This window comes from Anas platyrhynchos, chromosome 21 (genome assembly GCF_047663525.1).
Source record: "Anas platyrhynchos isolate ZD024472 breed Pekin duck chromosome 21, IASCAAS_PekinDuck_T2T, whole genome shotgun sequence".
Lineage (NCBI taxonomy): Eukaryota > Metazoa > Chordata > Aves > Anseriformes > Anatidae > Anas > Anas platyrhynchos.
In genome coordinates, this window is record NC_092607.1 from 151,630 (window position 1) to 222,505 (window position 70,876).

General features: G+C 46.6%; 2 protein-coding genes and 2 long non-coding RNA genes across 4 annotated transcripts; all 4 read left to right on the plus strand.

Annotated features, from left to right (window-relative positions):
* Positions 1-37,372: 37,372 nt before the first annotated feature.
* On the plus strand, positions 37,373-39,589 carry LOC139999187 (uncharacterized). Its single transcript, XR_011804376.1, has 3 exons — positions 37,373-37,893; positions 39,114-39,243; positions 39,396-39,589. It is a non-coding gene; the product is annotated as an uncharacterized lncRNA (long non-coding RNA).
* Positions 39,590-40,745: 1,156 nt separating this feature from the next.
* On the plus strand, positions 40,746-46,145 carry LOC139999208 (uncharacterized). Its single transcript, XR_011804442.1, has 2 exons — positions 40,746-41,613; positions 42,715-46,145. It is a non-coding gene; the product is annotated as an uncharacterized lncRNA (long non-coding RNA).
* Positions 46,146-58,502: 12,357 nt separating this feature from the next.
* Positions 58,503-68,176, plus strand: LOC139999227 (ubiquitin carboxyl-terminal hydrolase 42-like). Its single transcript, XM_072026546.1, has 14 exons — positions 58,503-58,995; positions 60,595-60,832; positions 61,582-61,782; positions 62,375-62,485; positions 62,645-62,747; positions 62,952-63,019; positions 63,176-63,246; positions 63,779-63,861; positions 64,779-64,890; positions 65,267-65,407; positions 65,602-65,702; positions 66,166-66,307; positions 66,988-67,269; positions 68,069-68,176. Exons 2-14 carry the CDS (start codon positions 60,595-60,597, stop codon positions 68,159-68,161), a joined length of 1,746 nt encoding a protein of 581 aa, XP_071882647.1. The 5' UTR covers positions 58,503-58,995; the 3' UTR covers positions 68,162-68,176.
* Positions 68,177-68,295: 119 nt separating this feature from the next.
* Positions 68,296-70,679, plus strand: LOC139999244 (uncharacterized). Its single transcript, XM_072026637.1, has 3 exons — positions 68,296-68,328; positions 68,834-69,788; positions 70,346-70,679. Exons 1-2 carry the CDS (start codon positions 68,296-68,298, stop codon positions 69,713-69,715), a joined length of 915 nt encoding a protein of 304 aa, XP_071882738.1. The 3' UTR covers positions 69,716-69,788; positions 70,346-70,679.
* The last annotated feature ends 197 nt before the right edge of the window (positions 70,680-70,876 follow it).

Consider the following 70,876-nt stretch of genomic DNA (forward strand, 5'->3'; position numbering starts at 1 on the left):
AACACCTGAAGACCTATGCCTAAAACTCCTCACCCAATAAATTAAGACGTTCAAATCCCAAGCCCACAAAATTAAGACGTTCAAATCCCAAGCCCAAAAAATAGGACTCTCAAAACCTAAACCCAAAAACTAAAACCTAAAAACCCAAAAACCTAAACCCAAAAACGCTCCAAACACTAATCCAAAAAAATAAGACACTCAAAGCACTAACACAAAATATTAAGATGCTCAAAACCCTAACGCAAAAAATTAAGATGCTCCAAACCCTAACCCAAAAAAGTAGGACACTCCAAACCCTAACCCTGGAGAACCTAACCTGAAAAAATAAATAAATAAATAAATAAATAAATAAAAATAAAATTTTAAAACCCTAACCCTAAATAATTGACCAAAAAGAAAACCCTAAGACCCTAACCCTAAAAAACCTTTCAACACTACAACCCATAAACTCTAAAACCCTAACACAGTAACCCTGAAAAACTTAAAACCTTAACCCCCAAATCCCTAAAATACTAACCGTTAAAAATCCAAACCTAAACAACTTAAAATCCTAAACATAAACCCTGAGAATACTTACCCTGAAACCCAACCCTAGTGCCCTACCCCTGAAACCTTAAAAGCGTCAATCAATCTTTGGAAAATAACATAGGCTCAGGAGAGGATCTCACTACGCTTACCCTGACTCTGACCCTTACCCTGACCCTAACCCTAACCCTAACCCCTAACCCTAACCCTAACCCTAACCCTAACCCTACCCCTACCCCTAACCCTAACCCTAACCCTAACCCTAACCCTAACCCTAACCCTAACCCCTAACCCTACCCCCCTAACACTACCCCTAACCCCCTAATGATAACCCTAGCCCTAACCCTAACGAACCCTAACCCTAAACCAAAACCCTAACCCTAACCCTAACCCCCTGGCAACCGCACCCCGCACACTTGGTTCCCCCCTCATTTTGGATCCCCCCCCTCCCCCCCCTTGGGTTCCCCTCAAGCCCCATGGACCCCCCTCGGTGCTCCCCGCAAATGCGTCCCCCCGGCAACCGCACCCCGCACACTTGGTTCCCCCCTCATTTTAGTTCCTCCCCCGGTGCGCCCTGCAAACGCGTCCCCCCGGCAACCGCACCCCGCACACTTGGTTCCCCCCTCATTTTGGTTCCTCCCCCGTTGCGCCCCGCAAACGCGTCCCCCCGGCAACCGCACCCCGCACACTTGGTTCCCCCCTCATTTTGGTTCCCCCCCGGTGCGCCCCGCAAATGCGTCCCCCCGGCAACCGCACCCCGCACACTTGGTTTTCCCCTCATTTTGGTTCCCCCCAACCCTTGGGGTCCCCCCAAGCCCCATGGACCACACCCCCCTTGGTGCCCCCCCACAATTTTGTACCCCCCGCCGTCCTACCCGTGCCCGCAGCAGCCGCTCGCGTTCCGCCAGCGCCTCCCGCACCCGACGCTGCATCTCGGCCAGGTGGAGGCAGGCGCTGGGGGGGGGGAATAAATTGGGGGGGGGCAATTTGGGGGGTTCTGGGGGCATTTGTGGGGCTGGGGGCGCATTTAGGGGGCGGAGGGGACTGGTTCTCATCTGTAGGACTCGGCGTCGAGCCCCCCCGGGGGCAGCTGCAGGGCCAGGATGCCTGGGGGGGTGCGGGGGGGGGCATGTCAGCACCCCCCAGACCGAAACCCCAAAACCGCTGCCGTTGACCCCAAAATCGCCGCTGTTGACCCCAAGGTGGCCGCTGGTGACGCCGGTAGGGCCACCGGGCGCCCCGCGGGCCACTGGGAGCGGAAGACGGGCATGAAGCTGCCGGTGGACGGCGGCCACGCTAAAATGCTAGGTCAGCCGCGGGTTGGGGCTTTGGGGGGGGCACCCCATAGGGTCACAACCCCCCCAAAACCCCCCCGGCCCCATAGAGACCCCCCCCAGCCACACAGATCCCACCCCAAACCCTGCAGGTGCTCCCCCAAACCCTACAGGCACCTTCTCCAGATGTTCCCCACAACCTCCCAGCCCCACAAGTACAATGTGTCCGGGCGGCGCCGCGCTAAAATGTGTCTGGGCGGCGCCGCGCTTAAATGTGCCCTAACCCTAACCCTAACCCTAACCCTGCATTTCCAGGCATGCTCTGGGCACCCAACATGGCCTCCCGGAAGCCTGGTGCCGGAAAACTATATTTACCAGCATTCCTTGGACAGCCGGAACAGCCAATCACGGGCCGAGTTTTCAGGAATTACATTTACCAGCACGCACTGTAACCCTAGCCCTTACCGCCTTTACAAAAAAGCCTCAAGCCCTAACCCTAAAAATCCTCGAAACCCCTACAGACATAACCCAAAATATTTACCACACTAAACACCTGAAGACCTATGCCTAAAACTCCTCACCCAATAAATTAAGACGTTCAAATCCCAAACCCACAAAATTAAGACGTTCAAATCCCAAGCCCAAAAAATAGGACTCTCAAAACCTAAACCCAAAAACTAAAACCTAAAAACCCAAAAACCTAAACCCAAAAACGCTCCAAACACTAATCCAAAAAAATAAGACACTCAAAGCACTAACACAAAATATTAAGATGCTCAAAACCCTAACGCAAAAAATTAAGATGCTCCAAACCCTAACCCAAAAAAGTAGGACACTCCAAACCCTAACCCTGGAGAACCTAACCTGAAAAAATAAATAAATAAATAAATAAATAAATAAAAATAAAATTTTAAAACCCTAACCCTAAATAATTGACCAAAAAGAAAACCCTAAGACCCTAACCCTAAAAAACCTTTCAACACTACAACCCATAAACTCTAAAACCCTAACACAGTAACCCTGAAAAACTTAAAACCTTAACCCCCAAATCCCTAAAATACTAACCGTTAAAAATCCAAACCTAAACAACTTAAAATCCTAAACATAAACCCTGAGAATACTTACCCTGAAACCCAACCCTAGTGCCCTACCCCTGAAACCTTAAAAGCGTCAATCAATCTTTGGAAAATAACATAGGCTCAGGAGAGGATCTCACTACGCTTACCCTGACTCTGACCCTTACCCTGACCCTAACCCTAACCCTAACCCCTAACCCTAACCCTAACCCTAACCCTAACCCTAACCCTACCCCTACCCCTACCCCTACCCCTAACCCTAACCCTAACCCTAACCCTAACCCTAACCCTAACCCCTAACCCTACCCCCCTAACACTACCCCTAACCCCCTAATGATAACCCTAGCCCTAACCCTAACGAACCCTAACCCTAAACCAAAACCCTAACCCTAACCCTAACCCCCTGGCAACCGCACCCCGCACACTTGGTTCCCCCCTCATTTTGGATCCCCCCCCTCCCCCCCCTTGGGTTCCCCTCAAGCCCCATGGACCCCCCTCGGTGCTCCCCGCAAATGCGTCCCCCCGGCAACCGCACCCCGCACACTTGGTTCCCCCCTCATTTTAGTTCCTCCCCCGGTGCGCCCTGCAAACGCGTCCCCCCGGCAACCGCACCCCGCACACTTGGTTCCCCCCTCATTTTGGTTCCTCCCCCGTTGCGCCCCGCAAACGCGTCCCCCCGGCAACCGCACCCCGCACACTTGGTTCCCCCCTCATTTTGGTTCCCCCCCGGTGCGCCCCGCAAATGCGTCCCCCCGGCAACCGCACCCCGCACACTTGGTTTTCCCCTCATTTTGGTTCCCCCCAACCCTTGGGGTCCCCCCAAGCCCCATGGACCACACCCCCCTTGGTGCCCCCCCACAATTTTGTACCCCCCGCCGTCCTACCCGTGCCCGCAGCAGCCGCTCGCGTTCCGCCAGCGCCTCCCGCACCCGACGCTGCATCTCGGCCAGGTGGAGGCAGGCGCTGGGGGGGGGGAATAAATTGGGGGGGGGCAATTTGGGGGGTTCTGGGGGCATTTGTGGGGCTGGGGGCGCATTTAGGGGGCGGAGGGGACTGGTTCTCATCTGTAGGACTCGGCGTCGAGCCCCCCCGGGGGCAGCTGCAGGGCCAGGATGCCTGGGGGGGTGCGGGGGGGGGCATGTCAGCACCCCCCAGACCGAAACCCCAAAACCGCTGCCGTTGACCCCAAAATCGCCGCTGTTGACCCCAAGGTGGCCGCTGGTGACGCCGGTAGGGCCACCGGGCGCCCCGCGGGCCACTGGGAGCGGAAGACGGGCATGAAGCTGCCGGTGGACGGCGGCCACGCTAAAATGCTAGGTCAGCCGCGGGTTGGGGCTTTGGGGGGGGCACCCCATAGGGTCACAACCCCCCCAAAACCCCCCCGGCCCCATAGAGACCCCCCCCAGCCACACAGATCCCACCCCAAACCCTGCAGGTGCTCCCCCAAACCCTACAGGCACCTTCTCCAGATGTTCCCCACAACCTCCCAGCCCCACAAGTACAATGTGTCCGGGCGGCGCCGCGCTAAAATGTGTCTGGGCGGCGCCGCGCTTAAATGTGCCCTAACCCTAACCCTAACCCTAACCCTGCATTTCCAGGCATGCTCTGGGCACCCAACATGGCCTCCCGGAAGCCTGGTGCCGGAAAACTATATTTACCAGCATTCCTTGGACAGCCGGAACAGCCAATCACGGGCCGAGTTTTCAGGAATTACATTTACCAGCACGCACTGTAACCCTAGCCCTTACCGCCTTTACAAAAAAGCCTCAAGCCCTAACCCTAAAAATCCTCGAAACCCCTACAGACATAACCCAAAATATTTACCACACTAAACACCTGAAGACCTATGCCTAAAACTCCTCACCCAATAAATTAAGACGTTCAAATCCCAAGCCCACAAAATTAAGACGCTCAAATCCCAAGCCCAAAAAATAGGACTCTCAAAACCTAAACCCAAAAACTAAAACCTAAAAACCCAAAAACCTAAACCCAAAAACGCTCCAAACACTAATCCAAAAAAATAAGACACTCAAAGCACTAACACAAAATATTAAGATGCTCAAAACCCTAACGCAAAAAATTAAGATGCTCCAAACCCTAACCCAAAAAAGTAGGACACTCCAAACCCTAACCCTGGAGAACCTAACCTGAAAAAATAAATAAATAAATAAATAAATAAATAAAAATAAAATTTTAAAACCCTAACCCTAAATAATTGACCAAAAAGAAAACCCTAAGACCCTAACCCTAAAAAACCTTTCAACACTACAACCCATAAACTCTAAAACCCTAACACAGTAACCCTGAAAAACTTAAAACCTTAACCCCCAAATCCCTAAAATACTAACCGTTAAAAATCCAAACCTAAACAACTTAAAATCCTAAACATAAACCCTGAGAATACTTACCCTGAAACCCAACCCTAGTGCCCTACCCCTGAAACCTTAAAAGCGTCAATCAATCTTTGGAAAATAACATAGGCTCAGGAGAGGATCTCACTACGCTTACCCTGACTCTGACCCTTACCCTGACCCTAACCCTAACCCCTAACCCTAACCCTAACCCTAACCCTAACCCTAACCCTAACCCTAACCCTACCCCTACCCCTACCCCTACCCCTAACCCTAACCCTAACCCTAACCCTAACCCTAACCCTAACCCCTAACCCTACCCCCCTAACACTACCCCTAACCCCCTAATGATAACCCTAGCCCTAACCCTAACGAACCCTAACCCTAAACCAAAACCCTAACCCTAACCCTAACCCCCTGGCAACCGCACCCCGCACACTTGGTTCCCCCCTCATTTTGGATCCCCCCCCTCCCCCCCCTTGGGTTCCCCTCAAGCCCCATGGACCCCCCTCGGTGCTCCCCGCAAATGCGTCCCCCCGGCAACCGCACCCCGCACACTTGGTTCCCCCCTCATTTTAGTTCCTCCCCCGGTGCGCCCTGCAAACGCGTCCCCCCGGCAACCGCACCCCGCACACTTGGTTCCCCCCTCATTTTGGTTCCTCCCCCGTTGCGCCCCGCAAACGCGTCCCCCCGGCAACCGCACCCCGCACACTTGGTTCCCCCCTCATTTTGGTTCCCCCCCGGTGCGCACCGCAAATGCGTCCCCCCGGCAACCGCACCCCGCACACTTGGTTTTCCCCTCATTTTGGTTCCCCCCAACCCTTGGGGTCCCCCCAAGCCCCATGGACCACACCCCCCTTGGTGCCCCCCCACAATTTTGTACCCCCCGCCGTCCTACCCGTGCCCGCAGCAGCCGCTCGCGTTCCGCCAGCGCCTCCCGCACCCAACGCTGCATCTCGGCCAGGTGGAGGCAGGCGCTGGGGGAGGGGAATAAATTGGGGGGGGGCAATTTGGGGGGTTCTGGGGGCATTTGTGGGGCTGGGGGCGCATTTAGGGGGCGGAGGGGACTGGTTCTCATCTGTAGGACTCGGCGTCGAGCCCCCCCGGGGGCAGCTGCAGGGCCAGGATGCCTGGGGGGGTGCGGGGGGGGGCATGTCAGCACCCCCCAGACCGAAACCCCAAAACCGCTGCCGTTGACCCCAAAATCGCCGCTGTTGACCCCAAGGTGGCCGCTGGTGACGCCGGTAGGGCCACCGGGCGCCCCGCGGGCCACTGGGAGCGGAAGACGGGCATGAAGCTGCCGGTGGACGGCGGCCACGCTAAAATGCTAGGTCAGCCGCGGGTTGGGGCTTTGGGGGGGGCACCCCATAGGGTCACAACCCCCCCAAAACCCCCCCGGCCCCATAGAGACCCCCCCCAGCCCCACAGATCCCACCCCAAACCCTGCAGGTGCTCCCCCAAACCCTACAGGCACCTTCTCCAGATGTTCCCCACAACCTCCCAGCCCCACAAGTACAATGTGTCCAGGCGGCGCCGCGCTAAAATGTGTCTGGGCGGCGCCGCGCTTAAATGTGCCCTAACCCTAACCCTAACCCTAACCCTAACCCTGCATTTCCAGGCATGCTCTGGGCACCCAACATGGCCTCCCGGAAGCCTGGTGCCGGAAAACTATATTTACCAGCATTCCTTGGACAGCCGGAACAGCCAATCACGGGCCGAGTTTTCAGGAATTACATTTACCAGCACGCACTGTAACCCTAGCCCTTACCGCCTTTACAAAAAAGCCTCAAGCCCTAACCCTAAAAATCCTCGAAACCCCTACAGACATAACCCAAAATATTTACCACACTAAACACCTGAAGACCTATGCCTAAAACTCCTCACCCAATAAATTAAGACGTTCAAATCCCAAGCCCACAAAATTAAGACGTTCAAATCCCAAGCCCAAAAAATAGGACTCTCAAAACCTAAACCCAAAAACTAAAACCTAAAAACCCAAAAACCTAAACCCAAAAACGCTCCAAACACTAATCCAAAAAAATAAGACACTCAAAGCACTAACACAAAATATTAAGATGCTCAAAACCCTAACGCAAAAAATTAAGATGCTCCAAACCCTAACCCAAAAAAGTAGGACACTCCAAACCCTAACCCTGGAGAACCTAACCTGAAAAAATAAATAAATAAATAAATAAATAAATAAAAATAAAATTTTAAAACCCTAACCCTAAATAATTGACCAAAAAGAAAACCCTAAGACCCTAACCCTAAAAAACCTTTCAACACTACAACCCATAAACTCTAAAACCCTAACACAGTAACCCTGAAAAACTTAAAACCTTAACCCCCAAATCCCTAAAATACTAACCGTTAAAAATCCAAACCTAAACAACTTAAAATCCTAAACATAAACCCTGAGAATACTTACCCTGAAACCCAACCCTAGTGCCCTACCCCTGAAACCTTAAAAGCGTCAATCAATCTTTGGAAAATAACATAGGCTCAGGAGAGGATCTCACTACGCTTACCCTGACTCTGACCCTTACCCTGACCCTAACCCTAACCCTAACCCCTAACCCTAACCCTAACCCTAACCCTAACCCTACCCCTACCCCTAACCCTAACCCTAACCCTAACCCTAACCCTAACCCTAACCCTAACCCTAACCCCTAACCCTACCCCCCTAACACTACCCCTAACCCCCTAATGATAACCCTAGCCCTAACCCTAACGAACCCTAACCCTAAACCAAAACCCTAACCCTAACCCTAACCCCCTGGCAACTGCACCCCGCACACTTGGTTCCCCCCTCATTTTGGATCCCCCCCCTCCCCCCCCTTGGGTTCCCCTCAAGCCCCATGGACCCCCCTCGGTGCTCCCCGCAAAGGCGTCCCCCCGGCAACCGCACCCCGCACACTTGGTTCCCCCCTCATTTTAGTTCCTCCCCCGGTAATGATAACCCTAATGATAACCCTCCCCCTAATGATAACCCTAGCCCTAACCCTAACGAACCCTAACCCTAAACCAAAACCCTAACCCTAACCCTAACCCCCTGGCAACCGCACCCCGCACACTTGGTTCCCCCCTCATTTTGGATCCCCCCCCTCCCCCCCCTTGGGTTCCCCTCAAGCCCCATGGACCCCCCTCGGTGCTCCCCGCAAATGCGTCCCCCCGGCAACCGCACCCCGCACACTTGGTTCCCCCCTCATTTTGGTTCCTCCCCCGGTGCGCCCCGCAAACGCGTCCCCCCGGCAACCGCACCCCGCACACTTGGTTTTCCCCTCATTTTGGTTCCCCCCAACCCTTGGGGTCCCCCCAAGCCCCATGGACCACACCCCCCTTGGTGCCCCCCCACAATTTTGTACCCCCCGCCGTCCTACCCGTGCCCGCAGCAGCCGCTCGCGTTCCGCCAGCGCCTCCCGCACCCGACGCTGCATCTCGGCCAGGTGGAGGCAGGCGCTGGGGGGGGGGAATAAATTGGGGGGGGGCAATTTGGGGGGTTCTGGGGGCATTTGTAGGGCTGGGGGTGCATTTAGGGGGCGGAGGGGACTGGTTCTCATCTGTAGGACTCGGCGTCGAGCCCCCCCGGGGGCAGCTGCAGGGCCAGGATGCCTGGGGGGGTGCGGGGGGGGGCATGTCAGCACCCCCCAGACCGAAACCCCAAAACCGCTGCCGTTGACCCCAAAATCGCCGCTGTTGACCCCAAGGTGGCCGCTGGTGACGCCGGTAGGGCCACCGGGCGCCCCGCGGGCCACTGGGAGCGGAAGACGGGCATGAAGCTGCCGGTGGACGGCGGCCACGCTAAAATGCTAGGTCAGCCGCGGGTTGGGGCTTTGGGGGGGGCACCCCATAGGGTCACAACCCCCCCAAAACCCCCCCGGCCCCATAGAGACCCCCCCCAGCCACACAGATCCCACCCCAAACCCTGCAGGTGCTCCCCCAAACCCTACAGGCACCTTCTCCAGATGTTCCCCACAACCTCCCAGCCCCACAAGTACAATGTGTCCGGGCGGCGCCGCGCTAAAATGTGTCTGGGCGGCGCCGCGCTTAAATGTGCCCTAACCCTAACCCTAACCCTAACCCTGCATTTCCAGGCATGCTCTGGGCACCCAACATGGCCTCCCGGAAGCCTGGTGCCGGAAAACTATATTTACCAGCATTCCTTGGACAGCCGGAACAGCCAATCACGGGCCGAGTTTTCAGGAATTACATTTACCAGCACGCACTGTAACCCTAGCCCTTACCGCCTTTACAAAAAAGCCTCAAGCCCTAACCCTAAAAATCCTCGAAACCCCTACAGACATAACCCAAAATATTTACCACACTAAACACCTGAAGACCTATGCCTAAAACTCCTCACCCAATAAATTAAGACGTTCAAATCCCAAGCCCACAAAATTAAGACGCTCAAATCCCAAGCCCAAAAAATAGGACTCTCAAAACCTAAACCCAAAAACTAAAACCTAAAAACCCAAAAACCTAAACCCAAAAACGCTCCAAACACTAATCCAAAAAAATAAGACACTCAAAGCACTAACACAAAATATTAAGATGCTCAAAACCCTAACGCAAAAAATTAAGATGCTCCAAACCCTAACCCAAAAAAGTAGGACACTCCAAACCCTAACCCTGGAGAACCTAACCTGAAAAAATAAATAAATAAATAAATAAATAAATAAAAATAAAATTTTAAAACCCTAACCCTAAATAATTGACCAAAAAGAAAACCCTAAGACCCTAACCCTAAAAAACCTTTCAACACTACAACCCATAAACTCTAAAACCCTAACACAGTAACCCTGAAAAACTTAAAACCTTAACCCCCAAATCCCTAAAATACTAACCGTTAAAAATCCAAACCTAAACAACTTAAAATCCTAAACATAAACCCTGAGAATACTTACCCTGAAACCCAACCCTAGTGCCCTACCCCTGAAACCTTAAAAGCGTCAATCAATCTTTGGAAAATAACATAGGCTCAGGAGAGGATCTCACTACGCTTACCCTGACTCTGACCCTTACCCTGACCCTAACCCTAACCCTAACCCCTAACCCTAACCCTAACCCTAACCCTAACCCTACCCCTACCCCTAACCCTAACCCTAACCCTAACCCTAACCCTAACCCTAACCCTAACCCCTAACCCTACCCCCCTAACACTACCCCTAACCCCCTAATGATAACCCTAGCCCTAACCCTAACGAACCCTAACCCTAAACCAAAACCCTAACCCTAACCCTAACCCCCTGGCAACTGCACCCCGCACACTTGGTTCCCCCCTCATTTTGGATCCCCCCCCTCCCCCCCCTTGGGTTCCCCTCAAGCCCCATGGACCCCCCTCGGTGCTCCCCGCAAAGGCGTCCCCCCGGCAACCGCACCCCGCACACTTGGTTCCCCCCTCATTTTAGTTCCTCCCCCGGTAATGATAACCCTAATGATAACCCTCCCCCTAATGATAACCCTAGCCCTAACCCTAACGAACCCTAACCCTAAACCAAAACCCTAACCCTAACCCTAACCCCCTGGCAACCGCACCCCGCACACTTGGTTCCCCCCTCATTTTGGATCCCCCCCCTCCCCCCCCTTGGGTTCCCCTCAAGCCCCATGGACCCCCCTCGGTGCTCCCCGCAAATGCGTCCCCCCGGCAACCGCACCCCGCACACTTGGTTCCCCCCTCATTTTGGTTCCTCCCCCGGTGCGCCCCGCAAACGCGTCCCCCCGGCAACCGCACCCCGCACACTTGGTTTTCCCCTCATTTTGGTTCCCCCCAACCCTTGGGGTCCCCCCAAGCCCCATGGACCACACCCCCCTTGGTGCCCCCCCACAATTTTGTACCCCCCGCCGTCCTACCCGTGCCCGCAGCAGCCGCTCGCGTTCCGCCAGCGCCTCCCGCACCCGACGCTGCATCTCGGCCAGGTGGAGGCAGGCGCTGGGGGGGGGGAATAAATTGGGGGGGGGCAATTTGGGGGGTTCTGGGGGCATTTGTAGGGCTGGGGGTGCATTTAGGGGGCGGAGGGGACTGGTTCTCATCTGTAGGACTCAGCGTCGAGCCCCCCCGGGGGCAGCTGCAGGGCCAGGATGCCTGGGGGGGTGCGGGGGGGGGGCATGTCAGCACCCCCCAGACCGAAACCCCAAAACTGCTGCCGTTGACCCCAAAATCGCCGCTGTTGACCCCAAGGTGGCCGCTGGTGACGCCGGTAGGGCCACCGGGCGCCCCGCGGGCCACTGGGAGCGGAAGACGGGCATGAAGCTGCCGGTGGACGGCGGCCACGCTAAAATGCTAGGTCAGCCGCGGGTTGGGGCTTTGGGGGGGGCACCCCATAGGGTCACAACCCCCCCAAAACCCCCCCGGCCCCATAGAGACCCCCCCCAGCCACACAGATCCCACCCCAAACCCTGCAGGTGCTCCCCCAAACCCTACAGGCACCTTCTCCAGATGTTCCCCACAACCTCCCAGCCCCACAAGTACAATGTGTCCGGGCGGCGCCGCGCTAAAATGTGTCTGGGCGGCGCCGCGCTTAAATGTGCCCTAACCCTAACCCTAACCCTAACCCTGCATTTCCAGGCATGCTCTGGGCACCCAACATGGCCTCCCGGAAGCCTGGTGCCGGAAAACTATATTTACCAGCATTCCTTGGACAGCCGGAACAGCCAATCACGGGCCGAGTTTTCAGGAATTACATTTACCAGCACGCACTGTAACCCTAGCCCTTACCGCCTTTACAAAAAAGCCTCAAGCCCTAACCCTAAAAATCCTCGAAACCCCTACAGACATAACCCAAAATATTTACCACACTAAACACCTGAAGACCTATGCCTAAAACTCCTCACCCAATAAATTAAGACGTTCAAATCCCAAGCCCACAAAATTAAGACGCTCAAATCCCAAGCCCAAAAAATAGGACTCTCAAAACCTAAACCCAAAAACTAAAACCTAAAAACCCAAAAACCTAAACCCAAAAACGCTCCAAACACTAATCCAAAAAAATAAGACACTCAAAGCACTAACACAAAATATTAAGATGCTCAAAACCCTAACGCAAAAAATTAAGATGCTCCAAACCCTAACCCAAAAAAGTAGGACACTCCAAACCCTAACCCTGGAGAACCTAACCTGAAAAAATAAATAAATAAATAAATAAATAAATAAAAATAAAATTTTAAAACCCTAACCCTAAATAATTGACCAAAAAGAAAACCCTAAGACCCTAACCCTAAAAAACCTTTCAACACTACAACCCATAAACTCTAAAACCCTAACACAGTAACCCTGAAAAACTTAAAACCTTAACCCCCAAATCCCTAAAATACTAACCGTTAAAAATCCAAACCTAAACAACTTAAAATCCTAAACATAAACCCTGAGAATACTTACCCTGAAACCCAACCCTAGTGCCCTACCCCTGAAACCTTAAAAGCGTCAATCAATCTTTGGAAAATAACATAGGCTCAGGAGAGGATCTCACTACGCTTACCCTGACTCTGACCCTTACCCTGACCCTAACCCTAACCCTAACCCCTAACCCTAACCCTAACCCTAACCCTAACCCTACCCCTACCCCTAACCCTAACCCTAACCCTAACCCTAACCCTAACCCTAACCCTAACCCCTAACCCTACCCCCCTAACACTACCCCTAACCCCCTAATGATAACCCTAGCCCTAACCCTAACGAACCCTAACCCTAAACCAAAACCCTAACCCTAACCCTAACCCCCTGGCAACCGCACCCCGCACACTTGGTTCCCCCCTCATTTTGGATCCCCCCCCTCCCCCCCCTTGGGTTCCCCTCAAGCCCCATGGACCCCCCTCGGTGCTCCCCGCAAATGCGTCCCCACGGCAACCGCACCCCGCACACTTGGTTCCCCCCTCATTTTAGTTCTTCCCCCGGTACGCCCTGCAAATGCATCCCCCCGGCAACCGCGCCCCGCACACTTGGTTCCCCCCTCATTTTGGTTCCCCCACCCGGTGCTCCCCGCAAATGCGTCCCCCCGGCAACCGCACCCCGCACACTTGGTTCCCCCCTCATTTTGGTTCCCCCCCCCGGTGCGCCCCGCAAATGCGTCCCCCCGGCAACCGCACCCCGCACACTTGGTTTTCCCCTCATTTTGGTTCCCCCCAACCCTTGGGGTCCCCCCAAGCCCCATGGACCACACCCCCCTTGGTGCCCCCCCACAATTTTGTACCCCCCGCCGTCCTACCCGTGCCCGCAGCAGCCGCTCGCGTTCCGCCAGCGCCTCCCGCACCCGACGCTGCATCTCGGCCAGGTGGAGGCAGGCGCTGAGGGGGGGGGAATAAATTGGGGGGGGGGGCAATTAGGGGGTTCTGGGGGCATTTGTGGGGCTGGGGGCGCATTTAGGGGGCGGAGGGGACTGGTTCTCATCTGTAGGACTCGGCGTCGAGCCCCCCCGGGGGCAGCTGCAGGGCCAGGATGCCTGGGGGGGTGCGGGGGGGGGCATGTCCGCACCCCCCAGACCGGAACCCCAAAACCGCTGCCGTTGACCCCAAAATCGCCGCTGTTGACCCCAAGGTGGCCGCTGGTGACGCCGGTAGGGCCACCGGGCGCCCTGCGGGCCACTGGGAGCGGAAGACGGGCATGAAGCTGCCGGTGGACGGCGGCCACGCTAAAATGCTAGGTCAGCCGCGGGTTGGGGCTTTGGGGGGGGCACCCCATAGGGTCACAACCCCCCCAAAACCCCCCCGGCCCCATAGAGACCCCCCCCAGCCCCACAGATCCCACCCCAAACCCTGTAGGTGATCCCCCAAACCCTACAGGCACCTTCTCCAGATGTTCCCCACAACCTCCCAGCCCCACAAGTACAATGTGTCCGGGCGGCGCCGCGCTAAAATGTGTCTGGGCGGCGCCGCGCTTAAATGTGCCCAGGCGGCGCCGTGCTTAAATGTGTCCGGGCGGCGCCGCGCTAAAATGTGTCTGGGCGGCGGCGCGCTAAAATGTGCCCTAACCCTAACCCTAACCCTAACCCTGCATTTCCAGGCATGCTCTGGGCACCCAACATGGCCTCCCGGAAGCCTGGTGCCGGAAAACTATATTTACCAGCATTCCTTGGACAACCGGAACAGCCAATCACGGGCCGAGTTTTCAGGAATTACATTTACCAGCACGCACTGTAACCCTAGCCCTTACCGCCTTTACAAAAAAGCCTCAAGCCCTAACCCTAAAAATCCTCGAAACCCCTACAGACATAACCCAAAATATTTACCACACTAAACACCTGAAGACCTATGCCTAAAACTCCTCACCCAATAAATTAAGACGTTCAAATCCCAAGCCCACAAAATTAAGACGTTCAAATCCCAAGCCCAAAAAATAGGACTCTCAAAACCTAAACCCAAAAACTAAAACCTAAAAACCCAAAAACCTAAACCCAAAAACGCTCCAAACACTAATCCAAAAAAATAAGACACTCAAAGCACTAACACAAAATATTAAGATGCTCAAAACCCTAACGCAAAAAATTAAGATGCTCCAAACCCTAACCCAAAAAAGTAGGACACTCCAAACCCTAACCCTGGAGAACCTAACCTGAAAAAATAAATAAATAAATAAATAAATAAATAAATAAATAAATAAATAAAAATAAAATTTTAAAACCCTAACCCTAAATAATTGACCAAAAAGAAAACCCTAAGACCCTAACCCTAAAAAACCTTTCAACACTACAACCCATAAACTCTAAAACCCTAACACAGTAACCCTGAAAAACTTAAAACCTTAACCCCCAAATCCCTAAAATACTAACCGTTAAAAATCCAAACCTAAACAACTTAAAATCCTAAACATAAACCCTGAGAATACTTACCCTGAAACCCAACCCTAGTGCCCTACCCCTGAAACCTTAAAAGCGTCAATCAATCTTTGGAAAATAACATAGGCTCAGGAGAGGATCTCACTACGCTTACCCGGACTCTGACCCTTACCCTGACCCTAACCCTAACCCTAACCCTAACCCCTAACCCTAACCCTAACCCTAACCCTAACCCTACCCCTACCCCTAACCCTAACCCTAACCCTAACCCTACCCCTACCCCTAACCCTAACCCTAACCCTAACCCTAACCCTAACCCTACCCCTACCCCTAACCCTAACCCTAACCCTAACCCTACCCCCCTAACACTACCCCTAACCCCCTAATGATAACCCTAGCCCTAACCCTAACGAACCCTAACCCTAAACCAAAACCCTAACCCTAACCCTAAACCCCTGGCAACCGCACCCCGCACACTTGGTTCCCCCCTCATTTTGGATCCCCCCCCTCCCCCCCCTTGGGTTCCCCTCAAGCCCCATGGACCCCCCTCGGTGCTCCCCGCAAATGCGTCCCCCCGGCAACCGAACCCCGCACACTTGGTTCCCCCCTCATTTTAGTTCTTCCCCCGGTACGCCCTGCAAATGCATCCCCCCGGCAACCGCACCCCGCACACTTGGTTCCCCCCTCATTTTGGTTCCCCCCCCCGGTGCTCCCCGCAAACGCGTCCCCTAGGCAACCGCACCCCGCACACTTGGTTCCCCCCTCATTTTGGTTCCCCCCCCGGTGCGCCCCGCAAATGCGTCCCCCCGGCAACCGCACCCCGCACACTTGGTTTTCCCCTCATTTTGGTTCCCCCCAACCCTTGGGGTCCCCCCAAGCCCCATGGACCACACCCCCCTTGGTGCCCCCCCACAATTTTGTACCCCCCGCCGTCCTACCCGTGCCCGCAGCAGCCGCTCGCGTTCCGCCAGCGCCTCCCGCACCCGACGCTGCATCTCGGCCAGGTGGAGGCAGGCGCTGGGGGGGGGGAATAAATTGGGGGGGGGGGCAATTTGGGGGGTTCTGGGGGCATTTGTGGGGCTGGGGGCGCATTTAGGGGACGGAGGGGACTGGTTCTCATCTGTAGGACTCGGCGTCGAGCCCCCCCGGGGGCAGCTGCAGGGCCAGGATGCCTGGGGGGGCGCGGGGGGGGGCATGTCAGCACCCCCCAGACCGGAACCCCAAAACCGCTGCCGTTGACCCCAAAATCGCCGCTGTTGACCCCAAGGTGGCCGCTGGTGACGCCGGTAGGGCCACCGGGCGCCCCGCGGGCCACTGGGAGCGGAAGACGGGCATGAAGCTGCCGGTGGACGGCGGCCACGCTAAAATGCTAGGTCAGCCGCGGGTTGGGGCTTTGGGGGGGGCACCCCATAGGGTCACAACCCCCCCAAAACCCCCCCGGCCCCATAGAGACCCCCCCCAGCCCCACAGATCCCACCCCAAACCCTGTAGGTGATCCCCCAAACCCTACAGGCACCTTCTCCAGATGTTCCCCACAACCTCCCAGCCCCACAAGTACAATGTGTCCGGGCGGCGCCGCGCTAAAATGTGTCTGGGCGGCGCCGCGCTTAAATGTGCCCAGGCGGCGCCGTGCTTAAATGTGTCCGGGTGGCGCCGCGCTAAAATGTGTCTGGGCGGCGGCGCGCTAAAATGTGCCCTAACCCTAACCCTAACCCTAACCCTGCATTTCCAGGCATGCTCTGGGCACCCAACATGGCCTCCCGGAAGCCTGGTGCCGGAAAACTATATTTACATTTTGGTTCCCCCCCCACCCCCCTTGTTTTCCCCCCAAGCCCCATGGACCCCCCCCGGTGCGCCCCGCAAATGTGTCCCCCCGGCAACCGCACCCCGCACTCTTGGTTAACCCCTCATTTTGGTCCCCCCGGTGCGCCCCGCTAATGCGTACCCCCGGCAACCGAACGCCGCACACTTGGTTCCCCCCTCATTTTGGTTCCCTACCCCGGTGAGCCCCGCAACTGTGTCCCCCCCCGGCAACAGCACCCCGCACACTTGGTTCCCCCCTCATTTTGGTTCCACCCCCGGTGCGCCCCGGAAATGGTTCCCCCCCCGGTAACCGCACCCCGCACACTTGGTTCCCCCCTAACCCTAACCCCCCCTAACCCCCTAACCCTAACCCTAACCCTAACCCTAACCAACCAATGAATGACAGAAACCGGTATCTTTACAGATTGTTTAAAGCTTTAGAAACACATCCCACTGGTGACAACTGCCAATCACCCAATCACAGGATACTGGCATGGGATCAGATCCAATTTTTTCAAATACCACACTACCCCCATGACATTTTGGGTGAATTACAAATAATACATTTGTATTTGTAATTTGGGGTGAAATACAATAATTCCACTTAAACATTTTTAACTTATGATAGAAAGTAAGTTTAAGTAACTTGTCTAGAGGTGACCAAACATAAAGTAGTGATAGAATAAAACACGTAAACCTGTTTCAGTTCCTTGCTCTGACCATTATAATGCCTCTTGAAAGAAGTAAAAGCTGCTCAGTAAAGAAAACAAAGCGAGCTCCCTACAGTACAGACAGCTCCCCACTTGCCCTAAGATTCTCCATGTAGTTATGTACAAACTACTATGTGTTGATCACAGAAGACAGCTTTGTGATCTTGGTTCTGTTCAAGGAGATGCATTGCTGCCCTTACCAATGTAGAGAGACATTACTTTGAGGTAAAGTATATGCATTCCAGATTTCCTGACACTTACTAAAGCTACTGAAGGGTCCAAATTCATGATCTTCATTCTATGTGGGGCTTCCTGGCAGTGGAAACTCTCATCGTCAACCGTGCCATTTTCTTCTGAATCTACAAAGCTTTGAGTGGTGTGAGGGTCCAGATAGATCAGCTCATTGCCTGGATGGGTAAAAGCCGTATGTTAAAAATAAGCAAGTGACATTAATAAGCACTTGGTCCAGAACTGTAAAATAGAAATTAGATTGCCATCGCAGTCAGTATAATCTAGACTTTCCAACTAGGGATTCTTTAAGAGAATCGGAAGGTTTAGCCACAACGTTTCCCACAGGGTATTTAGTATAACTTCCTATTGGTGACCTATTACTGTAATTTTTTGGTTGGTTATGTTCTATCTTTGTCACATACTTTTATTTTTCCATGTGAGATCCAGTACTTTTTTTTTTTTTTTTTTTTAATCTCAAGTGTTGTAAACACTAACATTTGACAGATTAAAAGGTACAGGATGTTCACAGATGCAATCTGTAATCCCATTAGGCATTCATTCAGAAATTGGAACAAAAAAGCCTAACTAAAACAGGTTAGGTTTTACAAAAGGACAAAATAGGGTTGCAAAATTTTGGCCCAAAGTGGGGTGAAATCTGAAGGAATGCATTTTAAATTAATTAGAGCAATACTTAATAACAGAAGGTATGCAAAAGGTGAAAAAGATACTGCTATCAGAAACAGTTTTGAAATACAAGAAAATAAAAGTGACATTTGACCAATACACTTGTCAAATGCTATCAGCTATTCTTAGTATGCTGCTCTTGTTGATGTCATCACTTATTTTTACACCTAGCTTTGCTGTTAACTTTCTGCTCCTGTTAAGGATCATCTCATACTGTTTCTAAACTCTTTTAGATATGCTTCTTCATTTATTTTATTCTATTCTCATCTTTCTTTACTTCTAGAGGTTCACGCTTAGACTCCTTACTATTTCCCCTTCAAAAAATGTTCTCTTTTGATCATCTGCACATTTGGAATAAGTTTCTTTTTTCCTTACCTAAAAATCCTATGAAATAATAGGCATTATTTGGTTTCCCTCCTAATGCTCCCAAAGACTGTGGCATCTTAAAGCATTCCTAGGAGTTCAAAAGGAGTAAAGGAAATTGTAATTCATTTCTTTACTGACATCACAGATACCCAAACTTATTTGACAGTAACGAGCAATGAATTGAAAGAAAACCTTACTTTAAATGCATCAATATATACAGGATTTATGTGATTTATCCCTAGTCGTAGAGGTATAATAAGCAAGAGGGCTTTCCAGCCTGTGCAGAGTCCTCCTGCCTTCTTGCTTTGGCCAAGAGCACTTCTGTGCAAATGTGCACTGCTGTGGGACGCGCTGCTGCTCTGAGGAGGGGACCAGCACATTTTTTCTGCGGGAATAAAACTGGAAATCAGTCAACGCACAGAGAAACACAAAGCAGATCTTCCTCTCAGTAGTGAATTAAGCTAGTTTGCCAGGGATCTTTATAGGGCACCCAAGACAAAACGAGCCGGGCATGGCAATTACAGCTATTTAGTAGAAGTAATTCTAGCAGACAGTATGTGCTGGCACGTCCAAGTGAGACGTTAGATCAATGATTGGGGGATGACAATTTAATACTGCAGTGACATGTACTATTAATGTTATTAATAGTGTCAAGCTTTGCCTATAAAACGCCAGAGAAATGAAATGGCAGCAATGATGACAGTAGAAATTCTTCAAGGAGCTCTTCACATCCAGTGATGTGAGCACGAAGTTGGCATCAGGGATCAAAAAACCACAACTGAGTTTGTATGTCCTTCTTCCCTCTTCTTACCCTTGCAAGACAAACCCATGGCCCCCCAAGTATTTGTTCATGTTTAGATACATGCTGGCAAATGGAGTCAAATCAGAAACTGTTACCAGAAAACTGATGAGGTGTCACTTACTGATGTCGTCAATGACCACCGTATTGCCCATAGATACATAAACTGCTAATGAATTCCATTCATCAAATAAAGCAAGCTTCCTAGAAAACATTAAGGTACTAATTAATATAAACTAGTTGGATCAAAAGGGTAGCTTTACACTCAGAACCATTTATTTATTCTTTTTTTCTTAAGAAAAAACATCCTTTCTGCATTTTTTAAAGTCTCCATGTAAGAAAAAGAAAACTTTAAACATTAAATGTTTAATATCTTTAGAAAAATAGGTACTGAGTGGTACCAGGAAAAACATATGCGCTGCACCATGTGCAAACTGTTTTGTCTTACTGCTAAGTGCAGTGACAGTAACAGTTCAACTACATCAAGTTTATTACTTTTTATTGCACTCGACAGTCTCTGCACTGGGTTCTTGCCCAATTGTGTCTTTTCTCATCTGGAAAAGAAAAAAATTCCTATGCCAGTTTTGCAGATTACTTTTTGCTTAAGAAATTCCACTGAATTCAGTGGAATTACTTCTGCCTGAGCCTGCGTGCACAGCAGAAATGGGGCGTTAAAAGCTAAATCAGCTAAGGGTTTGGGGCACCAAAACTTCAGTGGGAGACAGCAGCACACAGTTTTATGTCCACTTCTGCAAAATCCAAACCTTTGCGGAAGGGAGCTACACTCTTAAGCTGCACTGGCAGAATTAGCTGTTTCAAATAAGCCAGAAAGAAATGGGGGTGAGCGTTTCACCATGAAAAACTTGGCCATGAAAGATCTGGAGTCCAGGGCATGCTTCAGCTCCCCTCCCTCTTCAGATCATGTGCCTGTTCCAGGGTGTCAAAGACTTGCTGCTGAGCTCGCAGGACCTGTAGCCTAGCCCCTGCCTGAGGTAAGACACCTCCACGTACCCCTGGAGAACTGAGCAGCCTCAGTTCCTTTCAGTGTGGCTCCCAGACTATGAGGAGCTGCCCATCTTTATCCAGTAGCCTTGCTGGCAGAACTGCTGCTCAGAAAGGGAGGAATTGCAGCTCAGTTCCCTCCTCAGCCGAGATGGCTTCTCTCTGATGTTTCACACCACCACTCCGACCTACACGGTGGCACTCTCGACCTGCCAGAGCTGTGCCACTGTGCAGAAAGGAATATACATCTGTGGTGTGACTGGTGAGGGCATGCAGACGGCATAGCAGGAGACTTTCCTGCAGTTTCTTCTCCTCAGGCTCTTCCTTTATTAAAATTTAGAGGTCACCCATTCCCAACTCAGTACCTGCACACCGAGCTGTGGCATGACATTCCATGCTGCACTTGTAAATAGATGGCAAGTACATTCCTGACTGTGGGACAGGGGGAGATGCAGCCTTCAAAACTCTGCCTGGGCCTTCTCTTGGCTGCCCCAGGGGAGTACGTTCTGAATGAGACTGGTATGATCTCACTTACTTTAGTACTTGAGCAACTGTATTTGGTCCAAACCATTCTCCAATTGACTTCCCCTCTCCAACACCCACCTGTGCTGTTTTCATAGTGAAAAAAAGACACACGTACACAAAATCAAAGAAAAATGAGACCATAAAGAATGTGGGAACAATATACAGTAAATACCGTGACTGTCAAACATTCTAGAGTAATTGCGATCTGTACTTAGCAATAACAATTATTTTCTCAATCTATGCTCTTTTCAAAACTTAGGGAGTGCCAGTTTCTTTAAAAAACAAAAGGCTTCTAAACTACAATGAGAATTACAAGTTAACAAATGTTAGTGCCCCTTATTACAAATTACAGCAATAAGCTACAAGACTGTCTGTTCTAACATTACTGACTCTGGTACCCAAGGCTTACAGAGTTTATCAAGAGCTACATTCTAGTACATGGCTTTATTTAGGTCTCAGGGAATGTTTCTGTACTACTAGTCTTTGCGCCCATCTGCATACCTTTTTATTTTTGTATAAGCATACACATTGTCTTCACATCCACTTTTTAAAATTATGAATTAACATACTGCAAATTAGTGATTCAACACAGTAGAAATTTCAATGGAAAAAACCTGAAAGTTTATGTTTGTTCTTACCCATCTGGTGGATTGAATAACAGCAAGCCTTCCTGTGGAGAAAGCATCGTAGGATTCTGTGATATTCTTCTGGTTGTTTTTTGTGTTTTTCCCATTGCCAATCTGAAAGGAAAAATTGATAGAGAATAAAAAATGGTGACGTTTTCATTACACTGATCAAATGTCTAGACAGCAGAAAGCTTTATAATGAGATGTTAAAAGACATTTCAATTCAACTCGAATATTTACATTTTGTGTAGAGCTCCTAGAATTCCAAGCTTGTTATTTATCATCAAGCTGCCCTTTATCATCATAGGCTAGATTGTAAAAACAGGGAAAATAAAACAAAACAAAAACATCAACTGCAAACATATTCTGACGGATCATGCTGCGTGTTGATAGCCATTCCAGTATCTCTGAGCTTCCAAGATTATTTAAAAGTACAGGCTGTGTTTAGACCTTGTTGGATTTCTAAGCACCCATTAAATAACAACATAAGATCCATACAGAAAGTCCAAACACTCCACTGGCAGCATCCTGGGATGTGACATGCATGCTTAAGAGCTTGCACCAGGGGGGTTTGGACCTCGTGCTGCTGACAAGCGAGTAGTGAAGAGAAGGGTAAGAGCACTGTCCCACGGTGGCAGGTTTTCCCTTGGCCTCAACTTGGGTGTTACACTAAAAGGTTTATAAAATAATGGCGACAGGATTCCCCATTTGTTCTCCTTCTATGCCTATTTCTCTGCTTCAGGCTGGGATGATTTCACCCAGCTGAATATGAATTGATTCATTAGGAACTGTTACCAGGGCATCAAAGAAAGTCTCACTAATAAATTCAGGGTTTGTGCTTTTAATGGAGTACTTACGAAGAAGCGTCTGCAGACAATACCAAAGTTCCCTCAGGACCAGCACTCACCTCTCCCTAAGTGTCTGCAGATCAGTGCTTGGGCCAGCATCATCTGCCCGCATCGCAGCATACATCCCCAGCCAGCGTCCGACGAAGGACCCGTGCCTCCTGTTAGGAAAGTTCATCACAATCAGTGCAGGCTTTCAACTGGGTGCAGCACCACAGAGGACATTTCAGAGTGCTAGAAAACAGATAGGGCTGCTGAAGCCTCCATGAACTGTCCTACAGATAAAAGGCACACAGCAAGACTTTGGTTCCATGCTGTTGGTCTAATTCTAATCTCTGCATTGCACAAATAAACACAATTCATTTATTCCTTGTGGAGCTGACTTACACTTTTCATTCTTCAAGCAGCATTCACAAACCATTTACTGCATGCTATACAACATGATGACCTGATTACATACAGACATAAATAAACACTGATTTTAATAATCTTCATGTTTGCATAAACAGTTAAAATGATGCTCAAAATGCGCTAATACTCTAGAAATGTTTTCCCAGCCTACGATGCCATCACTTATCTTGCTATTTCATTTAGAACAATGCAGCAAATCTGCAGTATACTCACCACTAGGCAAAAACTTTCTTCTATACGTAAACCACACGTAAACCACAGTAAACCACACGTGAACACACCTTGGCTTATTGTCTGACTTTGGCTTATGGTGCGTCTGTTGCTGTGTCCAGCACAGTGCAGCCCCTAAATTGCTACCAAAACCTTGCCACAAACCTCAATCCCCCTCTTAAAAGAGACCCTCTTGTTTGTTGCCCTTCTTTCGACACTCTCTAACAGTTTTATGTCTTCATACATATATATACAACAAAACATCAAAGAGCTCAGCAAGGTCCACCAAGGAAAGGAAGCAATGCAGGAGAAAGAAGACAGGACAACAGGGAGAATGGGCAGCATAAGGGAGGAGGCAGCCAGTGGCCTTAAAAACAAAGCCTAAAAAATAACTTCCACTAGTGGGACATAGTGAATTGGAGCTCTGGGGTCTGCATCTAGAGATGTCTTTTCTATTTATCGTCTTGTTGCGGAGATGGGTCCTCTGGCTTTGGTTGTGTTTTTTCATGTTGGGCAATTATCTCCCAAGAAGAACCCCCTGTTGGACAGAAAGGTAGAGGTGTGCTCCAGAAACACAGTGATGGCAAGGAGTCCTCCACTTCATTCTGGCATTTTTTTCCAGCTGGAAGCATTCCCAGTTGTCAACGGAATTGGTTTTGAGGAGTAGGAAAGACAGCATTGCTGGATTTCTGCTTTCTCCTCCATCCTATCAGACCACATCGTGAGAGTTGTCTTTGTTTGATGTTCTTATGTCGTGTTCTGTTATTCTACATTTTTTTTCTCTCTTATGTGATTTTATGTTCTTCTGTTACGTTATGTTCTTATGTTCACAACAGGACTCCTTGCCAACACCGCCTCACAGACACCTGGGCCAAAGAGCAGGGCCTTGAGCAGCTAGCTCACCATGACAGAGCTCATTTCCTTCCCAGTAGCTGCCAGGTGCCCTCTGGGGGCATTTCGGGGCTACAGCATGGGAAGACTTCTTTGGGGTGGGAAGCCATTGGGCTAGGAAATGGGCAATGTTCCCTAGGAAGGAAATCCCTGGGAAGCAAAAGCCTTAGGATGGGAAGTCTTGAATGGGGTGGGTACCATTCCCTGGGGAAGGAAGTGCTTGGAGAAGTCCTCCAAGAGAGGGGAATTCTTTGGGATGAGGTCTCTTTGGCTGAAGAAACGCTTCATGTTGATGGGGCAGATTTCGTCTGGGTTGCTGGGAATGTGCCATGCGGTGAAATGGCAAGGATGGGCACTGCCGCTGAGGCCGAGAAGCTGGTCGTGGGCTGGGCAAGCCTTGGGCCGGGCAAGTGGTGGTGTGGAAGCGTCCTGGGCATGGCAAGTGCTGCATGGGAGGGAAAGCCTGCTGGGGATGGCCAAGTCTTGCGCTGGGCAGCCTGCTTGGCTCCAAAGCCTGCAGTCCTCCCCAAGATGTCGGCGAGGGGCTGGTCAGCCGTTGGGACGGAACCCCCGTTGACCGCGTTCCCCAAGCAACCGCCCCACTCTCCAGCCACCATGGCAGGTCCAGCAGCCGGCTCCCGCTCCTCCCGGGGCTGCGGCCCTGCTGGCGAGCCCAGCGCCCCAGAGCTCAGCCCAGCGCCCTTTTTCCCACAGAGGGTTTCCCCAGACGGCTTCCGCAGACGCAAAACTCCCCCTTCGTCGTCCCAGCCGTGCCGCCAATGGTGGCTGCCTGGCTGCTTCCCTCCCTCCCCGGAGCGATGGCGCTGCCCTTGCAGCCCCCCCAGGTACCCACCCTCCCCTCCGCACTGCCCCAGGCCACCGTCTGGCACGTGGTGCCGGGGGTCCAGGGGCAGGTGCTGCAGCTCCCCGCCAGGGTGCAGCTGCCACCTGGGGGGCACCTCCCAGCCCAGGGGCACCACCTGCAGCTTGGGCAGCTCCCCGCCGCCGCCGTGGGGCAGCTCCCTGCTGTGGGGCAGCTCCCCCACAGCGCTCCTGTGGGTGCCCCCAGTGTCTCCCAGCCCCTGCTGATGTGGACGGGGACGCTGGTGCCCCAGGATGGTGCTCCCCTCTGCTTGGGGCCCAGGGCCGTGCTCCATGGGGAGCTCCTGCACCCCGCAGGCACCTGCCTGCTGCAGGCCCCTGCCTACCCCGGCCCCCCACCACTCCTCGTGCCGGGACCTCCGCTGCGGGGGCAGGCGCTCCCCGCGCCCCACACCCTCAGCAGCAGCCGGGGGCAGCTGCCGGAGCCCTGCTTGCACGCCGTGGGGCTCAGCGAGGACCAGGGGCCTCCGCTGCCCGGCCCCACTCCCCCCGAGCCTGCCCAGGCTCCAGCGACCGCCAGCACCCAGACGGCGACGCCCGACGGTGAGTTTGGGGCTGGCCCAGCCGGCCGCTGGGCGCCCCACACCCAGGAGCCATGGCAAAGCTGGCAGCGGGGGATGCTTGGGGGATTGCATTGGCTTGCTTTTTCCTCAGCGGCGACACTTGCAGAGGTGCCTGAGGAGCCCCTGGAGCTGCTGGAGCTGGGCCCCGATGCCTTCGCCGAGGCCTTTCCCCAGCTGGCAGGGGACAGCCAGCAGCTGCAGCACCTGCAGGACCAGCTCCCGGCCGACCTGGACAGCTCCGGCTTGGAGGAGCTGCTCAGCTGCCTCGATGCCGTGGAGCCCCACGACACCTTCGCCGCTGTCCCCAGCAGTCCTGTCCTCAAGCGCTTCCTCTCGCAGCTGCCCGACCTCTGCGAGGACATTGAGGAGCCCAGCACACAGGGACTGGCAGCCACCAGAGCGCTGGGTGAGGTCCCCTCAAGCCCTGGGCTGCACCCCGACAAGGTGCAGGCTGGGCGGGCGCTGCAGCCCCCTGCAGCTGCTGTGCCGCCACTCAGCTCCCCCCTCAAGCCTGCAGCCCGGCCCCAGCTCAGGAGAGCCCTGCCCAAAAGGCCCCCCCAGCAGGAATTCATCCCTGCCCGCAGGAGAACCCTGCCCCAGCCTCCCTTGGCTACCCTCAAGAGGCGCCCCGACCCTGACTGCCTCCCTGCCCGCAAGAGACCCCTGCCCCAGCCTCCCCATGCTCCCGTCCAGAGCCCCCCCGACCCTGACTTCCTCACTGCCCTCAGGAGAGCCCTGCCCAAGCCTCGCCTGAGTCCCCTCCAGAGACCCTCCGACCCTGCCCGCAGGAGACCCATGCCCAAGCCTCTCCCCAAAAGGCCCCCCCAGCAGGAATTCATCCCTGCTCGCAAGAGAACCCTGCCCCAGCCTCCCTTGGCTCCCCTCAAGAGGCCTCAACTTCTCCCAGCCCTCAGGAGAGCCCTGCCCAGTCCCCCTCGCAGTCCGGCGCAGCCCCGCGGGGGACTACGTGCCCTGTGTGGGGCCCTGGGCGGGCGGCGACGCAGCGCCCACACCGCTGGAGGAGCAGGAGTTGTCGGTGCCCATCACGCCGCAGCAGCGTCCCGAGCGGGAGCGCCTCAAGAAGCTGGCCCAAGAGGAGCGGCAGCGGGCGGCCCACCACATGAGGATCGGCCCCGGGCAATTCTTCGAGCAGCGGCAGAAGGACCACGCCAGAGCCTACTCTTACGGCTACCCGTGACCGACCTCGGGCTTCTCCTCGACGGCCCCCGCAGCACCATCATCAGATCAGGGGATCAGAACTGGGACGTTGTTGGGATAGGAAATGATCAGTGGGATGGGAAGTGATGATGCGGATAGGAACTAATTGGCACGGGAAAAATGGGTTTTATTTGTATTAAATTTACATTTTTAAATTTTATTTAATTTACTGGGTTTTATTTGTATTAAATTTAAATTTTTAAATTTTATTTAAATTTCTGAGTTTTATTTGTATTAAATTTAAATTTTTAAATTTTATTTAATTTACTGAGTTTTATTTTTATTCAATTTAATTTTTTAAATTTTATTTAATGTACTGGTTGTTATATTTATTTCATTAAATCCACTTTATTGACTGTGTTGTACAGTATGGCATTGTTTCATTATTAGAAAATGATAAGTATTTACTATTATTAATTAAATAATTTTTACATATTTTATACATTATAAATTATCAATATTCTCATTTCTAATTTTGTTTGTTTTTATTCCTTTTCTACCCTATTAAACTCTCTTTATCCCAGTGCACTGCTTTGGACTTTAGTTTTCCTTCCGAGTCGTTGTGGATTCACTCCGGATGGGGGGACATTAGCGAACGCCTGTGTGCTTCAGATCCAAGGTCACCTTTGCCCTCAACTCAAGATCCATGTTTGCATCTGTTGTCATCAAGCAATGTTAACAACAGCAACAATTAAGTTACCTTATTTATTATTTCATGTTATTTCATAATTTCATGTTCAGTTATTTCATGCAGCCCGCTCCCGCTGCCCATGCTCAGGCCGGGCATGGATGTGGGCATGGCCAGCACGGACGGCAGAAAATGGGTGCATGGCTGGATGGCTGGCTGGGTGGGAGTTGGGAATTCAGCCTTGGGATCAGAACTGGGAGGTTATTGGGATAGGAAATGATCAGTGGGATGGGAAGTGATGATGGGGATAGGAACTCATTGGGATGGGAAAAATGGGTTTTATTTGTATTAAATTTACATTTTTAAATTTTATTTAATTTCCTGGGTTTTATTATTTATTTAATTAAATCCACTTGATTGACTGTGTTGTACGGTATGGCATTGTTTCATTATTATAAAATGATAAGTATTTAATATTATTAATTAAACAATATTTCTATATTTTATACGCGTAAGGGGGTGTCGAGAGGCAGGAGACCTTTTCTCCATGAACACCAGCGACAGGACCCACGGGAACGGGGTTAAGGCAGGAGACCTTTTCTCCATGAACACCAGCGACAGGACCCACGGCAACGGGGTTAAGCTGAGGCAGGGGAAATTTAGGCTTGACATAAGGAGGGGGTTCTTCACAGAGAGGGTGGTTGCACACTGGAACGGGCTCCCCAGGGAAGTGGTCACTGCACCGAACCTGTCTGAATTTAAGAAGAGATTGGACTGTGCACTTAGTCACATGGTCTGAACTTTTGGGTAGACCTGTGCGGTGTCAAGAGTTGGACTTGATGATCCTTAAGGGTCCCTTCCAACTCAGGATATTCTATGATTCTATGATTCTATGATACATTATAAATTATCAATATTCTCATTTCTTATTTTGTTTGTTTTTATTCCTTTTGTACCCTATTAAACTCTCTTTATCACAGTGCACTGGTTTGTTCTTATACTTTTTCTTATACTGTGGAGCCCAAAACTGCACTCAGTACTCAGTACATGGAATACCAAGAGAGACTGCCTGGCATTTTCTCTTCTCTGCAGAAGCTCTGTTGCTAACACTGTCCAGAAATCACCACTGTCACAGACAGTAGTAGCATTCCCTCCTCCCACAGTTGGTTCTTCCCCCCCAAGACTTAGACACCATCCAGAAAAATAAGAAGAATAATACTAATAAAGTAAATAAAATAAAATAAAATAAAATAAAATAAAATAAAATAAAATAAAATAAAATAAAAATAAAATAAAATAAAATAAAATAAAATAAAATAAAATAAAATAAAATAAAATAAAATAAAATAAAATAAAATAAAATAAAATAAAATAAAATAAAATAAAATAAAATAAAATTAATTAAAATAGTCAAAAGCCGTCAGGAAGGCAGTGGTGCAGACTGTGGAGAGCCTGGGTTCAAATCCTTCTTCTGTGAGGCTCTGAACCTATATCCCACCACAATCTCTCTGCTAATGTATGGCAGGGAAAGGAGGAAGAAAGAACATATCTCCTGCACTTTCCATTTATTGTTGACTGACAATTCTGTAGAGTTATAAAGCCTCAATCAGTGAGATACAGGGTTCTTCTCACATTGTCTCACTGTGCCCTAAGCGGAACAGCTCTCATTTAGTAGATGCTTCACCACAAAATCATGAGTCATCTGCAGTTTTGAACCTTTCTGGGATCAAGTCCCTTCAGATGGTTGAGGAATCTGCTCCAGCACCTATGTAAACTGGTGCTCTACTAAGCTAGTGAGTGAACAAGAGAGAAATCCTCTGCTAGATGACTTGACAAATTGGGTCTGAAAATAGTGTTGAGGCAGAATAGTCCACGATTTTTGTCTTGGGTGCACAGAGGGATTGGGTGTTGTAGACTTCTTTTATTCTTCATTAAGATAAACATTTTCAAAAATGTGCTTGTTCAACCTTGCTCCCACTGTGTGCATGGGAGGGAGATAACTGAAAGTGGGGAGCGTTGCTTGGATCCTGCAAGTGACTGAGGTCCAGTGGGGTTGGAGGCTTTCTTCCTCCTTTTGGAAATGCAAAGCAACCCTGCACCTCCCCTGCACTTGCAGGAGGATCATGACAGCCCAAAGCACAGCGGCTTTGTAATTGCTGCATACACTTCGATCGGATTTACGTGGCAAGGGTTTGGTAGCAGGGGCTTGCAGGGATGGCGTCTGTGAGAACAGTCCAGACAACAGCCAGCTCCAGATAGCTCCAAAAGGGCCCCGGCGCTTGCCAGAGCTGAGCCAATAAGTGATGTTGTTTGCACCTCTGGGAGAGCAGATGTAAGAAGGGGGAAATACTGCTGCACAACAGAAGCTGGAAGAGCAAGGAGTGAGAAGCAGCCCTGCAGCCCCCAAGGTGAGTGCAGCAGGAGGCAGGAGGTGCTCCAGGCTCACAGCAGCAGTTCCCCTGCGGGCTGTGCAGGGAGAGGCCCCTGGTGGAGCAGGCTGTCCCCCTGCACCCATGGGTCCCACATGGAGCAGATCTCCACGCTGCTGCCCCCCTGTGGGTGGAGGAGCCCCCGGTGGAGCAGGTGGCTGTGGCCTGGAGGAGGCTGCGGCCTGTGGAGAGCCCCCGCAGGAGCAGGCCCCGGGCCGCAGTTGCAGCCATGGAGAGGAGCCCACGGGGAGCAGGGGCAGAGAGGGACCTTGGAGGAGGGAACTGTATCCTCTTTTTTCATCGGTGCTGAGATTGAGGATCAGGATTTTGTGGTAGGAATTTGTTTAGATGAACCAATTTACATCCATATGGGCTTTGTATGTTTGTTTCACCTTGTCTTGCAGGACCATCTTGGCTGGGTCTGCAGTGTTGTGCAAAAGTGAAGTTTTTCACAATAAAGAGCAGCTTTTTTTTTGGGGAAAAGGCTGAGGTGGCCTTCATCAGAGTCTTGTGACCTGAAAATGCAGAAAATGGGTGCATGGCTGGCTGGATGGGTGGGTGGGAGTTGGGAATTCAGCCTTGGGATCAGAACTGGGACGTTGTTGGGATAGGAAATGATCAGTGGGATGGGAAGTGATGATGGGGATAGGAACTCATTGGGATGGGAAAAATGGGTTTTATTTTTATTGCATTCAATCCACTTTATTGACTGTTTTGTACAGTATGGCATTGTTTTATTACTATAAAATTATAATGATTATTATTTAATCTTATCATGTTTGCATCTGTTGTTGTGAAGCAATGTTAAGAACAGCAACAAAATAGTTACCTACTTGCTAGCAGCATCCCTACGTTTGCTGGGGTCTGCTCTGTGCATTTTGAAGACTGTTCCATGCTATTCAGCCCCTTCAGGAGGAAATGGATGGTTCTAGGAAAATGCGTCTTGACCTGATGCAAAGCTGTGACTCAGCACCCTGCAGCCCCCGCAACCCCTGGCATTTTACCTGCAGTCCCTCCAACAACTCTGATGTTCCCTGCATCGACTTCAACCACTGCGCTGGGACCTGAGGCCCCTCAAAGCCTTGTCACTCGCCCTGCAGCCCCTCCAGCCCCTGGCATGTTCCCTGCAGCCCCTCCAAGCCTGGCACAGGCCCTAAGAGCTGGCTCCGGGGACTACCCCGGTGCTGTCTCAGGCGCCAATACACACAAGGGGAAGGAATGCATGCAGAAGTCATCTCGTTTCGGAAGGGCAGAAAGTCCTCCCAAGAAGGGGAAGGAGCAAGAGGAAGGCAAGGCAGCCTACCCCAAGGTAGGGCCATCCCAGGGAACAGGAGGCTGTTGGAAAGGAGAGCAGAGAGAAAAGCAGCAGCAAGCAGGTGATCCCCATCCCTGGGTGAGCTGCGAGCCATGGGACAAGATTGCAGCTGTCCTCCAGGCGAGCACATTGTCAGCTGGCTGCTGCGCTGCTGGGATAGGGGAGCCAAGCAGCTGGGATCCTTCTCTGGGGAAGGGGGCACTGAGAAAGCGCTTGCAAACGGGGCACAAGCCCTCAGCCTCTGGAGGCGGCGCCTGGCAGGCGTGAAGGAAAGGGATCCCTTCAAGGAAGATGCTGTGGGCTTGCTGAGGCTCGAAGAACAGACGCTGCTGGCTGCTACCAGCGTGCTGCAGCAGCGGCAAGAGAGAGCAAACCGTGGTGGTTTTCCTCAGCTGGGCAGCTGAGCTCCAGCACAAGCGCTCTCTCCCTGCCCCTCCTCCAACGCCAAGGGGAGAAAAGAGGCTGGAAAGGGCTCAAGGGCTGCCAGAAGGACAGGGAGATCACTCCACAAGGAGCGTCACGGGCAAAGCAGGCTCAGCACAGCCTGTTCCAGTCCAGCCCGGGGCCTGCTCCTGCGGGGGCTCTCCACAGGCCGCGGCCTCCTCCAGGCCACAGCCACCTGCTCCACCGGGGGCTCCTCCAGCCACAGGGGGGCAGCAGCGTGGAGATCTGCTCCATGTGGGACCCATGGGTGCAGGGGGACAGCCTGCTCCACCAGGGGCCTCTCCCTGCACAGGCCGCAAGGGAACTGCTGCTGTGAGCCTGGAGCACCTCCTGCCTCCTGCTGCACGGACCTTGGGGGCTGCACAGAGCTTTCCCACTCCTCCCTGAGCCAGACGCTGCTGGGCAGAAACTTTTGTTCCCTTTCTTAGATGCAAGATCCCTTCTTAAATTCAGTCCAGCCAAGTAGGAAAAGTAAATGTGGACAGCTGTACCTTGGCAAAGAAGATAGTAGGGGACAAGGAGGTTTAGCAGTCAAGATGGAAGGTGATGCCATGAGGCTTACAGGCTAGTAATGTTCTAGTGAAACCCAGCCTTCCTAAAGAAACCTGCCTGACTACTTCACGTGAATAACAGACTCTGTTCAGCTATTTCCTAACATAGAAAGGGTGCTGACTGCTTCTTCAGAGTAACATGGTAGTGATACTGCTGAAATAGTTGTGGTTCAGACGTAGATCTGATTTCTCCTAAGCACGCTGAATTCACAGCTGTTGATCCTCCAGAGGAGGCTTTGCAATTGAACACCTGGAGAATAGGTAAATTTCCCGCTGTTGTTCTCCTCTCCTCTTGTTTTGTTTTGTTTTGTTTTTCCTAGTAGCATAGGCTTAAGACTCTGAAGAAACAGGCTGCTTTTTTTCATTTCCAACACTGGCTGTTCCTCCTGTAGAGATTATATCAAACAGTCTTGAAGTGCTTGATGACTTACCAGTCTGCAGATTTATTATCAAACCAAAAAAAACCCCGACTTGGTAGACTATTTTTTTCCCACTTTTGAATGACTACTAGGAAGAAGGTTGTTCCGGCATCAAGAAAGTCACGTGGAATGTAATAAAATTTACTGAACCAGTAAATAAAAACTATCTTTTTCTATTAGTTCCATTGTTTCAACTCTTCTGACGCTTATGGATGGCATAGATAACAGAGGGGAGATCGTGGTAATCGGAGCTACCAACAGACTGGATTCTATAGATCCTGCTTTACGAAGACCAGGACGCTTTGGCAGAGAGTTCCTCTTCAACTTGCCAAATAAAGAGGTGAGAACTTAAATTGAATGTTAGTGCTACCATGGCAAAGTCCAACTTTATAGGAAAAAAAAATAATTGACAACTTGAACAAAAGAGTGATATGTGGAGACACTGCAAAGTTGTACCTGTTTGCTTAATTATTTAGTCCACTTGGGCGTTTTCATCATGAAGTTGTGTTTTTGGTCTCAATCCTTCACTTCTGAATGAATAGGGGACGTGTTTGCATTTGATTGTGCCCCGGATTGGTGGTAGTAGTTTGAGTCATAATTATTTTCTTCTTTATAGTAATTGTAGCAATTTGAAGCATTGTGCCAGAAGTGCTTTCTGTGAATTTACTGCCTGAAAAGCAAATGTGATGAAGTAATGAGACTGTCACAATGAAAGCTTGCTAAGTTTTAGAGAAGATTTTTGGACAACAAAGAAATGTTTCTGGATAAATTTTTCATTACAGTATTTTCCTCTGGGTCATTAGGTCTCGTAGTTTGGAAACTTGTTATTGAAGCTATAAATGCCTTTTCTTTCATTGTAGGTTCCTAGAAAAAGTTCAGTATAACAAATAAGAAATATTCAATTTCCTGGTTGAAAATGCAGAGTGTATATTAAATAACTGTAAAATACTTGAAAGTTGAGCAAGTAAGAAAAGTGTATTAATAGATGAGGGGTTTTCAGGGAGGACTGCTTGTTTGTTTGTTTGTTTGTTTGTTTGCTTTTTGGTTTGTTTGTTTCTTGTTGGTATTTTTAAGGAAAACTTGGGACAAGCTAAAACGCAATGATTTTGCTTCCAGGCTAGAAAAGAAATTTTCAAGATTCGTACTCGTGACTGGACCCCTAAGCCACCGGACATGTTGCTTGATGAACTAGCTGAGAAATGCATTGGTAAGACTGAAACCAAAATGGATTCTTGCTTGTGAGCAAGTTGTAAAGAACCTTAGCTTGTACCAGGCAGTACCCAAGCTCTTGTGCCTTGCTGCACAACTAGTCAACAAGGCAGCTGGCACGCCTTCATAGCAATCAGAGTTAGATGCTTTCATCTATTTACTCTTTGTTGTCGTTCTTTCTGTTGTCTGAAAACGTTAAATGGTTCTGGGGCATCTTCCTCAAGAGTATAGTTTTTGATGAGGAGTCTGCTTCAGCTGCATAAGCGCAGGGTATCAGGCAGTGAGCAACATGAAACTTCCCTGCAGAGCGGTAGCACTTTGAATTCCCTGTTAACCTGTTTGGTTTTGGCATTACAAATTGTTTAAATGTTGCATGTTGTAAACCTTGGCCTTGACTTATGTAACGTTTGATTTTTGTTTGTTAGGATACTGTGGTGCAGATATCAAATCTTTATGTACTGAAGCTGCGCTGTGCTCTCTACGTCGATGCTATCCTCAGATTTATGCAAGTAGGGAGAAGTTGCTACTAGACGTTAATTCTATTAAAATAAAAGCAAAGGACTTTTTCATGGCTCTGAAGAAGGTTGTTCCGGCATCAAACAGGATCGTGGCTTCACCCGGACAAGCACTATCACCCATTTTCAAGCCACTTTTTAAAAGATCAGGAGCGAATATTTTACAAGTTGTGCAGAAGATCTTCCCGCATGCACAGCTCGCACTAAAGGAGGACCGACAGCAAGGTATAACCACAGCATCCACTTCTTTATAATTCTGCTAAAGCAAAAACTTGTGGTTTGTGCAATCAACTTAAACCTTTCAGACATAATGATGGTAGAATTTTATTATTTGCATGTGCATGTCTTTCTTTTGGGCATGTCTGGAAGATAACGCATAGGTTTTATTCTGGATTCGAAACTGAAATGCCAAATGGAAGCCCTGAATGACTCAATACACAGTAAAGGACGATGCGTTCTCTACTGAAGCATCCTGCTTCTGACGGCAGCTAAGATAATTAGCATTTGTAGAGGTTGACTTGAGGTTTGAAGTATAAGGCACCTATTTTTCTTTAAAAAATCAAAACTCAGATATTTGGAGGGGAAGCATTTCTAGGTCAATGTTTCTAATTCCTTTCTGAAGAATGTCGGGACCAGGATACAAGTATAACTGGTCTAAGCTAAATATTGTTTTAGCTATCATCATTTTTAACCAGTCTCCTAATTTAAATGTTTGTAGATCGTACTATACATGTGCACGTGAGATCAATTAGCACTGATATTTACTAGATGAATGGAATTCTGTGGCCATCACATCCTTAATCCCCGTGCTTTCATTGTGGGAACCTCCTCCAGAAAGAAATGGTCTTTTTTTTTTTTTTTTTTTTTAGCTATTTAGCAACTGCGGAAATTGTTTGTAATCTCCTTTATTCTAAGGGGGAGAAAAAAATCACCAAGAGTAGCGTACCTTATACGTACACATCAGTGGGACTTAGTACAGCTTTGTAGGGCCTTGTGCCATCTCCTTAGATCTGTGGTGGGATGAACTCTAGGAAATAGCTTTCAGTGTGTGCTCTCAAATGAAGAAAGGGTTTTGGCACTGATTTAGAAGCTGTATTCATGTAAGAGAACGAGACAAAGGCTATTCAGGAAAGTTAACAAACCTCTTTTGTCTTTCAGACCATTTAAATCCTATTTTACAAGATGATACGTTCGACAGTGATGACGATGCATCCTTGGTTTCTGGAGATGAATTAAAAGAGGGAATGCCTGACGGACCAGAGAAAAAAACGCCTCTGTTTCAGCAGGTAAAGAAAGATAGATCCCTGTTATGTTTAGATTCTCGGGACTGCTGAGTCTTTGTAAACAGTTCCAGCTGTTAAAAGTGCGAGGGGTGGTAGACGAAGGGGTAACATCAAGTTTGTGTGTTGAAGGGGTGCTTGGTATTCACAAGGAGAAAGGGTGAAGGGACTAAAGTGGTAATGAAGTTGCTCTGAATGACCAAATTGAAAAGCCCAGGCTTCTCTTCCTAAGCCAAAGTGATCCGTAGACTACCAGAACACGTTGACTTAATCCATGGCATTCTTTGAAAGACTCAAGACCATATAAATGTCCTGTCTGTCCTTTTAGCTAAAAATACCCCAACTTTATGGGTTTGTGTTGCCACCTTTTGCCCTTCTGTTTTCCAGGATTCTTAAACCAATGGTGAATTATGTAGCAGAAAGAAAACTGAGAAATGGCTTGTTAAAACACCTTGAGAAAAATCTGAATGGTGTCTTTATTTGTTAAGCCACCAAGTTGTGTTAATCTTGTGGTATTTTAGTATGGAAGTCATGCAAGCCCACTGTTGGAAAGTTAGATCATGTTGTCACAGCTGGATCAGTTATTTTTCTCAGTTTCTATTGCTGTGCTGTCCAGAAGATTTTCCGTCCTCTAGAGCAAGGCTAAGTCTCTAGCATCTTTGATTTAAGCCAGCAAAGGTAAAGCCTGATTGTAGTGGGGAAACAAATGCTCCTCACAAATTTATTTCCTAGTAGTAAAGCAAGATTGCAGGGATATTAATTTGCAGTCTTGGTTCAGTAAAGAATAGGCAACACAAGGGAAGAAGATGAAACAATTGGAATGACTGAATAACTTAACTGGAAATCTTACATGTATTTAATGTACCGCTACCATTTGGATTATTTGGGGATGGAAAAGTAAGTCTATAGGAAAATTACTTGGAACATCTGTGTGTGTCTATTCAGCACCTCATTTATAAACTTGTTTTCTTAACTCTTGTTCTAGGAGTGCTTTCTGTGAACCAACATCACGCCGGCCCCGTCTGCTAATAGTAGGAAAAGAAGGGTACGGCCAGGTTTCTTACGTGGCACCCGTGGTGTTGCACGCTTTGGAGAAGTTTCCCGTTCACACCCTGGACCTTTCTGTTCTGCTTACAAACGTTGCACCGCCAGAAGAGATCTGCAGACAGGTACCTTTTTTCTTTTTATTCTCATTGGATTCACTGACTGTATGTAAAGGATCAATCGAGTTGCAAGTAAGGTGAGCAAAATTCATTGGTAATGGAGGTGGCGTTGTTTTAATGTGCTGGGATGTTTGCTTCTGTCTGAAAATCCCCTTTTCTTTTAGACAAAACCACAAACAATCTGGATGTTGTACATGTCCACATTTTCCATACCCAATTTTACAGTGATGATGTTGCTAGCAGCTCAGGAAGCTGGGCGGTGTTGCTAATAAACATCTCTTTGTGGAAAGAAATGCTGCTCATCTCCCTGGGATCCAGAAAGTAGTTCTCATTGCCTCCGAAGACTGTGTGCTCCCAGTAGATGGCTCTGTATCAGACTGCATGTCGGCTACTTTTTGTAGCCTTCTTCTAAATTGTATTAGTAAGGCAACCAAGGTTTGGGGCTTCTGTTTATTTTGTTTTCACACGGACATACACAACTTGTGCCGTTGCAGTATGTGCAATAAAAGCATTAACATTCACTAAACACTTCATTTGCACGCTGATGTGGTTTTAACTAGAAAAAATAAACAGATCTGGTGTTTTTACTTTTAGGCAGGAAATCCATTTTATTGTTTGGCACCACTACCTTTAAATATTTTTACCTTTAGTGGGAACATTTGAGAGCCATACAAGTAAGGACAGACATGTTACACGACTGAATACTGATGTGTCCCATAAGAGGGACATTTCCTTTCTTTGTTATGCGATGATTGTGGCTGTGGCCATATAGCTACGGTGTCTAGCCACTGCCTGAATATATCCTTCCCATCTTCTGACTAGAGTTCTTCGAATACTGGTAATCTGAAAGGGTGCACAGAGAAATTCCTTATGTGAAAGGATGCTTGCCACTCTGTTCACATAGTTTCCTTTCATGGGGCAGTCAGGTGGCTATGTAGCTATGTATTAACAGGTTATTCTACGTGTTTTAGTTTTCTTACCCAAGCTTTCCTTTTCACTAGCTGATCCGAAATGCTCAGAAGACAGCACCAAGCATAATTTATGTCCCAGATATCCATTTATGGTGGGACAACGTTGGACCTGCCTTGAAACTTACTTTTCTAACTCTAACTCTTCCAGCATTTTCGCCTGTTTTGCTGCTTGCTACGTCTGATGTACGTCACTCAGATCTCCCAGAAGAGGTATTTGTCAATACTTTTCTTACTATTTCTTCAGTGTCTTGTAATTTATGAATGCTTTCAGCATCAAAATGCTGCGCTTTCTTAAATGCCTACTGTTATTACTCAGGCACCCTAACAAATCACTTAAAATTTGCTTAGAGAAAAAGAATACTGTGAAAGCATCTGCTTAAGGTTTTTTCTGAGTCAAGCAAGTGACTTTCACCCCCTTCTCATGCATGCAAATAATAAATTAATACAATAATTCTGGTGGCTACAAAGTGGTTCAGTCAAGAATATGCAGTGCTTGAAATGACAAGAAGATGTTTTTACTGAAGAGATTTCTTCTGACAGTCTGCCATTCCATGCTATGTTGGGTAAACTGCTAATAATGCAATTTAGTAGAGAATTGAAACACTTTGATTAAAAAAAAAAAAAAAAATCAGTTTCTTTCTTCATATAGGCCAAAGCTTTCCAAGCTGGAAAGCTGAGTTCCAATTTCTGCTCAAGTAACTTTGGAATGGAATTCTAGTTGTATTCCTAAATAAACTGTAGTAAAAGTACATGCAGAACTTCATTGACTTCTGAGAGTTTACATTAAGGGAAGGTGCCCAAAACAGGAACACGCTGTTCTCATTCCGATTATTTTGTCTCAGTTACTGGGGGAAGAGAACAGGTCTTACCTAGATGTGTTTATTATCAACTGCTTTGAAAGTGCTTGAGTTCCCACAGAAGTTTTTGTACAGGTTCTAAATTCCTTCTAAAATAAGTAGTGAAATTCCTTACCTACCTTTTAATACTAGAAATTGAAAATGGAGGAAGATGTAGAGGTACTAGCTACTTCAGACACCTTTTGGTAGAGAAATAAAAACTCAGCAAAAAGCCCTCACTTGTCTGCTGAAGCCTTTCTCTTCCCTCTATAGCCATAAAGGTTCTAAGTAAAGGATGCAGCAAGGCAAGTAAATACAAAAGAAGCGATGTTGGATGTGGTGAAAGCCATTACTTTATCAGTGTAGCGTACAATCCCTTCACCAAGATTTAATTCTACAGGTGATTCTTAAAGGTGATATTTGAATTTGCCGTGCCAGCCTGTGAAAATGTAGCCATTTAAGGCCAGGAAGATAACTTTTTTCAGTTTGTGTTCTTCAGGTTATTATTCATTTTAAAAGGTACTCATCTTTTTGGAATAGAAGATGAGTTTTTGTGGCCTTAAATCTGAAATGTCTTTCCTCCTTCTGCTTTAGATCCAAAAATTATTTAATAAGGAATTTGGAGAAGTGTGCAATATTGAGTTGCCTGGTAGGGCAGAGAGAGCAGCTTTTTTTGAGGACCTAATTCTAAATCAAGTGGCTAAGCCTCCTGTAAAGAAAACAGGTGAGGAGGATATAAGAAGTACATCTAAAACTTTCCTATCGAAGTTACTAGCTCTTTGGGATTTGCTTTGGTGGTCATTTTCTGTCAGTAATTTTGTCATATGCTTGTATTTGAGTACTGTAAATTGGCTAATTTTTCCTGATTAATTGAAGTTGATCGGACATTGGAAGTCCTGCCTGTAGCACCACCAGCTGAGCCTCACAAGCCACAAGAGGAAGAAGTAGGGATGCTGGAGGAGGAAGAGGAGGATACCTTGCGTGAACTTAGAATTTTCTTGAGGGACGTTACTCACAGACCTGCCACTGACAGACGTTTCAGGGAATTTGCAAAGCCCGTTGACCCACAGAAGGTAAACTAGTGCTGATCTGTGTGTGTCTGTAACTTCTCAGCGTTTGTATTTCTCAGCGTTTTGGGGAAGGTTCAACTTCGTTTTTAGGGCTGCACTATTAGGATTTTGCAAGAAGCAGAGGCAGTGCTTTTACTTCTGCTGACTCTCAGATGTCTCTTATCGGATTATTCGCTGAAAGCCCTGGTTTCATTCTAAGAAGCCAGTCCAAATGCCAACACAGTCTGTTCGTGAAAAGGCTTTGATATGTAGGCATGTCACAGCACTGAAAAGCACAGAGATCTTTCCTTATAATTACAAACAGTACTTACAGGACTACTTTAATGAAGTCTAAAGCCTTTTATTGGACTGTCAGTTCCTGTGGGAACAGGAATAGGAGCAGCAGTTTGTAAAAATAAGTTTTGAGATCCTGTTCTCTGTTTCATCTGGAACTCCTCAAGAGGAATCAACCATAAGTGCAGTGTGTTTTCTTTTTCCTCCAATAGGCTGCTTAGATCCCTTTTTCTCCTTAATTGATTAGATAAGCCTAAACTAGGGGCGTATATTTCAAAGACAGGTGTAACTTGACTATACCTGCGGATCAGCAAAGGCCTCTTCACGTGGGCATCCACTGGCTTTTCTTCCCCTTTTCTCCTAGGTTCTTGAGCTGTGAAAAATCTAGACAGATACATATGTCTTCATCTGAACTAGTCATTAGGCTCCTCTTATGGTCTGAGGGAAGAAATCAGCACCTCTGGGCCCAGTTATCTCATTCTAAAGTAGATGCCTGCAATAGGTACTTCACAGGTGCAATTCATGCACCTTTTCCTCAATGTCGACAGCAAAAAGAATGTTGGATGGCTTACTCAGCTTTCACTGTTGTGATTTTCTGAAGCAAAGTGAAATGAATCTCCCACCCTCAGTGTTTCTTCTGTACCATGCACGTGCTTCTGACCTCCCTACTTCTTGTTGTCCTCTCCTAGCAGCTCTAATGCCAGTTGAAAGAGCCCTTCCATTTTTGAGAAGCAAACTGGTTAATTTCAGCATCTTCTGATGCATCGCAAATGTTCAGGGTTTTTAGGAAGTCGTTTATTTAAAGTTTTCAGAGTAATTTTGGTAGACAGTGTGCAAGGTTAAGAAAACCTCTGAATGCTTGTATTTGATCTGCAGGTACCTGACTATGCCACAAGGATTAAAGAGCCGATGGATCTTTCAACAGTTCTGACTCAAATTGACTCATGCCAGTACCCCGCTGCAGGAGACTATCTGAAGGACATCGATCCAATCTGTAACAATGCCTTAGAGTACTACCCAGATCAAAGATCTACAAGTGAGGATGTGCTTTTTAGCCCTAGTTTAAAAAATCTGTCAAACGTATAGATGGATAAATGCTGTGTGCGGACAATAGACTTTGGATGGATTCGATGATTTTGGACATCCACAGAGAACATCTCTTACCACATTGTAAATATTTTATCATTTTGCTACTTGGGCATGGAATTGTGATATAAATGTTCCCAAGGAACTAGTGCTTTTGTTTTAATTAACTTCTATGTTGATATGCTGAAAATATTCACTGAGATAACCTTTCGGAACCAACCTATGAAGAAAGCAATTTTTTTCTGTGATCAAAACAGTTTCATTGGTTGGTAGACAACATTCAGTTAAAGTCTGTAAAATTTCAGATTGTCACAGAGCCTATGTTTTGCAAGACACTGCATATTCAATGGTGAGGAACAAAATGGATACAGAGTTTGGACGACTTTGTGAACAAATTAAAGAATCTCGTGAGAAAAGAGGTACGTGCTTTAACGCTAAGGATTTTAAGACTTGTCTCTGCATTTGTAACTGAAAATGCACAACGAAGATCTTTGGTATCTATTCTTTATTGCAAGGTCGCACCTCTCCAGCATGTGCTCCATGTGACAACTCCAAGTCACCACAGCAGAACCCTGCTACTGAAGACGACAAACCAGATGAAGAGAGTAATGAAAATGAGGCGATGACAGCGGCACCTGTAGATGCCAGTACACCCATTTCTAATGGTAAGTTGCATTTTATTCAGCTGCTCTTGTCATTCATACCTTCTCTGTCCTTGAGGCGCAACAGGTGTCTCTGATGCCTGGCTCTTTATGCCAGAGGTATTTTGTTTTCAAATTTACTTCAAAATGTGAGAGAGAAATCCAGAGGTCATCCATTCAATATAGTTATGAATTAAAGTTCAAAGAAAGTTGGTTTACAATATAAAAAACAAAAAACAAAAAACAAAAAACAAAAAACAAAAAAACAAAATAAAACAAAACAAACAAACAAAAACTTTGACGGCCCAATTGCCATTTAGTCGCCCCTAAATTGCTAATTCTTGAGGTAAAAAATGTTGTGGATGGCAGTTTCTGAATACTTAACTAGTTTTTAATTATGCAAAATGGTATTTTTACCCCCACTCCACCCCTCCCTTCCCCAAATGCTAAAATCTTAGCTCCCTCATACTGTGATTTCCAGTTGAAGGAGGGAAGTCTAACTAGTGAGAGTGGGAATTTTGCCATGGACTCCACCCATATCCTTTTGCAATACTATATGAATACTACGAATGTTGGGCAAAACCACAAAGTTTGTTTTTTCACAAAAGGTTTACCGAATCAGGAAGCATACGAGGTATAAGTCTTCACGTTTTTTCTCCTTTGAATATTCCCTTAAAATTGTCTCATTAATTAATCTCTTCCAAACATGTATTTAGCTTTTGAAGTCTTCAGCTTGATACCAGACTCGAAGGAGAGCTTATTTCCAGAGGCTTTTATGATGTTCATCTGTATTAGTTCATGCAGTAAGACAGTGACTTTATCAAATAACCTCACGTTGTATTAATACTGCCAATCCAAAGTAAGAATCCTCAGCATGTAAAATCCTGAAAGTGACTGTTTAGTGAATGAAATTCCATAGCAGTGTGTGTGGTTTGTTTGCTTGTTTTTAATCTTAATAGCAAACTGACCCCATTAACTTTCAACTCTTTTCTCAGCATATGTAGGCAGTGGTAGCTCAGTTCCTTTGTTTTCCTTGTCAGTCAAGTAAGATGAAGATAATGGATTTTGAAGAAAGAATTCTTTTGGTTATGTTTTGGATTACTTTTTTATGCTGTCTCTTTGTAGGTGCGTCAGAAAGAAAGTGCAGAAGGAACAACTGTGCGCATGCTGCAGCAAAGCGAAGAAGGAGTTCTCAATTCGATACAGAGAACAGAGTACCAACAGATGACCAAAACGATAGTGATGAAGAAGAGTTTGTGGACAAACATGTTTCTGACATATGTCAAGTAAAACTTAACACTGAAAAGGAAAGTGCTAAGCTTTGTGAATATTCCCCACCAAGATGGGGAACTATAACTAATGAAAATCCAAGTTCAAATGGTAAGGGAGAAGTCCAACGGATCCTTTAGCACCTTATTCTTGCTGAGGAGGATTGCACTATTTATTAGCTTTAGCCTTCAATTTCACTCTATTTTTTCTGTTACAGCTCTCAAAAGTCACCACACAGTTTATTCCGTAATGATGTTGCTCCTCTAATTGTGCAAGCCAAGCCCGCATGTTTCTGTAGGTGCTGTTTTTTTGATTCTGAAGTCTGTTTTTTTCTAATGGTACCTAACTGAAAGCCAGCAGTCACTGACATTCTTTTATTGTACGAGGTGCTTTCCAATAACGAGCAGCTTAGGTGAAAAAGCTGCACTTCAAGATGCGTGGATCCAGAGTAACATGTGGAATAGGAGACTTAAGCCCTAATGTTGTACTCTAAGATGTGTTCCCTAACCTGAATTGGCAACATGACTATTTTTTTCCACTATTAAGCTTTTCATTAGTGCTTTTGGTTTGTTTGTGGGTATTTTTGTTTGCTTTTTTTGTCTTAGTTTCTAATTTTTGTGGAGCAGTGACTTTAGCTGGAAAGAAGGGAGAAGCCAAGTATTTCTCAGTGAAGACGATAACAATTCTGTCTCTGTATTTGTAGAAAGAGACTGTTTGGCAGGTACAGGATACTTCACTGAGACTGTATTCTAGATAAACAGAAAACCTGACTGAAGAAACCTGTGTCCTTCCAGATTCCTGGGCATTTCAAGCGGTGACTCCTGAACGTTCTTGGGAAGAAGACCAACAACAGATAAGTGATGAGAACACTGTACAAGTCCCTACGGAGACAGACTACATAGTTATTGTGGATCGCTATGAGCTCAAAGTATGTCTAATTTCAGCTTTTTTTTAATGCTCAAATAGGACATATTCCTGCGTCATGTAAAATTGCAAATTAAGCCCATTGTTAACCAATGCCAATTAAAACAATTAATTGGAAGGACATACAGATAGTGAAATAATTCAGCCTGTAATGCACTGTGACTGTTTAGTTTCCACACCTCATGGAGATTTCTGTAGGCTACCATTTGCTTCTGGTCATCTGTAGTTTAGGAGACAGATTCTTTGCCTAATTTTTAAGACAAAAGGCCTTGCTGAATTTTAAAATACCACACTGACAACCTGCTAGTACTATTATGGATATCATTTTAATGATTCATAATTCTTATGATGGGTTTGAGGGCTTTTATTTGGGGATTTTTTTTCATGCTTTGATGTATTAAGAACCTGAAAAGGATCTTTATTTCTTGCGGTGATGATATTAAACCTGAAGTTAGCAGGTTGACGTAAACTAGCTAGCCATGGAGAAGTGACTACTTTTCTGAAATTCCTTGAAAGTGCAGTATTAGAATTTCTTATATTGTGTGTGTGTGTGTATATATATATATATATATAAATATATATATACATGAAGGAGGCAGAGTTTGCTGATAAGATGATAAGCAGCATTATTTCCAGGGGGCAGTAGTATTTCCATTTGGTATGGCTGCTCCCTAAAGCTACATGCTTGCAGGCTCACACAGGTAATGGACAGCTGTGGCAGTGGAAGAAGGTGCTGCCACTAGCTTGTCACTGTTGCTGTGCCAGAGATTATCATCTCTGCATCTTTGGTAATAGAAATGACTGTGTGAGAGAGAGGTGATTGCTACAAGCAGTCGCTTTGCTATTTACCCACCCCTGAATTTAAAGGTAGGATTGAGCAAACTAATCCACCTTTGCTCTGGGCGTTTGAGCAATCTGTTCTGCCAGCAGAGTTGTAGGCATGGCACACGTGGGTAAAGGTAATCACCTAAGGGTGCTTCCTTTTCCAGCTGGCACAGCTGTATCTACAAGATCTGCAGCCTTTTTACAGTGCCCCGCGCTGCTGCAATGCTTCTCTAATGAAATGCAACAGTGGCTTTGCTGTGGCAGCAGCTGTCCTACAAAGAGGATCGTGTCATTCCCTGCTGCTTTGGGAGCAGTCGACTTGGAATTACAACCACTGATGTGATAGATTGGTTAGTAGTAAAAGATTGTCCGAAATTTCAGCCTTTCCTTTCTCTGAAATATGAAAAATTAACTCATTTTCCCTGATGAAATCTCATGGGATATTTAATCTGTTCTCTGAAGTGTCACATTTTATTTAATAGCGTAAGAAAAAGTAGGCTCTCACTTGTATTGTTACTGTTCAACCTCCGAAAACATATAGAGCGTATTCAAAGTTGTTGTTTTGCTCCATTGTTGTCTTCAGAAATTGTTATGCTTTGTCACTGAGATAACGAAGGGATTTGACATTTATCACCTGGAAAAAGTATATGGCGTCATTAATCAGTGTATTTACAACCAGAGAGAAGACTACGACAAAACCGATTTGGTGGAGGTAATTTTTGCTTTGAATGCTAGCACTTTCTGTCACTGTTACGCAGTATTTGTGTGTTCCGGGGTATCGTGGTTGTTTAGCATTGCTCTTCACTGCTTAGCTGTCTGTGCACAGACAACAACAGTACGACTTCTCCCTTTCAGTCTGGAAGACGTTTATCCACCTTGCAAAACAATTGTTATATTTGGCATAACTGTTGGCAGTTTCTGCAGGAAAAAGCTTGAACTTGAAGACAATGGGTCCACCCACACAGCCCTTTCAAAGCAGTTAACCTTAGTCTGTCAGTAGTTTTCCTTGGGAACCATTTTGGGAGCGGGAGGACTACGAAGGGAAGGTGCTTTTCTAAGTCTTTCACTCGCTCTCTCCCTCTACAGCCAGTCATGCACGGTGATAGCAGTTGTTCCATCCTTGGAGAGAAATTTAAGTATATAACAAGAGTTTGAGACTTCTCTCTAGTCACACTCTAATCTCTTTTTAACTAATGCGCTTGAGCATCTGTAATTGGGGAGATTTCTGCCTGTGCCAGTTTTACACTGAGTCAAATTCTCTGGTCTCTTCCTGTAAAAGATGATTTCGGAGTTGTCCGAACTCCTCAGAAATCTGTGTGAGGCGTCCATGGTCCAAGTCAGGTGTTCCCAGTATACGCTTGGATATTCACTCTTCACATTGAAGATCCTTGAACCCATTTATCTTAGAGTTGCTTGTGCTTGAGAACAGATGAAATTTGTTGTGCCGATCAGTCTGCCTTGAAAAGAGAGTGCCTCTTTTTTTTAGGCACTGGTCATCTCGATCTCTTCTTCCACATCTGATAAAGAGTTAGAACGGACACTCTGTTCTGCCTGTGAGAGGATTATTTAGATTCAGGGAGGCTGCTCCTGAAAAAAAAAATGAGATCTTTTAGCTCGAGAAGGGATTTATTTATGTTATCTCATGGCCTGTGAACTTTTGTAACTTAACATTTAATTTAAGTGTTAAAAGTTAAGTAGCTTTCTTGGTTTTCTATTTCTTCCTTTAGCTTAGGCAAACAAATCTCTCCTATTCAGAGTGCACTGTACAAGTTAGTCAGGAGCGTGCTCTACTGTATGGAGAGAGAGAGAACTTAAGGAGTAATTATTCAAAGTCCAGAAATTAACTTGAGCTTGTTGTGGCTTCTCAGCAACTGTTTCTTCCTTCTAATTGTTGTGAAACCACTGCTGAGAGAGATCCATATAGTTTATATCCTCCTCTCTATTTTGGATGTATAAGGATGCCTCTGAAGCTAGAAGGGGTAATAGGCCGTTGTGATGGTGGTAGCACACTGTTTGCTAAATATTACTAACCATGTATTACAAATTATTCATTTTTATAGTAATAGAAAGTGTTCTTAAGCTTTCATTTGTGCTTACTGCTATTTTAGTAATAGGTAGTAATGGTAATAGAAGGATGGTTGGACTAGATGATCTTGTGGGTCCTTTCCAACCTTGTGTTTCTATGATTCTTTCATGAGGAAGCTATAGACCGCGATGAGGTCTCCCCTCAGCCTGCTCCTTTCCAGGCCGCACGGGCCCAGTGCCCTCAGCCGCTCCTCATATGTCTTCCCCTCAAGGCCCTTCACCATCTTCGTAGCTCTTCTCTGGACACTCTCCAACAGTTTAATGTTCTTTTTGTACTGTGGTGCCCAGAACTGCACACAGTGCTCGCGGTGAGGCCGCACAGCGTGGAGCAGTGCAGGACAATCACCTCCCTCAACCGATTAGCAGTGCTGTGCTTGATGCACCCCAGGGTATGGTTGGCCCTCCTGGCTGCCAGGGCACACTGCTGGCTCATACTCAACTTGCTGTCAACCACAACCCCCCTAGATCCGTCTCTGCAGAGCTGCTCTCCAGCATCTCATCGCCCAGTCTGTACATATAACCAGGGTTGCCCCGTCCCCGGTGCAGGACCCGGCACTTGCTCTTGTAAAACTTCATGCGGTTGGTGATCGCCCAGCTCTCCAATCTGTCGAGATCTCTCTGCAAGGCCTTTCCACCCTCAACAGTCAACAACTTCAAGTTTAGTGTCATCAGCAAATTTGCTCAAAACACCTTCTAGTCCTACATCCAAATTGTTTATAAAAGCATTGAAAAGAACTGGCCCTAAAACGGAGCCCTGGGGGACCCCACTGGTGACCAGCCACCAGCCTGATGTAGCCCCATTTACCATAACCCTCTGAGCCCTACCCGTCAGACATTGCTCACCCATCGTATGATGTTTTTTATCTATGCTTGACATTTTTAATGGGATTGTGTATATGGTTTGCTTTTCTTGTTCTCTAAAATGACTTTTTGAGAAATCCTTTATATAATGAACATGAAGTTGAGGAATCACAGACAAGACAGGTGACAAGAACTTCTGAGGTGCTCAAAAGAGTACACCATAAAAATATCCATTTCTGCTTCCTAGCTTTTTTCCTAATCTGTTGTAAGTGCATTGTCATCTTTCTCCTGTGACTGCATTCTACAGGGCTGAGTTTTTGGGATACTAGCTAGCACTCCTGAGCACATTACTTCAGGTTTCTAGGCCAGTCTAATAAGCGTCTTCCACCACTGTGGCACCAGTATGAGTATGAACCAGTCCTTTTTGTTAGAATTGTAGGGGTTGGAAGGGACCTGCAGAGATCATCGGGTCCAACTCCCCTGCCAAAGCAGGTTCCTTAGAGCAGGTTGCCCAGGTAGGCATCCAGATGGGCCTTGAATATCTCCAGAGAAGGAGACTCCACAACCTCCCTGGGCTGCCTGTCCCAGTGCTCCGTCACCCTCACCGTGAAGAAGTTCTTTCACATGTTGGTGCGGAGCTTCCTGGGCTCCATTTTGTGGCCATTGCCCCTTGTCCTGTCCCCACAAACCACTGAAAAGAGGTTGGCCAAATCCCTCTGTCCACCACATCTCAGATATTTATACACATTGAGGAGATCCCCTCTCAGTCTTTTCTCCAGGCTGAACAGCCCCGGGTCTCTCAGCCTTTCCTCACAGGGGAGATGCTCCAGGCCCCATTCTCGTCTTTGTTGCCCTCCGCTGGACTCTTTCCAGGAGACCCCTGTCTTTTTTGTACTGGGGAGCCCAGAACTGCTGGACACAGTGCTCCAAGTCTAACTTTTCTCAATTGTTTCAGGATCTATCTATGCTATATAAACCATGGAGCTTTCTAGGCAAACACTGGCAAATCGTGAGCCAGGTGCAACTCAATGCCGACGTTTCCGTCAGTGTGTTAGGGGTGGCAGCTTTTTCCAAGACTGACCTACGCCTGGCACCTAATCTGCGTTTCAGTAGATGTACAGAAGGGAACAAAGAGCTGTGTTGTTAGCACTGTATTTAAAAAGCTACCGTGAAGAAGATGCCTGTGTTGAGCGGACAACAGGAAGCTTTCATTGCATCTCCAGGCAAAGGAGAGGAAAAAAAAATATCACTGAGGCAAAAATGTGTTTCTTCTTATCCACTTCAAGACGATGTTGAAAACCTGGTATCCTAAATGCATCTTTACCTCTGGAACCACAGTCAGCTCATTGCATTGCAACTGGAAAATTTCATACTTAAAAGGGAATGACAGGCAACGAGGAAGCAGGAGCGTTCCTGGCATCAAAACTTTTGCTCTTCAAAGTTTTGGGCAAACTTCTCCCCGTTATTAGTCTGGAGAGAAGAAGACCTTCACAGTTAAATATATATAAAGGTGTAAATCTCGGTTGGACATGAACAGCTGTCACAGCTAAGGGTTCCCAGAAGCCCCATTCTGTTTTTTCTGACTTGGGGAAAAGATCAACTTTTAGCGTCTGAGGTAAAAACATTGCTAAAAGCAGCGGTATTGAAGAGAAGTACGTAGTGGGAGTTAAAGCGAAGCGTAGACTAAGATATCTGGACACGTACTGAAGGAAGAGCTCCTCTTTATTCAACTTGGAGGTGGAAAAAAAGGGGGTTGGGGGTGGGTTTTTTGTTTGTTCGCTGTTTGTTTGTTTTTTCTCCAAAGGTTTTGGGGGTGTCCCAGCCAGCCCCGGAGGGCATTCCTCCCTCAGCAGTGGGCACCTGAGGGGAACTCGGGGCTGGAGAAGAAGCCGAGGTCGGGGAGCCGGGCGCCCTCAGCGCCTTTATGCCCTGAGCCGAGGCGAGCCGAGCCGGGCCGGGCCGGCCGCCGCCTGCCGGGCGGAGTGGCTCCGCCCCGCTCCCTGCCGGGGGAGGCTGAGGCACCGCGGCCCGCCGCTGCCTGGCCCTGCCCGGCTCTCAAACCCTCCCGGGGACGGGGGGGGAAGCTGCGAGGCGCCAGGAGGATGTGAGTGGGTGCCGCGGGCTGCGAGGCGAGGGCCCGGGCGGCCGGCGGAGCTGGGACTCGGCGACGGCTCAGCGCCCGCCCCGCCGGCAGCGGACGACTCCCGGAGACACAAAACGGCGGCGGCGGCGGAGGAGGCAGGTGGCGGGGCTGAGAGGAGAGGGGGGAGAGGCGGCTGCGGGAGGCGACCCCAGGCGGCCACGGGAGACCCCCGGGGAGAAGGCGAGGCGCTCCCCCGGCCGGCCCTGAGGAGAGGGGCGGCTGCGAGCACCCCTTCCCCGGCTCTGTGAGGGGGGAACGAGGCGCGGTTGGGCTGTGACAGAGCCGGGTGTATGGGGGGCACACGGGCAGGGCGAGCAACTTCGCTTTCCGTGCCTTGAAACGGGACGGAGCCAGCCGAGACCGGGCTCCCCCCCCCTCTATATATACACACACGCGCTCGGTGTGGCGGTGGGAGGGGAGCGGGGCCATGTCCCCAGCCCTGCCGGGGGGTTTTGCGGTGCCGGGGGCTTTTGCGGTACCGGGGGCCGCCCTGACGCCTGGCTGACCCCCAGGTGCTGCGCGGCGCTGGAGATCGGCAGCCGGCGGGGCGAGGCACCTAATGGAGGCGGCGGCGGGGCGCTGAGGGAGCGGAGAGGCTGCGGCTGTCAGCGCTGCCCGGTAGGTGCTGGGGCTCCCTGTCAGGCTTGACGGAGGAGTTTGGCTTCGTTGAAGGGTGAGTCAAGGCTGAGGTGGCGGTCCCAGCCGGGACAGGCGCCCCAGAGAGCGCCTTGGGGCTGTCAAAGTGCACGGCGATCCGTGCAAAGGGGGCTTTGTTGTGGAAGGCCTGAGGTGAACACGAGCAGCCCGCTGGAGGGGGAAAGGAGAGGGGAGTTTGGAAAGCTGTGCTGCTGGTGTTAAGCAGCAGCCTGTGCTGTGTTGGTGTTTGCTCAGAGGGGTTTCACGCACGAGGAGCTGGTGGGTGCTCTGAGGAACCTGGTCCAGCTGTGGAGATCAACCTGTATGAGGCAAACCCCAGGACCCAAATGCCATAGGCTGTAAATCCAAACCTCCCCGAACAAGCAGACATTATGTAGAAAACCCATTTGTTACCGTCTTGAAACATTGCCAGCAAGGCAGCCTCTTCCAGTTACGCTGTTAATTGGGTTCTCCGGAGCTCGTTAGAAGGAGGTGCCATTTTTTCTAAACGAGGTGACTGCTAACTTCAGGCTGGCAGTCCTACTAGCTTTCCTCAGCCAAAAAGCCCTTTGCATTTCCGTAAAGCACCTGTGCACTGTGCTTGTTTAACAAAGACAAGTTTGAGACATAACACTTGGAGGTAGGGCACGCATTCTCTTTGTGAGGCTTTCCTACTCCTTGAATGCTTCTTGTGGCTCTCCTGGGCTCTCTCTTCTCTTGCCAAGCCCTCGATGACCTGTGCCTGCTTCAGCTGCATCCAGCGCTCCGTTTGCTAGCCGTAATTGTCGTCATTTATCTCTGCTGGTTATTACTAGGAAAACCGATGTTTATCGCTGCGTGTCCATGCGTCCCTGGAGCCTGTTAGAGCTTGGTTTTGAACGGTTCTGCCTTTTGTAAATTTCTCTACGCTGAAGAATTTCTGTCAAGTGATGGACTTTGTGCTGTTGTTAGGATTCCTTTTGTTCCTAATGTACCAAAAAGGCTGTTTCCTTGGGTCTTTTGCTTCCCTTAGCAGTTTGTGGTGTTTCACTTAGGCTTATTACTATCCTTGCGCTGTTTTTTCCCCAGTCACTTACAAAGCCTGAGGGACAGGATTAATTTTTTTTTAATCTAGTTACCATTAATATAAATGATCTTTTTGTTTGGATGTGACTTCTGAATTCATAACAGTCTTACTTCAAAGATCTACGACTGGTTTTGAAGTCTGATGCTTTCTTCAAGTTTGAGTTGAGAATTTCTTCCATCTTTATGGAACTAACTTCTAAAGCAGCAAGTCAGTGTAAACTGTTTTTCTAGTTCTGTTTGCACATAATAAATATAACGGAGGCATACTCTCTTGTGGCTGAGCTCTGGCCAATCTCTATTTCTATGGTCAGTTTCACTTTGTCTCAAGGCTGAAGTCTAGCTGAGAATTCCCCTGTGCCAGATGCAGTATTTTTGTATATTATGAAATTAGCCTCTCTAATTTTGAGAAATGCTGAGCCTGTTGCAAAATTGACAGAACGAGCTCTTTGGGGTCTGTTTAATAGAAGTCCTACGTGATAAGTTTTGGGGTGATGAGGGGAGGGGACATTTTGACCACATTTGGCGCAGTGCAGGAGGGCCTGGACGCGCTATTCCCTTCTGTGAACTCACGGTCGGTATTCCCTCTCCGTCCTGTGCCAGAGACGTGAGGTCACTGATCCATAAATGCCCGAGATGGTTTGCCTCGGAGTTGCCGGTGACTTGTAAACAAGTGATGCAATTTTCAGGATAGCACGGTTTCCCCTCCTCCCTTTGTTTCCTCGCTGTTTCCCAGTCAGGTACCAGTATCAGTGTTCAAGTCCGGCTGTCGGTTGTATCACCTTTGCCGAGTGTGTGCTCACAGGAATCCAGTTTTGTGGTGTTATTAATTAACTTTCTGACACTGTCACATCAGGCACTAAAGGTGCTTCCTCCTGCAGTCTACACAAGGGATGTGATGACTCAAGTTTTCAACATCTTTATTGTCATGGGTAGTATTAATTCTGATGTTCATCTTTTATTGCAGTCCATCATGTTAGTTTGGTTTGGTTTCGGTTTGGTTTGTGGTTTCGTAGTTGGTTTTTGGGGTAGCTCAGGGCCTCCTGAAATACTCCAACCACTCTGCTGCATAAATAGTTGTTTCTTTTTCTGTGGAGATGGGAGCCACCAAAAATGCCTCCTTTCCTTATCCTGTAGCAGCCAGATGGCATTTCGTAAGGCTGCGCCGTGCCTCCCTTTGGCTGATGGTTCATTTCCAGTTCTCTTGCCTTTCTGAGAGCTGGAAGGAACCACACCAGGACCACTCACCTCTTTTCGTGTACCCTTCAGAGTGCAGTGAGCTGCAAGGTGTTGCATAAAGCAGCATCTCTGCTTCCAGGGGATCCTTTCTACCCAGCTCTGGAAGTCAGCCCAAAGGGAGCACACGGCTGCTGACGTGGAAGAACGTGAAGGGAAAAACAGGCAAGAACTCTGACCACGTTGCTACTAGCTCTTAGAAGACCTTGGAGATAGATCATGGAGAGCTTAATGATGCAAACATGCTTTGAGAGTTTGACTTCTGCTTGCACCTAACAGGTCCACAAGAGCTCACTTCCAAAAAAACCAACAGGCTTCCAGTTGTGTTTGGAGCCGTTCCAGAAAGCCACTTGGTGTTGCAGGTTCTCGTTGGGTGTCTTGGCCTTCTTGACCCACAGCTTGAAGCCGCTGCTGGAGCCAGCCTTGGAGCCAGCAGGGAGCTCCTGAACTTTGTCATGGTTATGGCAAAGGCTGCAGGTGTTCAGCGCCCTGAATCTGGAGAGCATCTCTCAAGCCACATATAGTTTGTGAGACCAGAAAGAGCTGCCGGCTTATAATGAGTGCTGTGACTTAGGCGCACGGTTTGTAGAGGTTTTAAGGCGTAGTGCATGAGTGCCAGGCTCCTGTTTGGTCACTGGGACAAAACGAGATCTGGGAATGTTGGATGTCCTAAAAAGAGTACAGGGGAGACAACCGGGGAGGAGATGTGGCTCTTCTTGGCCTTGTTTAGCCCCCAGCCCCTCTACACCCCACAAACCTTAGTTACAGCTGTGGGCTTCTGCAGAACGTCACAATGCCTAGTAAATCTTTGGGATATACTTAAAAGCAGGAAAATACTGTGTTGGTTTCTTCTTTTTTGTATACATAGGGCAGCTGCCAGCAGCAGCACCTGCTGGAGTCGAGGGTGCTGAGCAAGGCAGGGTCGTGTCCCGAGCAGCAGTCACAAGGGGAGCTGAGCGGAGCCCGTCTGAAAACTCGGGGGGTTTCTGCTTCTTAGCAAGCTGAAACACAGCTCCCCGTCCCCAGTACTCCTCGCTGTGAGGATGAGGACTGAGGAAGGCTCACCCTGCCTGCAGCTTCTTCAGTTCTTCGTGCGGGGAACTCGTGGAGGAGCCGGTGCCTCTGGAAAGAAAGCACCTGTTGGTACTGTGGGCATCTGAGCGTGATGCTAACCCACGCAACGCTGCCCCTTGCATCTGACAAATGTTTTACAACTTTGACTTCTTTGCAGGTTCTACTTAAATTTGGTGGAGGAGGCTGTGGCTGAGCAGAGAACTAATTTGTTATTTCACTAACTGGAATAATTTACAATGGAAAGAAGCTTTTTTTAGTTAAAAGTTGTGTTTCTGATTACAGCTTCCGGTATTTTACCTCGCAGTCCACAAACACTCTTCTTAAACTTGATTCCTGACAAGTCGCTTTTCTCAATTCTCGCGTTCTTGGACTCCACCAGGGGAAAAGGAAGGCCCTGCTAATATTGCTTGGCTGTTTCCTTCCGGAGGAAGGAGGGGAGAGTTGAGAAAAAGAGGAATGAAGTAAAATGAATTTACTCTTTGCACACGTGCTGAAAGAATAGGCAGGTGTTCTTGGGAATATCTCATTTAAATCTCTGTGTATGTGTTTCGAGAGGATGCGTCCTCACTTAGAGGAGCCAACATCCCATTGCTGGACCTAATCCTGATGGGGCTGGCATCTGAGGGTTACGCGGGCTGCTCCCGGCAGAGCTCTTCCCACGCGGGGAGGCCGAGGGAGCCGGTCGAGCACTGCTCCGCTGCCTGGAAAGATTCAGTCATTTCCACCCAAAGCGAGGAAATAAAAAGCTCGGTCAGCCATTTCATCTGGAGATACCCCGCCCTCCTCCAACAAATACGAAAAAGGGAAAATGTAGGCTTGGGCCCTCACATATCCCAGCAGTTTGCACCCATTCGGGCGATGCGATTGGGGTCGGGGCAGGCAAAATAGAAGTTACCTTTATTTTTTTTTTTAATTTCGGCAGAGGAAGTTATAAGGTTGATGTTGCCCCTTTGATATTTGATTTAACCCACTGACTGCCTGGGAAGGAAGGCGTCTGTTTAGTTTACCTTTGTCCTAGATTCAGTTTTAATATCTCATGTTTAATTGGAGGGGGAGGGGGGGGAGGAATCTTTATTCTTAATGATTCATGCCGCCTCAAAGCACAGTGGTTTCTACTTGTGTGCTGCCTTTCCCACTGGGGGAGGCAAACACAAGAACAATCATTTCAGACTCCTCCTTCAGTTTCCAAGAGAACCTTAGCTGCTCAGGGATAGCTCTGAATTTTAAAAGCATTTTTTTCTTCCAAATTATGTATTGATTGCACATAAAATAGCAGCACCGTAATATGTAATTTCAAACAAATGCACGGGGGTGCTTGGTTGCTTTTAATGCTCCTCCTTTATTTTTATTTTATTTTTTTTCCTCCAGCAGAAAACAAAAAGTGGATTCTGTTCCCATAAGCCGCTCTTGTAAAATCTGCACAAACATTTATTAGTCTAGACACAAAATATTCTCAGCCGGCCTCAGCCTGACGATGGCAAAAAGAAATAAAAATAATAATAAAAAAAAAAAAAGAAAAGGCAAGCTAATATTGTACTTGGCTGTGAAAAGGGAAGGGGGGGATCATGCCCCAGGCTAGTGAAGCTGTAACATTTTGCTGGGGCTGCCTGCAACAACAGATGCATCTCGTTCCCCTGGGCTTCCAGTCCTGCCTATTCTCTTCTGCTGAACTTGGCCGCTCGCAAACATTCCCTGTGAGTACCACACCCCGGGCTTCTCCTGGACGCTTTTGATTTGATTGAATGATGGCACCAGGCATGCTCCTCTTCACCAGGCCTGCTCTTCTGCCCCAGAAATCATGTAGCGAATTCATTGATTGGAAAACGTGCAAAATAGGTGGGATCTGGGGTGACTGGTAGAAATCAAAAGGGTTTGAAATAGGCGATGTGACCGCAGCTTAAACCTGCAGGAAGGGAGCATCGACCCGAATGGTTTATCTGAATCTTCAGCTGCAACTTCTGTAAATACCAGCTCCTTCTCCTCATTTGCTACCATGGCAGTTTGCAGACTTTTGCTGAGTTAAAAGGACAAATCATAGTTGTGCGCGTTTGTTTGATCAGGCCTTTACCTCAGCGCTCACGTTCTCAGACTGCTGGGGTTTTATATTTTTGTCATTTTCTTAGAAAATGGCGAATGATGCATATCCCGGCTTCCAGATGATTAGTTCCTTTTGCTCCCAATTTGTGTCAGGCTGCGTTTGGTTGGAAATGAAAATGTAATTGCAAATTCCCCTCAACAGCACAACATGTCTGTGGTATTAATTAAAGCACTGTAAATACGTAGAATATCTGAGAATGCATTCCTTCAAGCATGGCCGTGTTTTTTTAAACTTACAGAGGAGGCAAAATACGGTATTTAGGCTTAGTAGATGAAATGTATTGCTTCTGTGGTGGCAGATCCGTGTCTTGAGATTTTAAACCTGGTGTATCTCATGCTCAAGCCTTCAAAGGAGATGTTACATAGACAATAAAACGTCCTGCTTTTCGGGGAGGGCTCTCCTTAGGTCACTCAGAAAACGCCTTCAGTCTTCACTCACTGCAGCATTCACAAAGTGAATGCCTTCCTGTAAGGTTAGTCACCGATGGCCACTCATTCCATGCTTTCACTAAGAAAAACCTTCGCAGCTTTGAATCTGAATTTCCTGCCCCGCATTTAGGTGAGCCCGGAGCGGCGTCAGGCATTGCTGGGCTCCTCGTCCGGCGGCGATGGTGAAGTGAAAGATGCCAAAAGTGAAGTTTGACAGTGAGCTCGGGGGCTTGTGCTGGCCCGGTGGCTCTCTAAGCCCCCGTGTCTGAGCAGCGGGAGCATCCGAGCAGCACAGGACGGAGCTCAGCAAGAGGCTGGGGTCAGGGCACTGCTGCAAATAGCAATGCTTTGCTGGCTGCAGAAGTTAACCAGGTACACAGCGCTGTTTTACTACATGGTGGAGACCTACGGAGAGTGTTTCTGCCCTCCTTTTTAGCTGAAACATCCCCAGATTCTAAGGGGAAAAGGAATAGAAGGGACTTGCGGAGCAATGTTCTAGTGAAACCCAGCCTTCCTAAAGAAGCCTGCCTGAATAATTCCTGTGAATAACAGACTGTTCAGCTATTTCTTAACATAGAAACGGTGCTGACTGCTTCTTCAGAGTAACATAAGTTAGTGATGCTACTGAAATAGTTGTGGTTCAGACGTAGATCTGATTTCTCCTAAGCACGCTGAATTCACAGCTGTTGATCCTCCAGCGGAGGCTTTGCAATTGAACACCTGGAGAATAGGTAAATTTCCCGCTGTTGTTCTCCTCTCCTCTTGTTTTGTTTTGTTTTGTTTTGTTTTGTTTTTTCCTAGTAGCATAGGCTTAAGACTCTGAAGAAACGGGCTGCTTTTTTTCATTTCCAACACTGGCTGTTCCTTTTGAGCCCCGCCTTCTATTTTTGCAGTCACAAGATATGTGAATGTAAATTCCTGGGAGAGAGGTAGAAAACTCTGTTTCAACTGGTGTCTTTTTCGGCTATGTGGGGAGACCAAATAGGGTGGTTTTGAATCTTCTGGCTCTTATTCAGAGCAGCAGCATGTGGAGGGAGACAGATGCGTGTGCTTTTTTAGTGCAATGGCTTCAGAAGCAAGAGGGGAAAAAACACTTTCTCTGGGAGCTGGAGAAGGTGTCCTAATTGCAGGAGAGGTTTCTAAATGGCATATCTCTGCGAGTGTTCCTGTAGTCTGGAGGTTTTTGTTTGTTTGTTTGCCTTTGGAAGGTTTTACTGTTAATCTTCACGTCCTTCAGCAGAAGTGAGAAATGTGATTTTATTTTGTGCAGTGTCGCGGACCCTCCGAAATCTACTGGGAAGGATGAATACCTCGCACAGTACCAATGTGATGACAGTGGAGACAAGGAGAAACCAAGAAGATCAAAAGAACGTGACCTTATTTCAAAAGAAAACGTTTTGTACGGCAAAGAGTCTTCTGAGCCTGGTGAGAAATTGCGGCAAACTTCCTCTCTCAAGTGTGACACTGAATGTAGCTCTAAAAAGCTTTCCTCCTCAGCTATTGCAGAGAAATGCCAAGGTAGAAAGGACAAGACTAAAAACACTGAGAAAGAGCATTACCAAAGCAAGAGGGAACATGCTCCTAGTGAAGAGAAGGAGAGTCAAAAAGCAGGTCCTTCCAGCGGCCAGGTTCAAAAGGCGTCACGCTGGAGCTCCGAGTTCGGCAGCATTCCGAGACCGTTTTGGCGGTTGTGGAGACGGCCCTGGCTGAGGTGGCTGCTGCTGTTGCTGCTGTCCCCTCTGTCCTCGCTGTTGCCGCTGTTGCCGCTGTTCCCGGACCTTGGAGACCTCCGGCGGCTCCCTGTGACAGGCCCTGTGGCCCCGGGGAGCTGCCCGCCGCCTCGTCGGCCAGCCCGGCAGCAATCCTGCCAGCACAGAATAGCTCACTGCGTTTCAGGGTAAAGTGACAATTAATTTCTATTTCCTGGCCTGGGTGCTGCTTCCTTCTTTAAGGAAGCTTCAAGGTTAAAGGTTAAGCTCAGTTATGTCAGGGCCCAAGTCCGTTTCGTGAAGGGGCTCTTGTACGAAAGCTTAAGCTGGGATTGACTCTCTGCTAAGCGGAGGCCAAACGTGTACCTACTGAGAAGCAGGTCCTAAGTGATAACATTTTCTAAAGAGACTGCTAAACACATCTGAACAGTGCTGCTGCAGAACTCTGAATGGGGGGATAGCAACTGTCTTAACTGATCTGGAATCTTGAGTTTACTTTTCAGTGGACAAGAGGTGTGTCTCTCAAGGCAAACAAAGAGAGGAGTAACACCCGATACTCATGTCAACATAAATTTATGCTCAGAGCGTAGGTGTAGGAACAGCATCGGTATGTATATGGAACACCGGGAGAGGAAGCTCTGTCGGTATTTACAGTTTTTCTACTACCTTGTCAGAGAGACGTTATCTCCACATTAGAAATGGATGTATTTTGAAACGGTGGTGGTGGATCGGATTTCTTCTTTCTAGTGTTAATATTTGCTCTTGAATCGTACTTAATACCTGGTAACACCTCAATCAGTTGTCAAAAATAAACTTAAAAATGTGTAAGGCTTATCTCGTTGGTCAGTATAAAGATCAAGGCTTTTTTCCTTTTTCCTTTTTCCTTTACCTTTTCCTTTCTTCCCCAGTGTTGTTTTTCTTTTCTCCTTCTCACTACAGTCTTAATTTTGTTTCTTGTCCCTTAAGTGTGTTTTCAGTGTGTTGCTGAAACATTTTCTCTTTCAATCCGAAAAAAGGAGCTGTCACTGGTGAAGATCGGAGCTTATCTGAAAATCCCTGAGCCCAGGAGCTGTCACCTTAGTCTTCCAATCGGACAAGGACGACTTCATTTCTCGTGTAAATGCATTTTTCAGGTTTGCGTATTGTTTTTTCAGGAACGGAAAGTGTGTATAGAATGGATTTAAAATCAATCTTAAATGTAAAATGTCAAGGGAAAAAAGTTCTAGTTACAACCTCTGCACACAATTTGCCAGCTGTGGGACTAGGAGTTTTCTTATTTACTGTGTTTTGTTTAACGTGTCTGAAGTTTAATGGATAGCAATCAAGGCGTGCTAGAAATCTGAAAGCACTTTATGCTTTGTTCTCTCAGTCATTTTGGTATAACAAACTAGCTTATGTTTTAAACGCTCCATTAGGTTAGTGGTTTCCCTATAGGTAACAAGTCCCTGTGTGCTACAGTAAGACAGTAACAAAACATGAAGTATAGAAGTTCATCCTGTCATGGATGCTTCTGCCTACGGACACACAATTATGCTTATTTAAAGCGGTATCACCTTGAAACCTAATCAGCATTTTAAAAAGGACTTTGTAGCAGTTATTGGCTTTTGTCCTGGAGGGCTGAGGTTTGTTTTGTTTTGTTTTACATTCAGCATTTCCGTTTCTAGCTTACATTGCCCTGTTGTTTTGCATGAGGAAAACGTGCAACTTTACAAAGCAGAACGGAAAGAGCTGCTTTTTAGTCTAACGTTTCAGTTTTTTGTAGGAGTTTTAAATGTGGTAGGAGTAAAACACCAGAAGTACTGCTGCCAAAGTTATATTCAAACTCGTATTTCGTGGAGAAGCAGAAGAAGCCCAGGGAGAAATAAATTTGCAAACGTGCTCTTCATGCTCTCCTTTCCCAAGATTTCTCTGAGATATAGCCCATCCTCTGTGGGTTTTGAGGTATATGGTTCCCAGGAGTGAGAAGGAGGGCCAAACATCTCTCTTCTTGGATCTCAACATGCCAGGGCTTTAGTGTACTGCCACTTACGGCTCCGCTTTTTCACCTGGAAAAAGCGACCACATGATGTAGACTGAGGAGCCCTCACAAATTAACTTGCTATCACAAAGTGACGCCCAGAAAAGGTGTATTTAAAAGCTAGGCTCATTATAGAATAACAACAAACCCCTCATGATTGGTGCAGTAGACAGTGAGGTAGAGGGCGATCCCTGGAAAGACAGAAGAAAAGGAGCAGTGAGTTCTGGGTACCTTTGTGCACACGAAACAGAAAAACGCAGGCAGTGAAGTAATAGTGTTCCATTACTAATGCCAGCAATAGATAATTGCAACAATTATCTATTAGATCATAGGTAATAATTAACAGATAATTGTGCAACTCTGGAAATCAATAAATAACTGATTCCCCTCAGAGAATGTCTTCTACATTTTTATATTAAAAAGACTCCAGAGTTGTAATAGATTAAAATCCTACGGAAGTGAAAGAAATGGCATCAGCCACTAGTTCTGCAGAAGCTAAAAGTAATACCAATAGAGTTTAGATGGAAATTTTCACTTTGTGTGTTTAGTTTGGGGATTCTTTTTAAATCATTCATACCAGCGATTTAGTTCTTAAGGCTGTTTCTTTGAGATTAAGTGACAGGACTTCTGCTATTCTTTTCTTCTTGGAATGCTTCTTGATATTCTTACGTCAACCAGAACTTCTGTCTCTGTCGCAGATGTCAACAATGACCGTAGTTAAGAAGCCCAAATCTTCAAAGTCTAAAAAGCCCTCTTCAAGGCGGTCTGGCAAATCCAAGAAACCAAGTACTAAAATACTGATGTCACGCACCGCAAACTGGGGCCAGATACCGCCTGCAGAAGATTCAAGCCAAGTCTCTGTGGCCCAAGGACGTGGAGGTGCTATTTACTGTAGATCATCTGAAAAATCTAAGGCTTTTGCCCCAAGAGATCTAAGTAAGTGTGAGCTTTATCCTGACTCCATTTTCTTCAAAGCAAAAGTAGAAAATGCAGTTCTTACTTGTTGCACTGATAGAGAAGGGGACTAGTGTGAACAAAGACTTCAAAAGCGAATCCCCTAAGGCAACTGAAGTGACTGATGTTACAGAAATTAATTTTGATATATTTACAGTCAACAGAGAAATATGGGGAGCTTTTTGTAATGCACAGATTCATCCCTGTCTTTTCCGTTTTGCAAAGAAAAGTGTTTGATTGTTGCTATTCACAGCTTCCATTTTTCACACGTTTTTTGAATGATAACATTGCTCAGGAAAAGATCTGGTATCTGTAGGGGTACCCTCATTCCTAGTTACTAGTTTTTACCTTTTTTCCGTATAATTTCAAGTCTAAGCTTGTGGTTTAAGTTATAATAAGGAAAAAAACAGTAGTTGAGTTAATCAGGTTAAAGATTATAGATGGAGAGGAACTTGGCATTAGGTACTACAAACAGAATGGCAGTTAGCCTTGCCTTAGAAAAATTAAAATGGTTGACGAAAGCTGTTTTTTTGTTTTTTTTTTTTTTTCCCCAAAACATTGTGTTGACCAGCCAATTTGAATTTGGCGGTATTAAAGCTGTCTGCAATAATTTTCTTCTGGCTTGGATTGTAGCTAGCTCCTCTAGGTGCTCCTGCAGAATAGTATTTTTTTAAATACCTTGCTTAGAAACAAACAAACAAAATCTCTTTTTAAATTTAACTTTCTTGCAGTCGTTAATGATGGAATTGCTCCACCACAGAGCATTCTTTTTCCACCTGAGAAGATTTGTATGGATTGGCGAGAAACACAAAGTGTTGGAGTTGGCCTGTACAATCTTGGCAACACATGTTTTCTTAATGCTACTCTACAGTGTTTGACCTACACACCCCCACTTGCCAATTACATGCTTTCTCTCGAGCACGGCCAGTCATGTGAGTACTTTCTAAGAGTATTTCAAATCTGTTGGACAGCTCTGAAGGTGAAAGAACAGCAGTGATTCTGAGACAAGCTTATTTGCCTGATTTTACCTGTAGAAGCTGGCTTTGAGCACTGTATTAGCAGTGGGCTCCGAATAGCATACGGAGTGCAATTAATGCACTGTTTGTTTAATGAATGAATTTATTTATTTATTTATTTATGTATTTATTAAAGGATCATTTATTGCTTCGTGGGAATAATGAAGTGCATTGGACAGTAATGCATTTAGTAGTAATTTTAGAGAGTAATACATTTTTCAGCCTGTGGAGTTCACATTCCTGTCAGCCTTTACAAATGTGACTTTGCAGTAGTCTTTTAGATTTCTCATCACAAAATGCATTTGAATACAGGCTTAGTGGATATTTTTATTCTGTAAAGTTGTGTGAAATGAAATGTTACAAGACTGTTGGGACATTGGCATCTTGGGAGAATAGAATGTAGCAAGGAGAGTGGATATCGTATCTATAGTTTAAATTTTACTTAGATGTTTGTTTGTAGTTATGGATATTTTGCTGGACTGGGATGCTTTCCTCTTTCACTCTTCAGGTCGTGAACAAGATTTTTGCATGATGTGCACAATGGAGACTCACATTAACCAGGCCCTGCGTTGCACTGTTGATGCCATCGAGCCTACGCATGTTATCAGTAATCTCAGTCGTAAGTGGCTTCAGATGTGTTTCTTTTCGATAGCTTGTAATCTTCAAATACTTATTTGATGTGTATAAGTGGTTTTAACACTAGAAAGAAGAGAGATTTTAGAAATACAAGAATGATTTCATTTTTAAATGAGGTGAATACTATCATCTTCTTCTTTAGGAATAGGACAACATTTCCGTTTTGGCAGTCAAGAAGATGCACACGAGTTCTTGCGCTATACTGTTGATGCTATGCAGGAAGCGTGCTTGAATGGAAGCACCGAGTAAGCATAAACAAGTTCACTTTCATACATTCTCTAGCACCTTCTAGTCCTTTATTTACTATCAAAAATGATCTCTAGCACCTTTTAGTGCCTTATTTACTATCAGCAACGAAAGTCTACATCATCCTTAGTTTTCATAAAACTCTTTGAAGAGTTAACTCTGCGCCTTAAATCTTCTGAGGTCTGATTATAATTTATTTCCAGATTGGACAGATCTTCTCAAGCTACCACCATCATTCATCAAATATTTGGAGGATTTCTAAGATCGAGAGGTACTTTAAAAAATATTCCTGTCCTTAGAACTGATCTGTGTCTTTTGTCGGTAGTAAAGCAGTCTGTAGTTTGTCTAAAGTAGTATCTGGCAACAACTTGAATTTGGACAGTTAGTCTCCTTCACATAAGGTTAAGCATTTATATTTTGCTTCCAGTGAAGTGCTTGAATTGCAAAGCAGTTTCGGATACGTATGAGGCATTTCTTGATATCACTTTGGATATAAAGGTAAGATGTTTTCTAAATATAATTCATGATGTTTAAGTACATGCCTAACTTTCTAAATTAAACTTGTTTACCTTAAAAAACCAAACCACATATAATGTTAAAACGTAAGAGCTTGGTGGTGCTAAGGAAGTGGATTGGACTTTGTCCTTCTGTGGAACCCATGTAAATAGTCTCCACATTTGCATTGGGTTTAAGGGGAAAGAATTCTCTTTCTGCAAAAATTATAATGCTGTCATACTTCTCTGTTGTTCTACCCCAATGTACATCTAATTGTTAGACTGATGAATTTGTCCCCAGTATTGATGACAAAGCACACTATAGGTGCTGTCTAGGCTACTGGAAAAGTATTTGTTCCGAAGTCAAATGACTTCCAGGTGAGGTCAATGCTGAGCATGCTCTTTCTGCCTCCTTCTTCACAGTGCTCATAGTAGATCGCTGGAGTATGTTAGTAAGATTCTCTTACAAACTACTAGTACGTTTCTGGAATTTTGAATTTACGGTGACTTTACGCTCTTCTTTCTCGCTCCTCTAGGCGGTTTCATCTGTTACCAGAGCTCTGGAACTCTTTGTGAAACCTGAAGAGCTGGGTGGAGAGAATTGCTATAAATGTAGCGAGTAAGATTTTGACGAATTAGGTCTTAATCCTAGATGTCAGTTTTATATGTTGCATGACTCTGTTGGACTACCTCTAAACTTTGGATCTACTTACGAGTTTTGTGGAAGTTTATAAAACACTTGGATTTTTGTTTCTTTGGAGGGGGGAAGTCTTGTTCAGAGGCATTCCCTATGGGTTTGCAATTCTCTGGCTCGTATTTTGCCATCAGAATTCAAAAAGAGATACTTTTGTTCTTTCTATTTATTAGCTCTCGACAGTACTTTTCTTGATGTAAACTGCCCAGTTTCCGTTGTTCTCTGGGCTAGTGGCTAATTTTCACTGCTTACACTGTAGGTCCTACCTTGGAGCGGGCAATGTATCAAACTGAACTATTGTGTTTCAAAGGATGGCAGACAGTTTCAGTGTCTTTCCAGACAAGCTCAGTACATGAAGACTTCCTACTGTTAAATGTCTCCCTCCTGTAGAATGACCATGTGCTTCTGTTGTATTTTTGATGTTGATAGACGACCTATGTTGGAGATTATTTGCAATTTCTAGTCCTGGGGACCAAGGCTCTCTCGTTCCACTTTCATTATTTGTATTTCCCTTGAAAGCTGAAAGAATGTATCCAGGATTGGAGTTCAAATAGCCACTTTTGTAGACCAAGAAATGGTACCTTGCCATCCAACCTGGTAATACCCTTTCGTGAGAGATTCCTGTTCCTGCTATGCCCGGGGTTTTGGGAGAATTTACCTTCTTCACTGTATTAACAAACCTGACACGCAGTGCATGGGTTTATGAAAAGAAAAAAGACCAACCTATTATGCAAGTAAATGTCATTCAAATAGCATAGGCATGCGTGAGACATTAAAACGAGTTTGTTTTGGGGGCGAAAAAAGAAGATGCCTTCAAACACTTATCTCTGCTTGTTTTTAAGGTGTAATAAGATGGTTCCTGCATCCAAGAGATTTACCATACACCGTTCTTCCAAGGTTCTCACAATATCACTGAAAAGATTTGCAGATTTCACAGGTGGAAAGATCAACAAGGTATATTTACCACTGTAATGCAACTATATCATTGTGTAATGGGACATCCCCCAAAGCTGAAAGTTGTTTATATTTTCAGACAGTAATTGTAGACTAACGACTATGGCTTATTCTTTCTCTTAATATCAATAAAGTTCCCGCTTGACAAGAAGCATATGCTTTCCTCTGAGAAGGCTGATTCATCAGGAAACAGTTCTCTGCAACTTCTAGTCTTAAACATTGTTTATGGGAAGACTTATTTGTAGTGAATCAAGAAATATCTTCTAGAAATATATTCTAGAAATAAATTCTAGTCTGTGTTTTTTGGAAGTGTTTTTCTCTGGCTAGTCCACGAAGTACTCTGGGATAATTTTCTATCTTCTTGGTCTCTCTTTAGGAGGTGAAATATCCGGAGTATTTGGACCTGAGAGCCTACATGTCACAGTCAATGGGAGAACCACTGCTCTATGCCTTATACGCGGTGCTGGTACATCACGGTGTCAGCTGTCACTCAGGACACTATATATGCTATGTAAAGGTAGAAGTCAACAGCATTTCTAACAGGGTAAAGGTTGTGCTGGCAAACCAGTGAAAGCGTGACTAGCAGCTACTGTTTCTAGGGAAAAAGATTTCATTATATTTTTATTTGACACGTGTGTATTTTGTTCCTATCCGTGATTTCATTTGGAACACGTGCAATTCACCTAAAGAAATGGTTGTCTTTATTTGCAGGCTGGTAATGGACTTTGGTATCAGATGAATGATGCTAAAGTAGTCCGTACTGACATTAAGAGAGTTCTTGGTCAGCAAGCTTACATACTTTTTTATATCAGGTAATAACAAATCTTAACATGTGTTCAGAAGAGATTTACTTTCCTGTTATTGATATTTTTCTGTTTTGCAAGTGTTTTTCTTGCTATCCCAGGGAAAGATTATTATTTGTCTAATTCAGTTCTGTCTAACCTGAAATTCTCTGTGTCATTTATTATCTTTTGTTGCTTGGCCTGAAACTGCAGCACTTGTGTAAATTGCTATCTATGTGTTACCTGTAGCTGGCTAATTTAGAGAAGGAGAAAAATGAAGGTCATCTGTCGTGTAAGAATGAATTATTGTTCTGAAAGTGATAGTCTTAGTAGGAAGACTGTTCTCTCCTTTTCAGTTTGTAGTCTTGGCGAAGCCTTCTGTAGAGAAGGCTTCCATATCGTATGAACTGTTCCTCTAAAATTATAGGATGGGATTTAATCCAAGAGTAGGCTGAAAGAAAAACTAAACTCCGATCACTGCTCTTTTCTGAAGGCGCTATGATTTGACACTTGGAGAACGTGCGTTTTACTTGCCAGCACCATCTTATCCCTGTTCATTCCCTCCTGGTCAGCAGGGGGCTAATAGTAAGCAGGCTGGATTTATGGGACCACGACTTCTTCCTCATATGATTAAGGTAATTCAGGGAAGTGGGAGGGCAGGTAACGGCACCAAACTGCTAGTGGGTTTGGGGTTTGGTGTGGGGTTTTTTGTTTGGTTTTCAGCATCTTAGTTTTGTTTTCCTTCCCATGCTGCAGCTTTCTTCACAGCCTTCATGCTACAGCCAGAGTCATTCAAACAGTGGTTACTGCTAAATTGTGCAGCCATGCGACTCCATTACTTAATACCTCCAAGACAGCTTTCTAAAGCACAGAGAGCTACGCTCTTTGACAATTTAAGCAGAGTGTACTAATCCTCGAATCATTTAAAAGAGGACTTGTTTTTCCTATCATCGTCACTTTAGCTAAGACAGGGAAAACTAATTGTCTTATTCCTGAGCACCAGAACAATTACTTCAGGCTTTTCAGGGTATGTTTAAAGGGGAAAATAAATATATTTGGGAATAGCAGCAGGTAATGTTAAGTTGTTTGGCTGGTTTTCAAAGATGATGTTAATTTGATTCCAATCGGCTGTAAACCAAAAGCAGGAATTGAATACGCTTATTGGACTTGCATTTATCTTTAAAGGGCAGTGTGTTTTTCTTTGTAGGTGTTAAGACCATTTGTAGAAATACTCAGTAGGAGAGTTTTGTGTTTCAAAATGTTAAATGCAGTGTTTGCGTTAATCCATCTTGCCATTTCTTCTTTTTAAATACAGAATTCAAGCCGTTTAAATGGAAATGGATCCATAAAAGAGGACGCAAAGACCACTGGTGTCACCCTAAAAAGGCCATCTTCAGCACCACCGATGGCCTGTGTTCAAAACCAGACAATTACCAGGCCTTCAATTACTGATCCGTCAAGAAAACAGAAGATCACCACCAGTATTCACAATAAATTGCCTGCTCGTCGGACTGTGTCACAGCCTGACTGTCTTAGCAGTGCTGCGGAGGACGAAGATCTCTACCAGGCTGTTCCTTCATCCACAATTACAAATTCGGTAATGCAAATGAAGCAAATGCAAACAAGCAAAAAAGTTTCTGATGAGATTTTTGTGGAGCCAACAGTGAATGAAAATCCTAAACTCAGCTCTGATAACACAGTCCCTTACGGTGCAGAATCTTCAGGAAAATCTGAGGAGGAGTCAAAGGGCTTATTTAAAAGGAATTGCAATGCAATGTCCTCTAATGGAATTCTGGTTGGAAAGGTAGTCCGTACATTGCAGCATTCCGGTTCTTCCTGTCAGAATGCTGACGAAGGAAGATCCCAGCATGAGCTGCCAAAAACCGATTCACTAAATGGTGCTATTAGGTTAGTTAATGAATCGAAAGAAAACGGACTGAAACTTGATGATTCCACTTGCCGAGTTGAACCTGTTAAACCTTCTGAGATGTTCTTTTCTAAAACAAATGGATTGCTTGAAACATAGATTTGCTCCATCGAGAATTTCTCACCTATGATGTATTCGGGAGTGTTTATTGTGTTCCTAATTCAGGTGAAATACTGAGAAAACACAGCACAAATGTGATTGTAAGACTTTGTGGTATTATCCCATTAGAATTTGCAGACCTGAGCTTACATTAGAACTTGTCAACTTAAGCTCAGCTGAGATAAAAATTCCTAAGTTTCATAAAGTAGATTTTGGGAGGTGAGTTGGGGTTATCTTTGAAGTGTAGATAATGCATACAACTCAAAACGGTCTTGCTTACCATTTAATGGAGAAATTCTGACAAGACTAGTCCTCAGTACTACTACAAATAGTATTTTTTTGTCTGCTGACTTGTGCGTTTTGATTGCAGATGCCTGGAGCTATGCCTTCAGTCAATCGAGAAATCATCACGGAGTCCCTCACAGCCAGCCAGCTGAACAGCTTGTCAGAGGAAACGAGGTAAAATGAGCACAGTCTGATTAAGACAAGACCTTATGGAAGTTCGTTACGGTTTTATCTGTCTACTAATAGTATTTAATGGAAGGATTTAAATTAGTACAATTCCATACTGTATGTCCAGCGTTACGAACAGAACTAATGATCAGCACTGAGCATATCACTCTGATGCAGGTTGGTGCCTCAAGGAGAACTTGTGTTCCTTCATAGAATGTTTTTCCATTTTTCTCCACTGTCTGGAGAAACACTGGCTGTTCCCCGCTCGCCCCTATGCCTTTTTTCTCAGAGCAGCAGGTGGAAGGAGACGGATGCATTTGCTTTTTTAGTGCAATGGCTTCAGAAGCAAGAGGGGAGAAAGCACTTTCTCAGGGAGCTGGAGAAGGTGTCCTAATCACAGGAGAGGTTTCTAAATGGCATATCTCTGCGAGTGTTCCTGTAGTCTGGAGGTTTTTGTTTGTTTGTTTGCCTTTGGAAGGTTTTACTGTTAATCTTCACGTCCTTCAGCAGAAGTGAGAAATGTGATTTTATTTTGTGCAGTGTCGCGGACCCTCCGAAATCTACTGGGAAGGATGAATACCTCGCACAGTACCAATGTGATGACGGTGGAGACAAGGAGAAACCAAGAAGATCAAAAGAACGTGACCTCATTTCAAAAGAAAACGTTTTGTACGGCAAAGAGTCTTCTGAGCCTGGTGAGAAATTGCGGCAAACTTCCTCTCTCGAGTGTGACACTGAATGTAGCTCTAAAAAGCTTTCCTCCTCAGCTATTGCAGAGAGATGCCAAGGTAGAAAGGACAAGACTAAAAACACTGAGAAAGAGCATTACCAAAGCAAGAGGGAACATGCTCCTAGTGAAGAGAAGGAGAGTCAAAAAGCAGGTCCTTCCAGCAAGAGGAGGTGTTCTCAGAGCGTGGAAGTTGTTCATCAAAAGCGTCACAAGCAGGAGCACTGGGAGGGAAGCAGGTGCAGATCTTTCCCTGGTGAAAGAAACAGCCCTGAGAATGGCAGAAGAGCAGTCAAATATTCAAAGTACAGATCTGGCAGCGGAGGAAGATCAGAACAAGGTAGCAATAGATATTACCGATCCAAAGGGGAAAGAAGTTGGAGCAGAGAAAGATACTATCGAGATGAAGCACGGAGGTGGGAAAGTTGTAGCTATTACAATGATTACTATTCACCTCATGCGACAGGAGACAGTAGAGAGAGAAAGTTCTCTCACGGCGATGCAGCCTTTGACAAATGGACTGCAACTTACTACGGCAGGTCACATAAGCATTATCATTACAAAAGTGGATGGCCTCACGGTTCCCTCTTGAGAGATGAAGATGGACGTCGCTTTAGCACACCCCGAGCAGACTTGCATCGTTGCTCGGTATCTCAGCAACATTCTGGAAGACATTCTCGTGAAAGACATGCGCTTCCACCTGTGTCAGCTCATTTGGAGAACTGTCGCCAGAAAAATGAAACAGAAGGAAACAGAAAAAGAAAATCTACCCGTGCAGAAGGTAGTGAAAGTGAAATAGAAAGACAGAAAGATAGAAAAGGAGCTTTTAGGTGGTGAAAAAAATGCAAAAATATCACAAGTTCTAGAAGAAAAAGAAGTCTAAGGATAAACATGGAGAGAAGGATTCCAAGTAAGCAAGGATTCCAGCATACTCCGCATTTTTTATCCTAATTCTTTTCTGGGTGCTTCTCATGTATTCCTTCTTTTTTTTTTTTCTCCTTTTTTTTTTCTTCTCTTTTTTTCTTCTTTTTTTTTTTTTTTTTTTTTTTTTTTTTTTTTCTGGTAGTTTCTAAGTTACTTAGATAGCATCAGCTGGCTGGGGATCATGTTGTTAGGTTGATCAGTGAAGATAGGAAAGCTATTGCTGAATTGTTTCAGAGCACTAGCTTTGGACCACATAGTTGGAAACACATCCGTACACCATTCTGGATTAGGTTAAAAGTTTTTTTCTGCTTGCACGTATTCCAGAGCTAGCCATTGTTAATGATCTGTGTACAAACCAGGACCTATGGTCCTCCAATCTGAGGGCTTAAGTTTGCTACATCTAAAGTAAGTTGCGTGTGCACAAAGCACCACAAAATAGCTGACATGCTGCAAATCATCACCTGTGGTAAAATAAATAAAGTTTCATATAGGCAACAAGTGCCACATCTTTTTTTCTCTTTTAAACTTGCATGTTTCTTTCAGACTTCACGATTTGTGTTTCTGTGTGCTCCACTTTGACAATGCCAATCCCAAGCGTAAAACAAGAAGAAAAAGGAGAAGAAAAAGAAGAAAAAAGAGAAACAGCAGGAAAGTGAAAGGCTCCTTGGAACACTTAGATCCTCGTTTCCAGAAGATAACGCGGGAGAAGAAGGAAGAATCCCATCCTCCAGATGGCTCTTCATGTGAGCAATGCAGAAGTGAGAGCAGTAAACAACCTTACAAGGAAGGGAAGCCTTCCAGTGCAGGCGAAAGCAAGAAATACACCTCCGTCTCATCCAACGAGTGTATTAAAGGTAAGCGGCCGCAGTGTGTTTGAGGAATTCCTTTTCTATTAATGTAGAGATTATTTCCAACAGTCTTGAAGTGCTTGGTGACTTAACAGTCTGCTGGATATTAAAAAAAAAAGCTGATGGACTTTTTCTTTCCGTTTTTAAATGACCACTAGGAAAGAATGCCTGAAATAAAGAGGTGAAAGGCAAATAGTTTTCATTTGGTGTGATGATTAAGTGGCAA

Coding starts and splice junctions, on each gene's coding strand:
- LOC139999227 (XM_072026546.1), top strand. CDS start 60,595: ATGTCAACAATGACCGTAGTTAAGAAGCCCAAATCTTCAAAGTCTAAA. Junction 61,783..62,374: donor TCTCGAGCACGGCCAGTCAT/GTGAGTACTTTC, acceptor TTCACTCTTCAG/GTCGTGAACAAGATTTTTGC. Junction 63,247..63,778: donor ATATCACTTTGGATATAAAG/GTAAGATGTTTT, acceptor TCGCTCCTCTAG/GCGGTTTCATCTGTTACCAG.
- LOC139999244 (XM_072026637.1), top strand. CDS start 68,296: ATGATCAGCACTGAGCATATCACTCTGATGCAG. Junction 68,329..68,833: donor AGCATATCACTCTGATGCAG/GTTGGTGCCTCA, acceptor TACGGCAAAGAG/TCTTCTGAGCCTGGTGAGAA.